Source organism: Cygnus atratus, chromosome 4, assembly GCF_013377495.2.
Source record: "Cygnus atratus isolate AKBS03 ecotype Queensland, Australia chromosome 4, CAtr_DNAZoo_HiC_assembly, whole genome shotgun sequence".
NCBI lineage: Eukaryota > Metazoa > Chordata > Aves > Anseriformes > Anatidae > Cygnus > Cygnus atratus.
Genome location: NC_066365.1, coordinates 39,175,942 through 39,248,030, shown reverse-complemented (window position 1 = coordinate 39,248,030; position 72,089 = coordinate 39,175,942).

Genomic DNA, 72,089 nt, shown 5'->3' with positions numbered 1-72,089 from the left:
GATTTTTATTTCATAGAAAATAAAAACTATTGATTTTCTTTTGAAATATGAATGAAAAATAGATTTTTAGATTTCCTAGCGAATTAAAATTCTGACTTTCATCCAACTTTTATCAAAGACTAGGGAGTAAATTCCCGCCTGCTCTATTAACCTCAATAATGTTCTGAATCTTTACACCAGCTAAGGTACAGCTTCCAGCATCCTCACTTCTAACAGTCATTCATTGGGTACCTGAGGATAACTCACCATTTGATTGAGATGCACTTTCACAGCAGGTTCTTCTTTCTTTTCTTTTTCTAATTTGCTTCTTTTGTCATTCACTGTTTTCTCCTCTCCCCATTTTTCCTTTTGCTGTTACCTTGTGATCAAACTCTTGCTAAAGTGGCAACCTGAGTCTGCTAAATTAACTTCCTGAGAGAAAGAAGACAGAAAGGACATTTGCGCATGCCTGTTTATACTGGATATACGACGGCATGACAGAGTATATGCATGTGGGAACCTCTCGGGATAAGTTGTTGATACAGTCTACAAATATTTCCAGACCATACATACACCTGTGTGAAATCTGTTTGAAATATTCACATGCTTTTTGTTGTGGGAGTAGTGGTGAGAAGCCTTACAAACTCTCTTTGCATAATAAAAATTCATCTTGCTTTTTCTGGTGCACATACTCTTTAAAATATGTTCACTCCACATGCTCTGAATCTGTGAAAACAAATGTGCAATTTTTTTTTTTTTGCTGAAACTTGTTAAACTGCAGGTGTGTAAAAATCAGAAATGCAATAATATATTCAATAGTAGAAACTTTTTTATTTAAGTAAAATGTGGTTGTCACTTGAGCAATAATAAGGGAGATGAAGTTTAATCATTTGTCACATACCATTATATTAGCTTTGATCAGAAATGAAGTTTCCATAATATGTGATGAAATAAGTGTAGGTATTTGAAAGACGTTTTCACCTGTAAAATAATTTGGCTTAATTTCAAAGATGTGAACCAACAGTCTGCAATCTACTAGATATAATGACTTTTTTTCATATCCCACTTTATTCTGTTCCTTGTTCACTGAAAATTGTGTTGTATTTTCAGCACAATGGATAAGTTCTTGCGTATGTAATTTAATACTTGTAGATGCTTATGAGTACAAATGGAGGAAAAAATTCTCATAAACTGTCTTGCACTTTAAAGATGAAAATGCTTTTTATTTTATTTTTTTTTTTAGAGTGCACTGCATTAAGCTTTAATTTTTATTGACGTTTCTTTTCATTTATTCCAACTGGTGTGATTGTAATTTAATTCTTATGAACTTTTTGAGCAGAAATAACAAGTAAAGATACCTTAGCTTAAAAGTAATTATAGGGAAGGGAGAGATAAACAGCAAAAACACAATACGGATGTAGAACAAGAGGTAAGGATAAAAAACAGTGTTATGTGTAATGCAAAAAGATGTTTTCCTAGTCCCTGGCCTGCTCTTTATTTGTAATTTGTGTGTGTGTATACACGCAAACATGCCTTAAACCTGCTGCATTCAGTTTAATACTCATTTTTCCCTTAGTGCAAGCAAACATCAAAACAGTATTATGCTCTTTATTTAAATTCTGAAAACAAGTGTGCCCCAAAGTGATTTTTTCTTCAATATTTTATTCATGCAAAGTGTTAAGTAGGTTAGTAGGTACAATGAACATACTTAACTACAAATATCCACCTTCTCTGTCACAGTACTCCCTTTACATTTCATGTTGAGTAACTATGTTCTAGATGAAATACGTACCTCTTGTCTGTGGCCAAAGAAATCCACAACAACAAAACAAAGATTGAAATACCCCTTTACTGATTTTAGCTATGTTAGGATGAGGCAAAGGCCTTGTTTTAAACTCTCAGTCCCTTCCATATATTCAAGAATATTTCTGGAAAAACTGCACACTATGTAATTACAAAATAACACATCTGCATGCTCTTTCTTCCCAGCTTTTAAATATAATTTTGAAGTCTTAAGAAGAAAAAGGCAGAAAGAAGGGTATTTTCAAATACTCTATCTTCCACCCAGTACCCTACTTTTGTGTGTGTGTGTGTGAAGCTTATAATGATATAAGTACTTTTCTTTTTGAATTCATGTTCTGTATGAAAGAAATATGAAAATAAATATGAAAATGCAAACAGTTGATAATTTTGGCAACAACACAAACATTAAAAAGGATCTTAGACAAATATGTTATCAAATGCATGAAATTATCCCTGTAATATAGACACCTAACATTGGTTCTTTGTGCTACTGGGTCAGTTGGGGATTTCTTGTTTTTATTTATTTGCTTTATTTAATGCAAGTTTTAATGTTAAAATTAACCCTTGTATGATGCGCTGCATAAAACAGGCCATGACAGAGTATTTATACAAGGATGCTTACAGTTGTTTGTTCTTATCAAAATTCAATTTCTCCAATGAGAAGTGACACTTGACATGACCATATTCCTTGAAATCATGTATATTCAAGCACTATAATATTATATACTTTGGGCTCTGTCTATAAAAATTTATGTACACAGCATACTTGCTATGTTGTTAATTTCGTGGTGAGATTTCAAGAGCTCTTTAAGTTGCCAAATCTCAGAACTCCCAAATAAATATCAGAAATATTATCTGTAATATTTCTCAAATGAAGCAATCTTGCTTCTTTTCTACATAACTACATTTAATCACGAGGAAAGAAAAATAATTTATTTCAATGTATATAGTGAAATGTCCAAGCATTTACTTTACTGAAGTTTTACTAGCTTTCTATAAAAGAGTCGCTTATGGAAAACTAAAATTATTTATATTTATACATCGCAAGGACTCTGTCTGGAATACAAATTTTGTGACCCAAGATATAAGAAGAAAGCTTCTTAAAGTATTTTTGAAGACCTTTAAATCTTATTTGTGTGTACACTATCTACTGGAATAAATTAAATTTGTTTTGTACTTATTGCATTGGGGTATATCTAAAAAACCTAAGCCTGCCTACTTCCTCTAGTTGCATTCGTTCCTCAATACCTGCAGCCTATCCTGTATTTTAGCTAATTTGGTGATGTTGGAAAATCAATTCTGTTTTACAAATACTAATGCTGTGATCATTATCTTTGCTCTAAGGGCTTACATTTGAACACAACATAATTCAGATTAATAATGCATATTTAATAAATGCTAACATAAGTACCAAGGAAGCACTTTGGTTTCCAAATGAATCTCTGCATACGGTTGTAATATCTAATCAATAATTAATTATAAGCTAGTTGACCCAATAGACTCTTGCTACTTGCACATATTAAAAAAGAAGAATCTGGTAAGCAGATTGGAAAACTAGAAATATAATGTATAATCACTTTTTGCTCTATTTCTTCACTCAGGCATGAGATTGAGATTTATTCAGGGCTCAGGAGCCCGTGCAACTACATACATGAAATTAAAATAGAAGATAAATCCTAAATCTGGGAACAAGTATACCAACACAGTGAAATAGGTGTTTGACCCATGGTCTAGTCACGTCCACTCATGGACCTGGTATGCCTTCAGCAGACTCAGTTATGAACCAGCATTTATGCCTATGATGGTGTCTAAGGGCATCCTATTGCTCCGTGTTGGTTATTGATTCAGGTTGAAAAGTGAAGGTGATGAAAGGACAGTCCTCACAAGGTTGTTATGATCCTTTCTGTAGATTATACCTGAGGGATGAGTGAGTATCTGCCAAAAACCAGTGCTGAATAGCCCCAAGTAGCTTACACATGGATGCTATATAACAGAATCTACATCCTGCCAACAACGCACTAGAGCAACCTACTACTTTTGCACAAGAGACTGAAAAGTATCAAGTCCAAGCCCCATCTCTGTTGCAGAGCACCTGTGCAGGCTCCTCTTCATGGCAGAGCACAGAGTGGTGACCAGTAACCTCAGAGGAAGCTGAATTGCAGATCAGAGCTATTCCTGTCTTTGGGGCAGCATCTGGCTTTGTCTACTAAGGGGGAAGAGGAGGCAGAGAAAAGAGTTCTGTTCTCTTTCAAAGCACAAACGTACTTTGGTGGAAAAGTAGAGCCCATTTCCCAAAGAACTCTCCTCATTTCAAGCAAGTGAAAACTGGAAGCCTGCTTCTCTAAGGAGCAGCAAATTGTGTCCCTTTGGCTGACACTGAGAAGTTCTACAGTGCCCTCTTTTGCCTAAGCCTGGACTAGCTACTGCAATGGAGACCTTGAGGTTTTAAACGTTAGATATTGAAATATATAACCATGCTCCCTTACAAGGTCAGTGGATATTTTTTAGGCAGTTCACTATTGTCAAAATTAAATCTGGTTTTAATATAGTTGGCTCTCATCAACTCTTTCACTAGTAGCAGCAGTCTTTTGCTGGGTAGCGCTAAAAAATTTATGTGACCTTTGAGAACCTTAAAGAATATCAAAAAGAACTTCTTTCTCTAGTGAACAAGCACATGCCTGTTGATGTCATTAAGTGGAATCAGATGTGTTAGCAGTACTAGCACATCCCTTTGGTTTTATCTAACCAGTGGTAACAATGCACAGTAATAGCTCTGATATCTGTCTTATTTAACAGCATCATATGCAATGAATCCCCAGTGATTTCTCCTAACTTTGGGTCCTAGTCCATAATGGATTCCACCCTGCAGGGAACCCTTATTCTTTTTCTGGGCTTGTCTGAGGTTAGGCTTGTCTGAGGTATGCCTTTCAGATATCCATAGCACGCTTACCTCTCTTTGATTTTCTGATTGCAGTGTTCAGCACTTCTTAAATCAATTTGTAGGTGGCTTAGATCAGAGAACTGAGCTTTGAAAAGTAAGTAGCAGGCTTTTGGTCAAGATTTAGATGAAAGCTAACTTTTGTGAATTTCTTATGAGCTTAGTTGCAAGGTCCTAGTTGCACATGTAGGAATAGACATGGTTCATAGCATCCAAAAAAAAAAGAATGGAGTCAAGGTCATGACTTTCCAAAAGTTCAGAAAGAAAGAGGATGGATCTTACCTTAAGGTTTGTGTTCTCCTTTGTTTTATTGATGAGAAATGTGTGCATTTAGAAAAAGAAACAAAAAAGCCAACAAGATGACCCTATATAGTTCAGGAAAATGACAATTATCTCAGTATGCATCTCTGATGGCTGTATCTCTGATACAATATCTCAAGATATTGCCTTGTTTTTTTGTCCTTTACAGGGTTATGCTTGTATGTTTATGAAACATTCATGGACTGTTAGTCTTGCTTTAGCAAGCAGGTAGTAAAGCAAGACAGTCTTGCTTTGGTAAGACAGGAGGTAGTTCGTAGATATACACTAGTATGTATTGTTCCTTCTTCACTTACCAGCCATGTTTTGGTGACTTTCTATTCATATAGTTATGAGCACAACTGTCAAAGACTTTACTAATTTATTATCTTAAGGATGCAGCATAGTGATAGATATATGATTTAACAGTTTATTATTCTGCATTAAAAATGCAGTAGAACATTAACAGGGTTTTATTCTCAAAGGTATTACATGTAGAGAAAAGAGAGAGAAGCTAGAATAGAAAACAAAGCTATGAACTATTACAGGTTTCTATAATTTTAAAGTTGGATGACAAATCATATTTGCTTATCCCAAAGCTTTGTTATGCGGTAAAACAGAGTTAATGAGAAATCAACCCCACTGCTCAGAAATTTTGGCAAATCTCAGCTCATCTTCAGATTGGAGCTAGATAAATCTGTTTTTTCAGTCTGTTTCTCTGTAGCTTCCATGGAAGTCTACTCTACACAGCTGTCTAATTAGTCACTGCAAAATTGCAGGCAAGTCTATCATCCTTATTATCAGTTGTGTTTCTGGCTATGTGTATTAGCCTTACTCCAAAAGTCTCCCATTGTTTTCTTTCCTGCTTCCTAGATCCATCTCATTTTTGTGAAAGCGGACATAGCAAACTAATAAGGAAATCATTCATTTATATTTTTTCTGCTTATAAATTGCATATGAATAATTAATGAGGATGTTGCATGCATGAGGTGTTATATGCTGTAATAAGAACAGTAATAGAGCTGTAGATGTTACTATCCACAAAACAAGCAACTCATTGCCCCTTTGCACTCTATGGATACAACTGGTTGCCTACTTGAGAAACCATAATAATCCTTTATTACCTTTTGTTAATTTTTTTATAAAGTAGGGTTAGATTCCTTATGTTGAAAAAGAGGAAGTGCATTTCTCAACTGAAAGAATTATTAGAATAATGTATCTATACTATTCTTCACTTAGAACAATATCCAAAATATTTTCCAAAAGCTTAATATTGATTTTTTTTTTTTTTTGGTGTGTGTGATGTCTGCATAGAATTATTTTTCTTTTAGATTCTGCTTGTGCTGAACAATCCCCATTTCCTATCTGATACAGTTTATTTTCATGATATTTTGGTGACGTGTAGGAGCAAAATCTTTGGTTCTCACCAGAAGTACAATTACCAGAAATTTTGTAAGAATTCTTTTGCGTGTCGTAAGATTTCCAATTATGGGTATTTCATTGAGAACCTGTTCGAATAAAACACCTCTAGGAAACATATGGAATAACACAACATTCAGGCTTTGGCTGTAGCAATCAAGGGTGGAAAAAAGACAACCTACCCTTTTTGAAGTACTCCTCACACAGTTTGTACAAAATACTTTATTCAGACAGAAAGGTATATTCTAATCCCAGATTTTTATTTATTTTTTTTTCCTCTTTCTCTTGCTCAAGATAAACCAGTCTGTACAAAGGTCAGCAAAGAAAATATTGCATAGCCCTGGGCTTCATATTGTGCATTTAACCATGATCATATTTGGTGTGAGGCCAGGAGGAAAAAAGATATTTGGCAGGTAGGATGGTGTAGAGGTGCATGGTTAAGGAATCATTTTTCATATTTAGCCCACGCAATTTATATTTTTATATTTTAATGTTCAGGAATACTCACCTTCCTATATCAAACTAATCATTGTAGCTAAGAATCAAAGGTAAATATGACTTTTCAAGGTTAAACAAGGAGTTAGTCTTGTCATGGTCACAATACTTTGTAAACATATAAGAGTTTGTTATCAAATTGTGAGATAAAAATAGCTCTCCATGTTAGGAAACGTGATGTGATCCATCAGGATATTTAAGCATGTTTTACTTCTACATAGGTTAAAAAAGAAATAAATAACCACAAAACACTTCAGTTGACTTTCTATTTTGCTGAGAGTCCTGTGCTATGCTAGGGCCTTTGTTAGGATAGTTAGAGGCCAAAAGCAAACAAACAAACAAAAACTAGAAACATGAGCAAAAATCATTTACACTGAATGTGTTGTTTATTTTTATTGTCTTTTTCTTTTATCATTCATCATATTTCACTCATTTGAATGAGACATCTTTCACTGACATTTTTTATTTTTTTTGGTCAACAAAATGCAAAGGAGAGGAACCTATACTTTTGCTCTTTGCATCTCTAATTTGGAAATATAAGATGTTCAGGAAGTCCCATTAAGCTTGCAACGATCTATTGAAAATTAGCTCATTTGTATGAGCTGAATCGAGAACCAAAATGTCAGGTGTGCTCCTTTTTCCAGCATCGTTGCTAATCTATAGTTTTGGTAACTGAAGAGAAGTGATGTATAATGAAAATGTCTACTGTGCTGTATATCATTTGCTATTCCTTATTACAGTCAGCCATCTATTCATCCTTTCTGGATGTACTCATGAATATGATGCATAACAAACTGATGCTCCATTTTTTTCCTCATTAAGAATTTGATATCTTGTTCAGCAACACTGAAGAGGAAACGATTTGCGTTTGGTTCTCAGTGTGCATTTTATAACCCATAGAAAATTAAAAATAAACAGCAATATGCACAATGATTTCATATACTTCCTTTCATATAAATTAGAAGCATTTCCAAAAAGGATGTCAGACAGAGCTTGTATGGTAGAAAATACCATAGTGGCAATGTGAAGGCTTCTTTTATAAGTAATTCATAGAATATCTGATGAATCAACATATATCAGATATATTCTACGCTTAGTTCTTCAGTGTGACAAAATTATTCCGGTTATCTTCAAATCTCTGTCCTTTAAACGTTCATTTTTAGAAGGCTTTCCAGTTCCACAGATTTATAATGTATAGACATAAATATATTTTTCAGTGCATTCAATGGAAAGTAGGAACAATCAGTAACTAGGGAGGCAGCACAAGATTTAGCTAACTTCCTATCAGGTCCAGGAACTCATTCACAATATTTTAACCGTAGTTCATTTGGGGTGCTTTTCTTATTCTGTTTGGAGTAAAAGCTCGTTAAAATAAAGGTTTATTATTATTATTATTATTTTATTAATTTCTAGCAGCACCTAACTCCAAGGTTGCTCGAAGCTACTCTGTGATGCCACTAACAGATACTAAGTTTCTATAAATGTAAGCTTTAGATGACTGAGATTTGGTTGGTAACAAGCTGAAATTTCATTATTACTCAAATAAATGTCCAGCATTTTACTTGGAGTTTGTGACAACAGGACCTGCTATTCTCTTTTTTGATGTGGATGTGCTGTTAGGTGGAAAATTAAAATTCACTTGCTCACCTGAGAATAATTTCATACTTGAAACAAGACCTATTAAAGAAAGTAAGGAAAAATGTTAAAATGAAGTGGACCTCTCTCTCTTTTGGACTTTGTGATTGGCAGCATTTTGTGTGCTGGGCAGAGCTATGGCTGGTGTTAGCAGTGCTTCACACATTTGCTGTGGACCACTTGCAGAGCCAGATTCTCATTCACTCAGTAAAATCTGAACAAACCTTCTAGTTCATCCCTAATGTCTTCTGCTTTCAGTCTGAATGTGGTAGCAAACAAATCTCATGAAAACTCTCAAGGTAAATACAATATTTACACCTTTGCTGATAGTCCATCATCTGGTTCTAGTTTATATATACACCCTGTAATGCATAGCTGACAAAACTATAAATTATTGTGGATAATCGCAGTGCAGATGCATCAGTCTAGAATTACTTATTGAAACAGTCTCTTTGGGCTTGTAGAGTGTTTCTCAGTTAAAAGAAATATGAAAAGATCTGTTATCTCATTTTACACATACAAACGTAAGTGATAAGTGTTTTTAAAATAACTCAATCAGTGTTATTTGTCCATATGGAATCATGTTTTCCCTTCCACACTATCTGTGCCCATATCACTACTGCAGAATTCAAACCCCAAATTCTGTGTGTAGATGACTAACACAAGGACACGTTTTTTTAATAACCAGTTGAGAAGGATCAAAGAACACACAGTAAGTTACATGGAATTGGTATTGATCAACAATGTTTTCTTGAGGCACAACAGGACTTTCAGCTGGCAGAAGGCATATACGAGGAATCTGAAGCACTTTGTGTGTGTGTTTGAGAAAACAAAAAAGAGGAAAAAGAAATGTAGAAGGAAAAGCAAATGGGTAAAACAAATTGCGTTAACTCAAACCTGCAATGCAGCTATCTATTTTTCAGTTACTTTGTGCAATGCTTTGAAGCACAAATACTAGGCAAAGAAGGCTTGGCAGTTCTGCATCACATCACATAAGAAAATAGGGTTGTTGTTTAATTAGGATATGAATTTGTCAACTTTAACAACAAATATTACCCTTCAGATATATATTTTATACTATACAGAAGCAAGAGGAAAACTACCCTCAATATTGTTTTCTACACTTTTAATATGATCTTTGGCCCAGCCTACTTCATGTATAGGGATAAGGAACTGTTGTGGTTTAGCCCGGCTGGCAGCCAAACACCACACAGCCGTTCGCTCACCCTCCCCCCTCCCTCTCCGGGATGGGGGAGAGAAACGGGAAAGTGAAGCCTGTGAGTTGAGATAAGGACAGTTTATTAAGACAGGGAAAATAATAACAATAATAATAATAATAATAATAGTAATAATGTGTACAAAGTGATGCACAATGCAATTGCTCACCACCCGTTGACCGATGCCCAGCCTATCCCCGAGCAGCCGGCCCCCCCACCCCGGCTAGCCACCCCTATATATTGTTCAGCATGACGTCAGATGGTATGGAATACCCCTTTGGCCAGTTTGGGTCAGCTGTCCTGGGTCTGTCCCCTCCCAGCTCCTGCTGCACCCCCAGCCTGCTCGCTAGCAGGACAGAGCGAGAAGCTGAAAAGTCCTTGGCTTGGTGTAAGCATTGCTCTACAACAATTAAAACGTCAGCATGTTATCAGCGCTCTTCTCATCCTAATCCAAAACATAGCACCCTGCCAGCTACTAGGAGGAAAATTAACTCTGTCCTACCTGAAACCAGGACAGGAACTGATCTCCTGTCATGTGAGAAGGTAGAAGGCAAAACTTTGTTCTTTCCAATAACTTGCTTGTAGATTTGAGTTGTTCAAAGATTAATTGCTTTGTTAAACAAGTGGGACTTACAGTTCTTTCAGTTAATAGCCCTTGGCTAGATTATTAACATTTTCTTCTTTAATTTTGGCCAGATTCTCATCTAATCCCAGGATATGAGGGAGAGTCATTTCCCCCCTCAAGTTTTCCTCCACCTAATTTAGCTATGTCCTTCTGCAGCTTGTCCACCTAAATTTGGCTTTCTTCCTTATGTCTTCTTTACCACATTTCAGTTGCATCCAGGTCCTATCCCTGCTCTGTGCATTTCTTTAATACTCAACTTTATAAAAATCTTGGATATAGTTTGAAAAATTAGCATGGCGTTTCACTGACCAAAGGTGTCTAGATGTCTTTCTGTCTCCCCATGCCAATTCCAAATCATTTCATCATTAAAAGCCACACATTTATATAAAACATTATTGCAAAGAAAATAATGTAAAATGTTAGTAGCGTAAAGAAGATACTTTACAAAAAACATCTTTCCTCTGGATGTCTTTCTTTGTAACAACAAACTGTGCTGATTGTCATAAACAGTGCATTTTACAATTAGCAGGAGGAGTAAGCAGCAAAGAAGCACACCATCCTCATTTTTAACACATTTGCTTGTAATCGAAAGAAAAACAGAGGCTTCTCAGCATGCTGAAGACTTAATTTTAATAACTGATGTTTACTTAATGGTTGTAACTGCAGCCTCCAAAGAGATTGGAAGTTTATAATATGCTAGCGTTCCCAGCTGTTATCATTCAAATAAGAAGGAAGACTAAGAAATTAACATTGAGAAAACTACTTAGCCACATGGTAACACAGGATATAAACTTGACTGTAAAAGAGAAGATTAGCGTATAGATATAAACGTTTTCCCCAGTACAAAATACATTTGTAGGTATAGCTGGTTTTCACAATAAAAATTTTTCAAAGTAAATAGATCCACTTGATAATATTTGTACCAATTGTAATGTATGTCTATCGTACCTTTTATTATTATTATTTTTTTAATTATTTTTAATCTGAGCAGAATTGATTGATTGGTAGTTATTAGCCTCATTTTGTCAAAGCCAAAATTGACGTGATTCTATTCAGATCTTCACAGAAATTACAGTACCAAATGGTATCATCAAATGTAATGTTCTGTAGAAGAATTACATTATGTTTATTATAGTTATTTAGAGGGTTGAAAAAAATGATATGAAGATCTTATTCAGGAAGGCATTCATCAGACTGCTGCCTTTTGTGCCCAGTTTGGCTTTTAAGCATTTTGCTCTCACCACGTGTATGTTGCTGTTCCTCCAGCCACCTCTAAGTATTTTAAAAGGAAAAGCAAATTTTGGTTATCTCTTAGTTACATCTTACAACATGATAAAAATGATTCATTTTGTCTTACACTGCAGGTCAGCTGCAAAATCAGGAGCAGAACTAGGGACACATGGCTGCCAATCAGTAGTATTTTTATCAAACACTCCTGTATGCCACAGACAGTGTTATAGTATTCTTTGCAGCACTCAATAGTAATATTTAAAATTGAAGGTTGTTTGTTTGTTTGTTGTTTTTAATATAGTTATGGTTATGTGAGTCTCAGTAAAACTGTGGAGTATGCAGACATACCTGAAATAATGCTCTGCTGTATCGACCCAAGTGAGTACTGAGAACACACAGCATCAATCTAGAGGTATTAATTCAGATACATCTCAGCAATGGTGGTGTTTGAAGCTCTCAGAGAGGGAAGGCTCTGTGCCAGCCACCAAGAAAAACAGGTCTCATCTATCCTAGGCGAAGGCAGGGCATTGCTTTTCAAGGCACTTGATGTGTTTCACTCTTTCTTCTTTTGCAGAGGGTGGGTATTCCTGGCCTGAGAATCATGGGAAATTAGCTCCTTCTGGCTTCCCGGTGGGGGTACCCAAGGGTCCATAAACCTCTGCTCTAAATCACTGTGTTCATGGTTAACCTGGTGTAATTAATGTGAAATTCAGCTCCAGATATCCAAAATCTCTACGTGCCATAAACAAACAAACAAACAAATAAATAATTAAATCTGTGCTTAAAATCAAGGAGGCAGGCCAGATTTCCATGTTAATGGCTGACGGTGACCCCTCCAAGGAACATGCCAAGGGTGAGAGAGGGGAAGCTGTTTCTGACCCCCCAAGCATAGGTATTTTCTCCCTGGTGCAACCCAGAGATTTCCTTGGAAATACCTGGAGGCATTCCTTAGCATGTTTTTCTGAAATGAATCTAGTAGAGGTACTTTCTGCCTCTGTTATGTTGAAATTGTGCTCTGATGAACAATGGAAATCAAACAGTGCTACAAAGAGAAAGGATAGGTATGTAGATGAGCATAGCCCAGTAATTGATGGGGAATGTCTGACACCTACATTTCTGTTCCTTCCTTCAGGACTGTCTCCCTCTTCTTTTTTTTCATTCTGCATTTTTCACTTAAATTGCTGTATGCTATAGCCTCAAGGTGGTGAAGTAAATATGACAAAAAATCTCATTATTCATTATGAATTGTCCACGCTTCTAATAGTATGGGTATATGGATGCAGGGAGAGTAATTTTCATTAATGCTTATAAACCAACTTTGTTGTTGGGTTCTCATAACAACATAAATAATGAACAATAATGAACAAAATTTGTTTTGGTTTAGACATTTCACTGGAGCTATAACCATGAAATGAAAATATAGTTTTATACAGTCTCATTAGTTTTTTGTTGTTGTTGTTCTTTTTTTGTTCCTTTTTTTTTTTCCTTTTCCATAAAACAAAATATGAGCAATGGGCTTTTCTGTTCCAAAGTAATCATTATTTTTCTGCATTTCATTTTCTGCAGTTCTCTCAAAGTGTTCCTGATAATATAGTTAGTCTAGGTATTTTCATTCTAGTGACATATTTAAGTTAACCTTAAATATTACTAGGTATATTTTCATAGTTCTAGCTCAGCACAATTTCTCTTAACTTAACACTTTCTAATTTAAAGCTTTCTTTACAGTAATAAATTCTAACCTTTGCCTTCTGGCATCATTTTCTACAAAAACAATATTTGCTATTTGCAAATAAGTCTTTATTTTATCTTCACAGCTAATGATTTCTTTTCCCTATGGAAAAGCTTTAGTGTATGCTCATTCAATTTTTGAATTAACAGTAAACAGGTGTTTTCTTCACTTCTACTTTATCATAAAAAGTAATATATATTCTTTCAGTTTTTCAACTTCCAAGACAATGTTCTTCATATGTGTGACAAAGAAAGGAATATAGTAAAATTTTACTTTTAATCAGTAAATATTGGTCTATGCCTTGCAATGAAATGTATCTGCCTCATGTGGTTCTGCTGAAGGACATTAACTTGCCATTCAGCTGGGACTAATTACAAGCTGCAGCAGCTGGAGAGAGAAAGATCAGGAGGCCAGATGGCTTGGAGAAGCGCAGGGGATTTTCTTTCAGTAACAGGTTTTAAAGGACTTCCCCAGTTATCTAGGAAAAATTATCACAGGATGTCAGAAAGAAAAAATCCTTGGAAGACAGATCTCGTGAACAAGGTAGAAAATGTTTTTAGTGGGTTTGTTCTGCTTTTCTATAGTGGGAGTGATTAAGTTCAAGCACTCCTACCAACTAGCTTTGGAAGGTTTTGAGGTGGGAGAGTGCCTGAAACTTGCAGAGGCTTCTGTCTCTCCTCACCACGTGTTTTGCTGCTGGGAAGAAGGAGACTAATAGGAAATCTTCATCTGGGCCTTATGTAGTTGATGGTGTGCAGAGTATTTATGTACTATTTTCTATTCTGGATGTGAAAGAGTGTTGATTAGTGAAGGTTGAGCTCAGATGAACCTCTCTGGTTATTAGTGTGTGAATCCTTTATAGATGTCCACGGCAAAACTGCTATGCTCTTTAAAATTAGATTGCTAGTTCAGTGATTGCTGGTTTCATCTTTGTATTTAACTCATTCTTTCCTTTGCATATTTCTTCTCTGCTTCATTTTAGGTTATGCAAGCTTGTGTTTTGGTTATTGTCATTAATTTTGCTGGTATATTGTTTGTTCTTGAGTGAGTCCAAGAGCTGAACGTAGCTGCACAGAGATTTCATCAAAACAATGCGTTGTAAATGGCAGGCTACGCTGAAGGTAAACTTCACTGGCTTGGACACTTGCAACTTTGAAATGCTGGATTTACATATCCCAGCTCCCTAAAATGGATTTTTATTTTTTATTTTTAATCATACTACAGAGTGTGAATGGAGAAGACTAACTGAAAATCATTTTAGGAATTTGTTGACAGCTCCTACTCATTAGACAAGCAGTCTGTCTCTTATGATATCCGTTCTTCTTAGCAATGCCTATAATTTGAAAATCATAATTAACTGTGGATCCATATTTTTTGTTTGTTTGTTTGTTTTTCCATGTGTGTCTGACGTAAGAAGGAATACGGCAAAGGGACTTCAGAATTGCAGGGGTAGACAGAGAAGTTTACTTAAAAGGTTGAAAATAAATTGGAATATTATTAATTGGGCTTCTCTTTATTCTTATGGGACTAGCAAGTGGGTTTGTGTGTTTTCTTTCAGATCGCTTTTGTTGCACAAACCGTCATGCAGTGTTTAATCGAGGTTTTAGGTTTGAGAGGGTTATGCTTTTAGCTTTGCATAGTCAGTAAGGTTAGGTCTAGTGGCAGAAGTGGAAAGATACATATGTTTATCTGTACAGTCATTTAGCCAATGATCAATAAATGTCTGACGATAAATCAATACGGATGTAATCTCCAGTCTGTGGGCTTTGAAGAACAATCTCCTGAGCGTTCTTACCACAAAATCTATATTCACTCCTGTCTTCATTCAAGCTGATTTATGTTCTGATGCTGTTTGCTTTCAAGGACCTCCATTTCTCTAAGTGCTGTCTAGTAGGTAAGCAACAATCCATCAGAGCACTACTAATATCACAGAGGCTTATATTTAATTACAGATAACAGGTCCAGTGGGACTTGGAACAAAATAACCAATCATTAAGGTTTGATATACTAAAATATAAAAAGCGAGGGGAGCCATAAAGCACAAAGGAACTGCGTGAAATAAATAGGTATTCTGTTATTATGCTCAAAACATGTGGAATGTGAGAATAAGTTGTATGATAAAGTGTATTTTCAGTCTTGATTTTTTTTTTCACATAATTAAATACAGTTGGTAAAGAAAAGAATAAATCTATTGAATAACCAACCAAATACTCCTGTGAGTAGTCAGCATAAATTTGGTGTCTTAATTAAATGTATGTGGAGAGTATTTATGGGTTAGTTCTGTTTTAAAATATAAATATGCGTTTTTATTTTGCTGTAATATCAAAAAAATGTAGTTAATCTTCCTCAGTGTATGAGATATATTTTTGGCATCCCTTCTTCCTGTACATTTAAAGTGATGTAGTTCCTACATATCAGAGATAGCACAATTTAATTCCTAAACATTCCTTAAATTTGCTCATATTTGAATATTTAAGAGCTACATTTTTCAAGCAGACTTGTGAAAATTGACCCTGCTGTTACAGCCAATGTCTTTAAACAGATAAACATAGAGTCAGTATGGGCTGACATTTAGGGAGAGTGGTATACAATAAATATGAGCAACTCTAATGTTGCTCTAAATGTAGTTCTGATATAGTAAAACCAAACATTATGGATAGCCTGACTTTGTTAGGAAACTAATTTAGCAGAAATACAGCTTAACGATATCAGTCCTATTTGAAAATTCATTTTATCTGAGCCCAACATTAATCCATTAATTTTTCTAAGCTGATGAAAGTAATTTTAAAAAGAGGAGGCCTGTTTTCTGCAATAAATTCTGGACTAGTTTAGTCACGTATCCTTGCACGATGGGCCTAAACCAACAACAAAGTTAAGCCAGAACAGATACAAATAAAAGGTGATTAAAATATTCATCTACACCTGTCATAGCTGAAGCTTTTGAAATGATGTAAGGAAGAAATCTTCATTAGTTAAATGGAGATAAAAGGGCTAACTGATGGAAGAGTAGGAAATAAAATGAAAGAGAAGGCAGAAAGACTGCAGCCAAAATGAAACAAAGTAAAAATGCCAATGAAGATATTTAAGGCATGCGATGTGGTAACTATTATTTCAGCTAAAATATGCCTCTCTTAGCAGCTGGTTAAAAGCTGGATCGTTGCTAATCACAGTCAGCTCCTGGGCTAGCTTTTGCTGAAGAAATCTGAGATACTGACCTTTGGCTTCTGAAAAGACAACCTCAAGATGAGACTCTTGGAAGACACTTTATCTGTTTAAAAAAAAAAAAAAAAAAAAAAAGAATCTGCACGCCTATATAAAGGGATTATTGTTAAAGTGTCTGTGAAATATCAGTGAAAGCAATAATCTCCAAGGAAAGACAGTTCTGTGAATTTACTGGTCACTGGATCTGTACTTGTTAAGGTTTTTTTTTTGTTTGTTTGCTTGTTTTATTTAGGAAGGTAACCCCACATTTGGAGTGATCTGAGGACTTTCAGGTATCTTCCACAGGTGTGAGTTTGCAAGTATAGTTATTTACCCACTCAAAAATCTGCCGAAAACTTCAGCATTTAAATAATACTTTACTGTCTTTTTTTTAAAGATTTTTTTTTTATTAAGATTTTTGAGCTTGTGAAATAAGGAAGTGCATGAACATGCACTCAGTAATGTGCAGATGTATAAACAAAGGCTAAGCTGAATGGGTTGTGCAAATTGGGTTAAGATTAAGAGGGAAGAGTAAGGGTTGGCTTTAGACTCACAGGTTTGCTGCCTATCAGTTTGTAACTTGGCATAATATTACTGATATTATGTAATATTAGTAATATATATAATATATATAATATTTGCAAACTATACAGATCACTGTCTGCGTAATAAAGTATGCCTTCTATAAAATAATGATGGGGTGGGAAAGGGAAGAAAACTGAAACTTCTTTAAAGTTGTATGTGTCTTCCTGATGATATATAAAAGGTAAGCAAGGTTAAGCCTGCTTTTGGACTGAGTTCCCTGACTCTCTAAGAGAGTCTGCTTTAGTATGACTGGTAACAGTGTGTGTGTTAAATGCTGTGGGTTCTTCAAGTTCCTTAGTTCCTTTGTGTTCCCCAGCATTTGACTGTGGAGCCAGATTGAAGAGTGTTTTTTTTTTTTTTTTTTTTTTTAATGGACTATACTATTTTTTAATGGCTAGGTTTTCTGTTGATTTTTTTCAGGAGTGCCAGGCAAATTTGATACTTCCCACTGAAACTTAATTTTATTTCATATTCAGGAGGTCTGGTCATTTCTATTAATTGAAATAAGAGTTAATGCTGCCAAGCATCTCTGCTAGGTAGACTAGATGTTGTATGCTAACTTATGTGCCATTTAGGTAAATTTCTTATCCTGAAAAGGCTTTGAGTATTGATTGTGTGATGGTAGGTATCCAATGAGTAGCGTACTTCTGTATGATGTTTCCATGTGTCAGCTGGAGTGCTGGTATTGCAGGCATCAAGAAGTGAAGCAGTACTTCTGAGTGGGTGGCTCCATATGAGGAAGCTTATCTGAATACCTGGAGTCCCAGCTAGTCCCTAAAAGAGAAGTTAAATCCCTCTTTGGTACATGGTGGTATATCATCCAGGGCTAGGCTAATGTCATCCAAGAAAATAAACGCACAAGGTGAAGGGTGGTGGGAGGATGAAAGAGAAGGGAAGGATGAGAAACAAAATAGTTTACAATCCTTAGCTGGCAAACAACACGTTACAGATCTCTTTAATTTCAGTTGCTAATTATATTTTACATTCTTTCATGTTAGACTCTAGAATGGTCTGAAAATGTAGGATTATCACTCATGCTTGGTCAAGGCTTACTGTGGTTGTCAGGAGGTTTTTAGAGAGGAGCTGGAATAACAAATTAAAAGTGCTGAGGATGCAGAGGCCTATCTCTAAATTTATTCAACTTCTTTATCACAGCAGCACAGATACTTCTATTTCTCTGCATAAACCAAAATTCTTGTTGCTTGCAAGATATCCTGGCACAATCCTGGTAGGTATACATATGCTTGCTCTTTGTACTTGGGGTTTCACTCAGGTACATTGTTTACTATACACAGTGTGTTTGTTTTCCTTTTTTTTTTTTTTTTTTGGTAAAAAATCTGTGAAGATGCAGCAATACAAATATTTTAGTAGTTCATATTCACAAGAAATGCATGAATTGGTACTTGCAGTCAAATGTGACTAACTTTAGAAAACCCTTAAAATACAGGAAAATTGGAAAATCTTTCTAAAAAAAAAATCCCTGTGTCATGCATATATGGACTAGTAATGTGAAATGATTTTTACTAGCATGTTCTAGTAAGTGTGCGAATGTGTTGGGGGGAGGGGAGGATGTGTTTATGCACATCCTGCTTTTTGTTTGTCCTCCACAGTGACTGATAAATCTATCACTGTTTTCCTGACTTGCCATTCACTTTTTGCATGTTCTGGAAATACTTTAGATTTCCATACTTTTATATGGATTATAGATTTGTTAGTTGCTTCCTCTTTCAACTCATTCTTAAAAAAAAAAGGGGGGGGTTGGGGCAAGAAATCCCCCAATGGTATTTTGGAGAAGGAGATTCTGTCAAGGTATAGAACCTGTGCAGTTTCAGAATGTATTGGAAATTGCTTATGGAAACCATTTGCTATAGTGTCATGGACCTTAAAAAGATTTTTACTGCAATTCAGAAATAAATCTATGATTACAAGAACTGTTTCTAGTCTATACCTGTTACTGATTGTTCAGCAGTTGTTTTTTTCTAGAATTAGTATATCTTGTTTGACTATATAAAAATAATATGCAAGGTAAATTAATCATGGTTACTTTGAATCGGAAAGATTGAATTAATTTAGCTTCTGTACTGGTGGGCATACAAACAGTTACCTAGATATCCTGTTACAGAGAGTAATATAATTTCCATTTGGTGTACAGGCAATTAGATCTTGAATTCTAAATGCTATGTTTTAATAATGCGTGCATATACACAAATTTATTGAATTCTGACTTAAAAAAAATCAAAAAAAAAAAATCATGGGTATAGAGTGGCTGCCCCCAACATGCATTAGCAGAAATCCTGTTCTTGCCTGACTGCCAAATAAATGTCCATTCTCTTAACCTCAGATTGACTCAAGGCTTTAGACACCTGAGCTATGGATACTAGGAGGAAGTTGGGAACAAGAGAGACAAGCTGACTAACAGCAGAAAGCATGATTTATGAATAATTGCTTAAATTGTCAATGTGTGTAACCAGTAGATAATATTCATAGAATCTAACAAGACATGGCTTGTCAATATGAAAAATAACGTGACAAATAGAAAGTAAGCAGAAGAGATGCAAAGTGTCACCTTACAGCTATGAGTACAAATGTGATGAATGGGATTGGTAGAACTCTCATCCAATTCTTATTATGGAGGTAATTACAAAATAAGGTATTTACGTGATAGTTTTACTTCAGCTCATGTGCCCTTCAGCATTCTGATAATATTTTAGTTTGGAGGTAGAAAGGATTCTTGCTCTTGTTTACGATAACTAAGATAAAATCCTTGTCTGAAATCCTGTTAGTTCTATTGTATGCTTTCTTCTAATACTTGCTTTTGATGGTGATGATGAGATATAGTAACAGAGTAAATGATGGCATCATATTGCTAATGAAATGTTCAGATAATCAATCACGTTATATAACTGTATAAACCTAGTCAGAAAAATGGTTTGTTACATATCCATTTAGAACAATTATTGAATCATTTTTTTCAAGGTATTAATTTTCTTTTAGTGGGGACTTAATCTGGTCTGTGCTAGAGGATTTACATTTGTATGACTTGCATGAATCCTCTTTAGCTTATGGAGTATAGTAAGACAGTACTTGGTGCTAGATGAATGGAATGACAAATATATTTGATTTATTGTAGTACAGTGCTAAAGGTAGAATTTGAACTAACAGCAAACAAAGTTCTTGTTAGAATGCTGTATTTTATTTTACTATTGGTAAATCTTCTCCAAAACAAACTATTTGCGTGTGCATGACCCACTTCAAAATTCCAGCAATTTCTAATTTTCTACAATGAATTTAGAGGGTTATTACCTAGGTCAAGGTTGCTATAAACAAGTTAATGAATTCAGCTTCAAAATCTTTAATAAAGAATAAGAACAGGTGTGAATATACAGTGTTAGCTGCTTCTGAGGTTAACAAACCCTATGCATGCTCTTGCACTTTTATACATGGAGCGTAGCTTTTCAGTAAGAAAGAAAGTACTCTTGGATGCCTATACAGGAAACAAATGTGAAGTAAGTCTCTGTTTAGCAACAGAAAACAACTCTATCTGTCACAGTGTGAGACCTATCATCAATGTATGTGACTGAAAAACCAAAGCTTTGTCAGGTATAAAATGAAGTAACCCGAGACAGTACAAAGACAGATGCAGCAATGAAGAAAATACCCGATCTACATTCCAATTTGGTAGTACTAACCAATGTTCTGCTAGTACTAACCAACACTCTTCAACCCTTGTTTTCTTGCTGAAAGCCTTGCCAAGGCTTTCAAAGTTTCCTCAAGTGCTGGTCCCTATTATCTAGTATCTGTGTTCACTTCTTACTAGAGAATCTGAAATACTATTAAACGGCTCTCAACTAAATCCTTAGGAAGCTCTTGTGAGGAAAGGAATAAACTTACAAGGCTCTAGTCATTTCAGTCCTGCAGAAGATTTTTTTCTACCTCATAAAATGATCTGGACCATCATGCTTGTACTTCTAATCTCTGGAGAAACCCCTTTAAGGGTGTTCAAGTCCTCCCAGAGGAGTGAAAGAGAACGAGGAGGCAGAGAGCAGAGCAAACTGACCTGGGATGCACAGGCACATGGCAAGGTTAGGCAGGAGAGCTGAGCAGGTGCACCACCATGCCTCTGCAGAGACAAGGAAATAGTTATTTCCGAACTGAAGTGGTTCCGCTGATTGTTCGCAGGCAGATGAAAGATGTACTGTTGTTCTCTTATGGTTGGGGCCATACTATTGTTTCTGATCTTGGATGGATCCAAGGAAGGGGACACAAAGCAGTAATCACACCCACCTTAGCTCTTCTTTGAGCTGATGCTTGAGACTAGAGGGCGGGGAAGAAGTTAGAGATGGATTTCCTGAGACACCTAAATTCCCAACATTTGTGATTGGAGCAGTAAATGTAGAGTGTTTGCATTCTCCTCTGTTTAACCTGCACATGCAGTAGCGTAATCTACCTAAGCAGAAGCTCCACTCTCCCCATCTGACAATTCCCTGTTGGACTGAGGGAAAACTCGCAGAGGATTACTAAAGCTAAGTTGCCATTGAATCAGGAAGAGGTATCTCCAAGTTAAGGCTGATGCAAATAAATAAGACAGGGAAAGAATGCTGTTTCTACTTGTGCCTATTAGGTGAAAGGCTTCAACCCCTAAGACTGTCAAATTGGTTATTTCTTTCTGACTTATTTTAGTGTAGTCTATAATAAATAAGTTGACAGATAACAGGGAGCATGCAGTGCATGCAACTAACCAAACCTCAGCGCATTATGGTCTGCTTAAATCCAATGTACTTCAAAGAGCATGAGAAAACATCTCAATTTTTATTCTTTTTATTCTGGGGGAACAGGTGGGAGGTTAAATGTTCCATTTCTTTAGTACGGGCTGGGAAAATTACCACTTTTTAATTCAATAAAGCAGAATGTATGCTGTATTAGATCTAGACATGGATCTAGATCATTAGATCTAATACTGTATTAGATCTAGACATGGTCATAGCATTGCTCTCTTCTCTTTATTGTGCTCCCTATGGATGTGGAAGAAGATATCCAGAAAGCAATTTTTTCTTTTAAATCTTTGGACCTGGAAAACATTTGCAATCTAAAAGAGCTGTTGTGACTGTGCTGTGAGACCCTAAGGCTCCCAAAAGCTAGGATTATTGTTTCCATTTGATTTTGGTAGAGGTGACCTAGTTAGGCAAGGGAGCCCTGGGAACTTAATGTTCGAGGAAGAGCTCTCCTGCTGCCTTTTCATCATGAGATGAGTATGTGTAGTTCCTTGCATCAATGTGCCTTGCATTGCATTGATTTTCATCAAAGCAGAGCACTGGATTTCCAGTTTTCCTCTTCTCTCAAGTTGGAGGAACTCTCAAATCGGTCCTTGAAATAGTATGATTTTCCTCTTTGTTCTGTCAACTGATGGAGATCTCATACATGCGGAGTGGAAACTGTTGGCCAACCTGTGGGTTTTGGAGTTGGCATGATTATTTAGGTGTTTTAGCATTCTTCATTGTACTAGGTAGTTTTAGAAGGGACCAAGGAAAAATCCAGCATAAATACAAGAAAAAAATAACCTGTGCATGGAGGGAGCTATTAAAATATGCTATTCAGAAGACAAACGGAACAAACACTGGAGAGAAACAGGGACTGAATTTAGCTGTAATGGAGGGAAAAATGTACATGTTTTCCCAGAGTGTTTCATTACACAGCCTTCCATAATTAAGTTATTAAACACTGTGCAGGATGGGGACAAATCCTTATTTTTTTTATTCTTTAGAAAATATTCCTCAGTTTATACATTGACTTCATTGAATTATATTCGTTTAAATTTCAATTTTGATGACATGTCAAGGCTTTGTGGAACATCTTTCAATTAATGAACAAGTAGGTTGCTCAGACAACATTATTTTTCTTTAAAGTTGTTTTAGACAGACTCTTTCTGAAGCATTGATCATAATATTTTTATAATAGTGTTTCATTAACTTGTTAGAGCAAAGATAAATGAAAGAAAACAGCGTAAAACCAAGAAGCACTTGTTGTTTTTCTAATGATTTCTCTCTAGAGTAGTGTGCTTTTTGTAGAAGAAAGAGCACATTTCCTGCTCAGGAAAAAAAGGAGTATTTTCTGCTCTTGCATCAGTACAGTGTTCCCTCGCAGCTGTTCCTGCCTCCCTGTGGGGAATGCAATAAGCTGCAATTAAATGCAGGTGCTTGGAAGCAGGAGTGCCCTTGCTCTGTTTAACAATCTGAGGCAACAAAAAAAAGATCTGGAGAGACAGGAATCTACCTTCTGTTTAATGGGGCATGAACACTTTTTCTTGGCACCAAGACAAGTGTCTACCTTTTGTTAGAAGTACATTTCTCTTTTTCCCTAGGTGGAAAGACAGAGGCCTACCTCCTGTTTATTAGTTCACTGCTAGGAGAGAAAGAAGCTAAACAAGACCATATGCTGTGAGGGGAAAACAACAGTCACTAGGCACAGAAAGAAGAGCTCTCACCTTTGTAGTGTAACACTGCATATTTCTGTTGCTATACGGTATGTGGAGAGGGGGAGAGAGGCAGAAATATCTCCTTCCCTCTGCCCCCCACCCCCCTGTTCCCCCTTCTCTCTCTGTAGTATAGACATAGTTGAGGAGTGGTCATAAGCAGACATGTCTTAAAATAGAATGCAGTTTGTATTTTTCTGGAGTATATGAAACTTTGTGTTGGGGAGATAGCTGGGAACAAACAAAAGGCAGAATATATGTCTGGGGAGTAACCTGCTAGATTTTTCTGGCTGTGAGCAGCAGCTTCTAGAAGTGCTAGAGGTCCCGTTATCAGCAGGAAGGTGAGCCCTGCTGTTTGGAGCAACGTAGGTGAAAGCACTCACACAGACAGCTCAGCAGAGATGAATTGCTTTTCCACACTCTTGATCTCTCTGACAGATGCTCCAGTGAAGTCTTGTTAACTCTACCACAGAGATTGTGTCTTGCCCTGACCAAATAGTTGTTTGCATCTGTACTCTGCGGGTCCCAGCTCACCATTTATCCCCCTGATCTGCTGGGTGCAGAAGGGCAACATCTCAAAATGGCAGTCAGATTATGCTGGCTCAAAGAAATAGAGAGATACAATTAATGAAACCACATTTCACTTTGGGTTTGAACCTTGATCTACTATCACTTCAATAAACCTAATTCCTTGGAGAAAATGCTTTTGTTTTGCCCATGACCATGAGCCAGATGCCTCTTCTCTGCCATCTCTCCTGACTCCCCTCCCCAGTGCATGTGCAGTGCTTCTAGCAGTGATGCACACCTCTGAACTGCAGATGAAGTGTGAGTTGTGTGGCATGTGCCTATGGCTGGTGCCCAGCCAAAAATATGTCCTTTGCTTCAGAGTCCATGTTTTTCCACATAAGCTCCACCCCTCCAACAAAGGATGTTATTCTTCTGTTAAAGGGCCTGTTATGAAATTCCTAGGAATGTTGTTCTTCTCGATCCTCTCTGACTTCTGTCAAGCTTAGCTCAAATACAACAACATTTATGGGGGGGACTGGTGTGAGCATATTTACATTTTAGAATAATAATTACATATGCCATGTTTGATTAAAAAATATGTACTTGAGTTAAAAAGAGTGCTTGTATTGAACAGTCTTCTGCAGGAGGGCTCTTCCCTCATCAAGTCTTACAAACTATGCCACAGTTTCAAGTTGACAGTTCATGCTAGTGACTTACTAGATTTAACTAGATTTACACAGCAGATCTACTGCAGATCTTCAAGCAAGCTGTGAGACAAAATTTTATCTTCTGAAAAACAAAACTGAAAATGGAGCTTTAAAGGTGTTTTCAGCTTAATATTTTTTAGCTTTGAAGGTTCAGGTTTAAGGGAAGTTATCATCCATTGTGAAATGTGTGAAATTATCTTTTTATTGTGGGTTAGAGTGTAATTAATGCCTGTACGCTATGAAGCAAATGTACAGTTCTTAGAGGTTCCCCTAACAGTTGATAAGTTATGAGATTTGTTTTGTTTTGGGATTCAGTTCCCTAAACAGGTTGGAGGTCTAGGGTATTCAAGAAATTGGTGCAGAGTTTACATGACGCGAGACACATTCTAGAAAGGCAGCTGAAGGCAGTCAGGATGCTGTTTGACACTTAAAATTATGCTTAACCTATATAGCTTATTTTTCTTTTGAATCCTACATGTTATGCCTGAGACTTAACTCCCGTTTTAAGATCCCTCATTCTATATGGAGCAAAGATTGTGGTGTCTGTTTTGTCTTGCTGATAGCTACAGGAGACATTTTGCCAGTGAACTACGGTTTGGAAACAATATGATAAACTGACATTGCCTTTTTCCCCTTGTTTCTTAAATCTCGTCTCTTCTTTAAAATCATTAAATTACATTGTTGGAAAATAGTTTGGAGAACTTATTCTGGGAAGTTCAAGAAATTTCCAGATTTGAATTAATTGTAGTTGCTTTGGTAGCAGAGACAGGTTTTAGGTTGGTGTTTTTATAACATCATGATTATAGACCTTGGCCTTTTATGTTTGAAAAATAATAGATACCGAGCCATGTTGTGAAAACATTCTTACTGGTGTGGTTCAGTCATTTGCTTTATGAAATGCAGTTTAGATTCTAAACATCTTCAGCATAATATGGGTCAAAATTTAGTTCATGCAGTCTGCGTTTAAGTCACAGGGTAGAAGTTTTTCTTTCCACTGGAAAGTTTATAGCTTAGTGAAGGCTTCTTTATGCATGACATCTCTATCTTCACAAAATTCTATTTTATAGATAACTTGAACTGGGAGAAGTTGTCTTACCATACTAGACATAAACAACGGGAGTACTTGCAAGAGTATTCAGGTTCTACATTAACTTACCAAACTTCATTTTGTATTGCAGAGTAATTAATGATGTCATTTGGTGTTTTCTTTTTTTGGATTTAATAACGGTTCAAATATAACGGGAAATAAATTATGTTTCAAGGCATTTCAAAATATGTTTCAAGGCGGCAGACTCAGCTTGACAGTTAACAGGTTCTTCTAAGGGTCAGTAAAATCTTTTGCACAGCTTTCCTAATTAGGAAGGAAAAAAAAATCTATCTTCAAAAAGAATGAATATGAGATGGAAGGGCAAATGCATGAATTGCGAGGAAGGGGGATTAGGAAATAACTGAGAAAGCTGCATCTGTGCAAAGTAAGTTCGATTCTCCATGGATTATTCAAAGCTGGCTGGTATTTTTACAGTCTTGTTTTGGAGAGGTGTGAGAGGTATTTCCTTTCTTCTGTTACACATCTGGCCAAAATGTCTTCTATTCCACTCAAACGTAGTAGCCAAGAAAGCAGGTTTCAGGCAGTTTTGAATTCTGTGACTCTAAGAAGAGTAGATCTTACAACAGCCTCTACATATTTTATCTGAGAGGTACGTTTGTATATCTGTGAATGTTGGCAGCTGTGGTGGCTAAATAGCCTTTTTTTTTTCTTTTATAGGAGGTTTTATCCTCAGGGTATGTGTATTGGCGGTGTTTTTAAACAAGGCAATTAAATAGCAGTAGTTTCCTGTAATGGAGATTATCTAATTGGCTAGCTATTTAATGGCCTGCTTCGATATTTAAACTAACTCATACCTATAACTGTACATGGAGTTGAAATAAGTGCTGCCCATAATGAGCCTTTCCTGCTACCCCCCTTTCTTCTGTTATGTGTGGCTTCAGGTGAACTGTGAGAACAAATATAGAAGACAATCTTAGTCAGTTTGGAAGTAAAATACAATACGAATTGCTGCTTTTGTACAAAGCAGCACACTGTTGTCATAAGGGTTTTTTTTTTTTTGTCCTTCCCCCTGCCTCATCCACTCAAAATGAGAGAAAAACATTACTTCTGGGGAGGAGGGGATTTGGGAATTTACTCTGTAACTTCATAGCAGTTTTGAGACTAAAACATGCTCACAATATTCAAAGAGAATATTTCAGAAAGTGAATGCAATGGCATGATGAAATAGTCCTTCAGGTAGGTCTGAGGTATGAAGAATTGATTGACTCTATGCCCCTAGCCTTCAGAGGTCAAAGTTATAAGCCAAGATAACATAACTCTTGAACAAGACTGTGGCAGAAAGTGGAAGAGACAGAAATGACTGAATTACATCTAGAGGTCACATTCAGGGTTATGAGGCATTCACTGAACGTTAGCACCTTTGTCATTAACGTTTCCAGGAGGTCACAGGGGACCTGTGACCAGGGAGCTCTCTCCCTTAGAGCACTGTGGAAAAAAAGATAATCTGTGATGTGTGTCTGTCTTTCTCACTTTTTCCCCTTTGGTATGGTGTAACTGATTTTAATAATGTGCTTTGGAGGATGATCCCCATTCTGTGTCTTTTTTTTTTCCACTTGCTATGAAAAAGTAAACTTAAAGTTAGCTTGACTTAACTGCAGCTGCAGCACTTGTTTATTTTTGGTGGGAATTGAATAAAAAGGGTTAAAGTCTGGCCATCAATAAAAAAAAAAAAAAATTAAATCCTTTTCTGGAGGGTGCAGACAAATATCTGGACATCAGACCAGCCCAACTGCTGTAGATGCAGATTAAGTAGCTGTTGCTGTGCCAGAAAGAGGAGGAAAATATAAAAGCATTCTCTTGACGGTGAGGTTGCAGCCCCAAAGATAACTTAAGAGGTCTCCTCCTCAGTGCTATCTTCTTTCAAGCAAAATATTGGAACTCACTTTCTTATGACATCTAGCAGAATTGCACAAAAAGTTTTGTTTTTCCTGCACACCATCTTAGTCCCTTGCTGATCACAGTATTGATTCACTAGGACACAATCTTGATTAAGATCATGCCCTAACTTTTTACTGAAGCTTAAAATCTTGGTTCTTGGAAGCAGTCATGTGACATTGTCACTTGCAGTAGCTCTAGTATTGGAGTATTTACTGTGAATCTCTAATGAGCAGGAAGCAAGCAAACAAAAGGTCTCCAGTTGGCATTATTAACATTTTGTGCCTTAGTTATTATTACTTTCTTAAAAGGCCTGTGAGACTACTTCTTTTTCCATGTGTTCATTTTTTAAGATGAAAGCTGATGCTAAAGTGCTGGATAAAAATATATTCTTCTCCTCTTCGGTCAGTTTCTTCTCTCAAATTTCTAATACAATTATCTTCATATCAAGCATTTGAAGTGTCAGATATTTTAAGTGTCAAATAATACAATTATTTTAAAAGCACATACAATTGTATAAGAACTACTTTACGACCAGGATGGTGATTTAACTTGTATACAATACAGTTTTTTCCAAACTTCTTTTAAAACAGACATCATTTTAAAAATAAATACAGAAACGTACAGCTCTACGTGCTTGTCCTTGTTAATTTACATTAGGAATGGTGGTATTTTTGGTTTGTTTTTAAATGTTGGTCATTAACATCATGACTTACCAAAGTGAATAAGACATGAAATAGATATTGTAAAGGTGATGAAAACTGAAATTCTCTGGATCTCTCCAGGATGACTTTGCAGCTTTGAATCGAAATTTAAAATGGGCCAAATTCTTCCCAAGTGTATCTCCTGTGAAGAGTACTGATTTATGCCAGAAATAAATCTGACCTGATGGATCTCACTTATGATGTGGAATCAGTAGAAGTGCTTCCAAAACCATACTGTAGAATGCACTTCTTTTGCCTTGAGGTTGGTGATTAAACCCTCAGTTCCTTCTCCTGTCTGGTTCTGGGCTGCTGTGAGATTTCCCATTCAATGCTGTAATTAGGTAAGAAGGAGATGTGGAAAGAGTGGGTTGTAATTTTACAACACCAGTTACAGAGGTCATGTAAGGCAGGTGTTAGGACATTGCAAGTTGCTTGCACTTCTTGTTCCTGTTACAGATGTTTGATTTCTGTAAAATGGTGCCCGGTACCTCAGGTGTCATCGTACCAGGTTGTCCCAGCTAGATTTTAACAGAAGATCCAGTCAAATGTGAAAAGTCTAAGAAGTCAAGATCATGGTTGCAGCTTGGATCAGTTTTCTGACTTTGAATCCACTGTTTTGTTATGGTGACTAAGGCAAAGCTGCTTTGCAGTCTGGTAGCATTTCACAAAAAAATCTGAAAGCTGAGAACTTGCTGAAAAATGCACATGTGGCAGAATAGCAAGTGATGGAAATCCAAATGATATATATTTTAATTCAGTGATGTAGACATTGAACAATGGGAAGCTATGATTGTATAGTAGAAAAAGGCTTCAAAACATTCATGTAGAATTCATAAGTAGAAAGAATGTCTGTATCTAGGACCCATTAAAGTTGTGTCCTTTCCCATGCAGGTACATTTCAATTTTTCTTCAGCAGTTGTGTAAATAGTGCTCATTGGTCCTTTTCATTTTTCTATAATATAAGGTATTAAAAAAAATTGTATCTCAAATGTGAAATGTTAAATCTGATTATTATTATAACTGTTTTGACTTGCCGTAGTGCAGTATTCTAACTGGCTTTTGGTCTTAATCTTTTAACATTTTGAGGTAACAAATGTTATAGTCCTGCAGACCAGGGAATCTAATTAGATAACTCATTTATAGTTTGTATTCCTCCATGTAATCTTCACTGTGCAAAGTTCATGTTGCATTTACGATAACAGCAATAGAAATGTAACGTGGAAAGGAATCAGTTGAGATAGGCCAATAGTTGAACCGGTAGTTTACTCTAGGCCTTCACATGTGTTAGCTAATAATGAATTATTAGATTCTATCTAATAATTCTATTTTATCTCTATCACTATTCAGATAAAGGTTCTTCATTAGAAGACCTAAACTTGAGGTACATACAAAGTTAACTTGTATAATTTGGCTGCTAGCAAGTTTGCCTTCTATTGGCTGAATCTTATGGTGATTTGTAATGATGGCATAGCTTCTGTTTCCAGTTTGATGTGAGAAATTTCCTTCAGGTGTAGGAATATATTGCCTTACCTTTAGTTTTAATGAGTTTGTTACTCCTTGCAAAGTGACAGCATAGTAGCCAACTAAGTTCCCTGCTTTCTAAGTGGTGTATTTTCTTTATCTCTGTGCTACGGACAGGGTAGATGTTATTGTTTTAAGCTGCTGTGATTCATGACAGTTTTTGTACAATGACATTAATGACAGTTTATAAAATGGAAATACACCAACTGCCACATCACAAGACTGTTTGTTTTTTCCACAGCTCCACTGAATTAATAGCTCAGTCAGTCAGCCTGATAAAGAAACTCAAGTCTCTGTCTTCCTATTTTACTTCCAAAAAATTCATGTCTAAAAATGCTTAGTATTGTTGAATAAATTATCTTGCACCTTGACTGTCAACACACTTTTGCTGCTAACCTAATTTCCATGAGTTATTTGCAGTTACATCTGACTTTATCTTGATAATTTCTCTTGATCAACTCTTTTTGTGAGTCAACTCCATTTTTCTCCCACAAAGTTATTAACTATTCCAAAACTGATCCTTGGAGGACTACTTGAACAACATTCTTCCAATCTACTGCAAATAACCGTTATTTTTCTTTGGTTTATTCTTTACACAGTATACAGTTCTTGTATTACAACCTGGCTTTTACAGCTGAACTCATGATTTTTTTGTTGTAGTGCTATATTGAACATTCTGTAATTTATTTGAACTTAGTTTAAATTTATCTTTTTTTTATAAAACAGTTATTGTGTTAATCTGAAACAATCTCCTTTGAATAAAATTCAATACAAATTTACCAAACTTCCAATACATAGATACCCATCTTTTATAAACAAGTTTTTAAGGATAGAGTTTTGGTCAACTGGGATCAGGCTAATGATCTTAAGTTTGTTTGATCCATGTTGTTTTCTTCTCCTCCTCCTTTAAAAAGAGGTACAAGATAATTTCTTCTTGTTGTTTTATACATATATATATATGTGTATATATATATATATATATAAATGTTGTGTGTCTATGATCTTAATATTACTGTAAGTTACAAACTTAAAAAAAAATAAAAAAAAAATAAAAATCTTGGTACAGATATCCAATACTTTCACAAGTGGTGAAGCAATTTACTTGGTTTTGGGGCCATACCTTATGTTATCTTTAATCTCTGTGTCATTCTCAGTGAATGCTATCCTTTCTATTTGGGTTGGTTTTAATTTTACTCTCTAGAGTTCCCAGTAACTCCAGTGCCTTCTTAGGGGAAGTTCTGTCACCTTTAGCAAATTCCTTCCCTGCTCAAAAAAAAAAAGTAGTAGATGCACTCTTTCAGTAGCTCTTTTACTTTTGTCAAATTATGCTATCTGCAGAGAAGCCAAAACATGAAGGAAGGGTGGGGAAATACTGTGGGACCATGTGAAATAGACCAACTGTCATCACTGTGCTTAATGGTTGCTGCTTACTGGTATTAAACTAGATATTTTTTTTTAAGAAAATATTGTCCTTTAATTTACTTACAGCAAATGATCATTAATAGTAAGATATCTGAGAAGAACTTGTTAATGTGCACAAACTCTTTGTGAAAGAAACTTGAAAAAATGATGTATAAAGTAATCAGTAAAAAACAAAAGTATTTAAGTTATAGAATGAATTATTTGGAGGCTAGATTTCAATGGTAATCTCTTTATTTTATGCTGAAGAAAAGAAAAAGTATTTTCATGTTCTCAGTGTTTTGTTCTGTTCCTCAACCAGCCAGGAAGAAAAGGCTAAATGTCATCTGAAACTGAAGCAATTTTACAATTCTTTTTGCCAGCTCAAATTACTTTGGGCTCCCTTAACACTAGACTAGACAGAGCAGTTTTTAAATCTTGTTTCCTTAGCAGACCAGAAACCCTGATGGCCTTAAAGGAGCAATATCATCTTCTGGTTGACAGAGCTTGATCTGATCCCAGATATCCCATGACTCTCACTTTTCTGCTATTAACTTCACATAGTTGCTACCACCAGTCTACTTACTTTCCCTTTAAATTCATCCAGCTGTCTGTCAATCTCAAATTTTAATACATATCTATCTTTCTAGTATTTGGTACATATTATAAAGCTGACTTTCCAGAAAGCTGCCAACAGTTCAGATTCTGAGAGCACTGAAGAACACACTAAATAACAGGGTTGTAAATATATTATTCAAATATAACTTACTTTTGTAGGTTGCTGCTTGCTGTCACCTGAAAAGGAATAAAATTTTACACACGGAATAACACTGCTTTAATTAGATTTTGTTCAAATATTAATAACAAGTAGTTAAATACCTGTTGTGTACACACTTTTTAAAAAGGTTTTGTATGTAATGCAGATTTCTTAAGACTGTAAGAAATACATGAATTCTAAAGTAAGAACATGCACTTTGCCAAGAATATTTTAGTGATGTGTCTTTAAGCATACTTGGAAAAGCATCAGTTAGAGTACCATGCCTTATAGGAATATTATCCATGTCTCAAGAAAAATACATCTTGATAGTGGTCCATGAATAATACTTTAATGGATGTTCACAGAATAGTTGTGTTCCTGATTTAACACAGGAATTTGGTCTTCTGTAGTGAAAGTCAAATAACCTCATGTAGGGTCACATAACTGAGCTATGTGGGGAATCACTGAAGTTGGCTATAACCAGTAGCATAAGTGAAGCTATCTCCATATTGGGTATGTAAGACTGTACAATAATCACTGAATTGTGTAGGCGTCCCCTTTCTTTAAAATCCGTTACTCTCAGGTAGTTAATTGCTCAGAGGTATTGTACTGGTCAGTATGTAAGTGTTGCTTTCTTATAACTGAAGGGCAATGTATCTGTTGCTCAAATTAGGTTTGGTACTTCCTACCTGGAAGGTATGCTGCAATTGGGGCACAATATCTTGTTGATGACTGTTCGACCTTGTTGGACTGCAACACCAACTTGATAGATAGATGGAGTAAATGGCCCAGAGTGGGACAAAGTGGCAAACCCACCTGCTGCTACTGTCTGATTCTTTAAAGGTTGATGTACTCCACAAAAAATACCTGTTTAAATCCTGTACAGCCTCACCTACCTTGGTTGTCTGGAGACACGTCTGAGACACTGCTGCTTTTTGACTAGTTTTTCAAGGTGACAAACACAGGAACCTGACAGTGATGTTTCTCAGGAGAACCAAAATGCTATTGGAATAAAAGAAGCAGCAATGGGATAATCAAGTCTGTATGTTAAAATAAAGGTGCTGGTGTAGGCCAGGGCAGATGGTGACTGGGACATTTTCTTTCGTGTTCTCTGAAGGACCCAGGCACCTGTAGTGTTGGCTGAGATTCCACACTGGCTCTGCTCTTCTTGAAGAAGAAAGCTGGGCAAATTCCCTTACTTAAAATTTTGGACGTAATGCTTCAGAAAAATAATATTTTTTTTTTTTTAACTGGATGAATTAGGATTTTATGTAGTCTGTCCAAGATAAAAAAGATTTCTTATTGTGCAATCTGAAAATCCAGATGTCCTGTGCTTTCCAGGGATCAATTTACAAGCACAGACAACTGAATCTTTGTTCCTGCGTAGGAAGAAACAACCTGTTCACCACACCTCTGCTATAACTTTAGCTAATAGAAGTCTGTCAGATGTTTCTTTAGTACAGGTAGGGGCAGCTAATTTGGCTTTCGTTGCAGGTCTGAGAAAATTTTTTAGTCAGGGTGCAATAGTGTTCATTCTGACCCACAAGTATCTTGCCAGGACTCACGTCTTTATGCACTAAATAATAGCTATCCTTGGAATTTTGTTTGCTAATTGAACTTGCAGTCATCTGTCATTTATCTATGTTTCTGAACTCTCCATCACCCTTTCACCTGACATCACAGCCAGTCACCTGGAAAAAGATAGGATATGAAGTTGGTTAATATTGAAAAGCTGCCTTTGCTGATGCGATCTTATCAGGCAGTATTGACCGATCATTTAGAAAGCAAAATTACTGGCAGCTTCTGCACAGTTAACGTATTTCTATGTGGCAAACATTACTTCGCTGGAATACGCAAACTATACTCAGAACAGGTAGTTCAGAAAACTGTACATCACCGTTTTACCCAAGCAAATTAGTCCTTTGAGTACCTCTGTGACATGGACTGACAGTTTTGCTCTTGACAGCTCATGAAGAGATTGCTGTAGCATAATGAATTGGGCATACATCTTTAAGTATTTTGCACTGAAGCTTGAGTTCACCTGTTGGAATAGTGCTAAGGCAGAATATTCAGATCTCTGGTACGAAGATTCAAAATCTGATTCATTTTGACTCATTATAACTGAATTAGTAATAGTGATGTGGTGTTGATGGGGAAATACGTGCCTAACATCTGAGTAGAAATTCAGTGGATAACACAATGAATAAAAATCTATGTATTTGATTTTAAAAAAAAGGAACTAAGATATAATCATAAAGTAAGCTAGTTTATTGTGAAGTCCTGTTATGTTTTCCCTCTTAAAAACCTCTTAAAGTTTGTTTATTTTTCTTTAATACTTTTAAGGGGATGGCAAAACTTATACTCTACAATAAAGGAAATAAAAACCTGGGTAACTTTAAGTCAGTAGGTGATGCGCAATGTTTTGGTAGATGTCATTTTTAGTGTCTTCAGCGAAGAGTAAGCATTGTTTAATTATCTTTCGAAGCCAGCATTAACAAATTGGGTCGAACTTGCCTTGCCCATCTTTAGCGTTGAGTAAATCTTACCTTCAAGACAGAGGGTGATTGAAGTTGTAGGGGTTTAAACATTACTAATTGTAGTTATGAATTGAGAAGCATTGTTGTAAGTGTTTATAGGTATGTAAAACAGGAACAGTTGGGCTTGACCAGCTTCATCCATACTTAATTTGGCAAAAATAGCATATTATTTAATACTCTGTTGTGAGCGGCAGAAGTGTTCTGTGATGTTTGGGTGTGGGGTGTGTGTGAGGATGTGCAGGAGCATTCTCGCCCCCTCTGAAAGTCAAAAAGCAGCTTGGTCTCCGTTGGCAAAATGGAGAGCTCTGGAGGATGTGCATCCCGATGTGGTATCAAAAGTGCTCATGCTGTCCTCTGATTTTGACTTCACAAGACAGCTGGGAAAGCACTTTTTTGCACTTTAGTTTTACCCAGTCAGAAAGTATTTGCCAGTATGGCAGCACAGAACAGGAAAAGGGCCTTATTAATTCAGGCATCTAGTTTAAAGAGAGGCAGATTCTAATATGTATGTGATATAATGACCACTCATACTGTTCCTGAAGTGTTACCCTTGAGCAACAAAAATTAAAGTTCATCAACGTGGAAGAAAGTGTGTCACAATGGATATCAGATATCCGAGTGTGGTAAGATAGTGAGACCAGTTCGGAGAAGACTCCTATTACATTATTTCTCTGCCTTCATAATTCTCTTACATCTTTAATGAGGGTTCATGAATGAATTCAGAAATAGGTTTTAAGACAGACAGACTGTCATTCTCCCTCCACTTCAATTTCAAAAACTACAAGCCATCTGAGAGCTGAACTGCTTTATACTTCAGGAAGGAGAAATTGATAAGATTTAGATCAACCAGAAGAGTAAGAAAAGTGTCGGGGCGGGGGGGGGGGGGAAACACATGAATCCTCAAAGGGCCACTTACTGCCAGCATGAATCCAAGAAATTTTCTTAGGCTCAGAACAGCCTAGTAATGTATCATAGTTCCATAATGCTTGAATAAATAGGAAAGAATTTGATTGCGTGTTTTTTATTTCTCTATTAGTTTAAAACAGAACATCTTCAAACTTGTTCAGTGTTTTTTTGCTGAAGCACCTGTTTGTACACATCAGTGTGTCCATGATAAGAATATATTTCAATCTCAGAAAGCACCAGAGGGAGGGGACAAACAGTGCACTCCCTAGCAGAAATGGCAATTTCTGCATCCCTTTAGCTGTGTTATGGTTTGGGTGGTATGTTTGTACTCAGGGCTGTGAAGCAGCAACTGTGTCATGCTAGCAGGGGTAGGAAGTTTGGGCTAGGTAGGATGGGTGGTTGAAACCTTGACTCTAGTTATAATGGGCAATATAAAGAAATTCTCCTAATGGTCAGTCGTATTTTGCTGCTTGGACGCTGCTTTTCCTCTGTCATCCTGAATATGAGTTATGTCCCTTGTCCGTCACATGAAACTAAATGTAAAAGCAAGTGTGACCACACAGTTTGCGCTTGCAGACCTTTGATCTCCAGATCAGAGCCATGGGCTGAGCCTTGTTAAAATTTCTGTAAACACAGAAAAAGCCGTGCATTGAGGGCATTGCAGTGCACGCAGTGGATTTAATTGCACTATGCCATGTGTACATCTGGAGAAGAATACCTTCTATCTTATTTTGCATTTTGCTGTTACCTTTTGACATCACAGGCTGTTCACACAGAATAGAGTCTAAGAGAGTGATAATATTTTTTCATGTTTGTTGTTGAATTATTTTTTATTGCGGTGTCACAGTTTCAGGTCAAGATACTTAGTTTTCCTTGACAGAAAGACTTCTCTGTACTAGAAGTGTGCTTCTATTAGGCAGATGGATTGAACTGGCTTGTTTAAATTTCTAATATTAGATGTTTAAAATGGAAACAAACATAGAAGATTCGCAGTTACTTGGGTGGCTCAATGAAGCCTCTGCATGCCTGGGATTTTTTATTTATTTTATTTTTTTTAACAAAATGAAGTTTTGATTTAAATGGGAAAGAAAAACATTTCAGGTGTTTTTGGTGCTACTTCTCTGTGACTTGGCCTAGTTGTTCATTGCTTTGTATTTTTCAGGCATTAGCTACTTCAGTGACTGTTTCCCATACTTCCGGTAAGGTATCAGCAGCTGTCAGCCAGGATGGATGTGTCTTAGTGACTCCGGCTAGGAGGGTGTGCATATGCCTGTGTTTCTGTGAATGTTAAACCGTTTTTCCTGGACTTGCCCAGGAATGTTGTCTGTAGTATTTCTGTTGATAATTTCCTTAAAAAACTAATTAGGTTTTGGGTCGTGTTACATTTGTGCAACAGTTGTTCAGATAGTGATTGTTTATGGATAGTATGGAAGTCAATATTTCTTATATGTATAATAACTACATGTAGTAGAGACCAGCACATGTGTGCATACACTTATAGGTGTATAGTGTTCTTATTTGTAGACTAAAGAAATGTGCTTTATGGAGAGGGAGGAAATTTATTTTTTTAAAGTGTCAGTTTAGCATTTCGTATTGTACTTGTTTATTAGTTAAAGCATTTATCTCCAGTGCTATTGTTTTATTCTTTGCTTTTGCATAACATTAGAATATCTACAGAAAAGTTCAGTTCTGTGCTTTCATTCGTACAATAATTCAGAGATTATAATTTTTATAAAATATAAAAACTTTTTTTTGGTAGAATTTGTTTTTTTTCCAATCTTAGAAAATCTTAGACAGCAATATCAGTCGCATCCACTTTGGTCTTGTTTTTAAATAAGAATGATGTTTCTTCAGGGCTATAATATTCTGAGAGAGAGATTTCATTGTTAGCCTTAAATTTTAGATGATTACTCTTTCCTGTATTTCCTTTACACGCGTATGTATTTACAATTCTTCCATTTGAAATGCATGCTTAAAACTGCCTCTAAAAATCTCTAGGATTAGTTTAAAATATCTGTAAAAATATGAAATAAAAAAGTTCATAAACTGTTATAGATCTAGTCCTCTGCTTTTTAAATTACTCCTGAAACATGGGTAACTATTTTTCCAAATACGATGGGCACAGTTCCCCCCCACCCCCCAAAAAAAAACCTCAATCATTTAGATAAAGACAATTCCCTAAAGAAATTAGGAGTGAGTCATTAATGCGTGGACCTGCCTTGTGCTTCTCATGCATCCTAGCAGTCGTGAGGAGTTTAACATAACTGTAACCATGCAAAGAACTAAGAGGGATGTTACAGCATGGTAGAACAAATACTTTATTTACGTATTTTGTTACCTGTGTAGCTATGTGAGTTGAAAACTAACACTTTTCCACAGAGGTTGCATGTAGATGATACAAGTCATCACAAAAGAGTGCTTGTATCTCCACTATCTTGCACCTTTTCCTTACTTTTATATGTAAATAAATTAATTATAAAAAGGGAATATAACTGTTTCTGAGGAAAACACAGTCCAAATTTGATATTGGATTTTGTGGACCAACGAGTTTTGATGTGTGTACAAAAGCTGTACACATGTAATTGAATAATCATGTCATACTTGAATTCATCAAGCAGCTTGCATTCTACCTGGAAGTCAAACTAAAGTATTTGTTTTTTTTCCACAAGTTTTTCAGAGTCTTTGGACGCAAACACACAGAGATGGTGGTCTGTGTTTATCTTTTTTCTTATAATTGTCTCTTTAGATAAGTGTTTCAATTTCTCTCTCAGCTATGGACTATTCTGCTCGTTTATAAGCTTTGGATAACTACTTAGTAAAGTTTTCTGTAACAATTCTGGAAAAAAAAAAAGAGAACACCTAGAAGTAAAGGTGATATGAAGTAAAGGTGATATGAATGTGTCAGAATTATTTTGAATATCTTAAAATTGTTTCAAGTGTATGTGCTTTAATGTATAAACCCATTGAGTGTATAACAATATATATATTGAAGTTAGGCTATACTTAAAATACAGCTAAGCTATGTATGTGTTTATATGCATGCATATACATACACAGAAAAAGATTTACGTAAAGCTCACAATCCCCGTCTTAATAAAATCAGTGATAATCTTGCACTGTGTTCAGTGGAGAACTATTTTTCCTGCAAAACTTATAACCTTCCAAGTCAGAATACACAAAACAACGTGAACACCTAAATGTTGGTATTCACCAGCGAGAGTTACGTATGCTGTGTAAGGCATGTTCATTTATGGAAGTAATGGCACTTTTTACTCTGAGAAAAAAATCTCTTATATATATGGAAAAATTTAAATATATCTGTAATATGTTTTGTCCATTCCCTTTTTAAATTCTGCTGTAGTTCTAGTGAGAAAGAAAATTGAAAAGTCCCCCACCAAAAGAGTTCTCTCTTCTGCCACTTCCTTATCTTTCAGAAGCAAAATCCTTATCAATGACAGCATCTGGAAAGGCCAGCCGTAGGCCATTAGTTCTTCATACGCATATTCTTCAGCTTCACACTCCACACACTTGGTAGCTAATGGCATTCTAGATAAGGATCTTTAAGTTCTGTGTTTTAACTAATGATCATTTTTTGCCATTATCAACTGCCTACTTCATGAGTATAAGTGAGATCTTTGCCGTATATCATCAGTCAAATGCTCTGTGCATGTTTTCGCTCACACGTGTGCTGTGACATATAGTGTATTATAACCCTTAGCAATTTCCTACTTGGAATAATTAGTAGACTGTTACATTTAAGAAGCTGTCTAAGGATTTTGTACGAGTCCTTTCCATGCTTAGAAATACTGTTCTTAAATGGAATAAAAGGCCCCAGCTAGGTGCGTGTGTTGTGCATAGCAATACGGCAGAATGCTTAGCGTCTATTAAACTGATCAGCTGTTACATCAGAACTGCTGTTTTAAGGTCATTTTGTGCTGAATATTGCAAGATTTGTGATGAAAGTACATAAAAATGCCTGCATACTGTATTGTATCAATTTTCTACCTACCCCTTTCAATCTGGCGTGCTGACACTCTCCTAAATGTATTCACAAATTTCAAAACATTTTGAATTCTGAATTCATAGAGAATATTTGCCATTTTCCCTCTATCTCCTCTTCCATTTTCTCAATGAGGTACATGGAAAAGAAAGTAAATAACTCCATTACTTGTTTCTTTCTGAAAATAATTTGCTTATTTTTCTGTGTGTGAGAGAGGGACCAGGAAGGGGAAAAGAACCTCTTACTCCTTTACAAAATCTTCCCTTTTTTAACATTGGACAAAGAATGAAAGAATTAAGTACAGAAAGAATGAACTTTTGCCTGATTAAAGAACAACAACAAAAAAAAAAAAAAGGTAAAAAATGAAAAAAAAAATGGATTTTCTCATTTGAAATGACATAATTTTTCAAGGAAATGTATGAGCTCAAGGAAACATACTTTTGAGTACAAAGTGAAAGTATTTTCATGAAAAGTAATGTTCAAGTGAAAGGTTTCTCAAGTAAAGCACCAGTCATCACATGCTGAAATACAGTAAGAAACTGAAGTTACAGGGAGGGAAGAAAAATCTATCTGGGCTTTCCTGCTTCAGTTAGGTAAATGGGTAAAACTGACACTTTTATTTACTTAAGTTGGCGGTATGAGATCACACCCTAAACACCTGTTGTACTGTCATGCAGCACTTAGAGTACAATCAAAATATTTAACAATGAGAAGTTATCCAAAACTCTACAAACATATGTGAAATGATGACTGATCAGTTATGTCTTCAGAATAGGATCACTCTTGTCCATGCAGTACAAAGATGAAAATAAATTTGGATATTTTTGCATAAAAAACCCAAACCTATATGTGGACACAAAATATCCAAAATATGTTAGTATGTAATACATATATTTAATATAACGTATATATTTAATGATAATGTTCTCATAGGAAATTGAAGTGAAAATTACATTGTTTCCCTTACATAGGTAGAAAGCATGGTGAAATCTGCTGCTGAAAGACTGATAATGACTGTGTGTGTCAATTATATAACTTCTGCACTTACAGTTTGGAAGATTAAGACTTCAAAACAAAATGTGTTTGATTTTAAGTGCATTAATAATATTCCTACTGACAGGTAAGCATGAATGCTAATGGATACTGAACATTGTTTTTCTTTACGTAGATATATTTTTAGTTCAAAAGCTACCAGAGGTGATAAATACTTGCTCATCAAATCCAGCTTCAGTGTCTCTGCAGTTGACATCTCTATCTGAATGAAAGTGTCAGTGGAGCTGTTCTTGCAGTGAATTAAAATGAAGTAAAGAAACATGATGCTAATTCCTTTGTTTTCTAGATGGTCGAACTCTCCCGTTACAGAATCACAGAATCGTCTAGGTTGGAAGAGACCTCCAAGATCACCTAGTCCAACCTCTGTCCTAACACTAACAAGACCTCCACTAAACCATATCACTAAGGACTACATCTAAACGTCTTTTAAAAACCTCCAGGGATGGCGACTCAACCACTTCCCTGGGCAGTCCGTTCCAATGCCTAACACCCCTTTCAGTAAAGAAGTTCTTCCTAATATCCAACCTAAACCCCCCCTGGCGCAACTTTAGCCCTTTCCCCCTCGTCCTGCCACCAGGCACGTGGGAGAATAGACCAACCCCCACCTCGCTACAGCCTCCTTTAAGGTACCTATAGAGAGCGATGAGGTCTCCCCTGAGCCTCCTCTTCTCCAGGCTAAACAACCCCAGCTCCCTCAGCCGCTCCTCGTAAGACTTGTTCTCCAGACCCCTCACCAGCTTGGTCGCCCTTCTCTGGACTCTCTCGAGCACGTCCATGTCCTTCTTGTAGCGAGGGGCCCAAAACTGAACACAGTACTCGAGGTGCGGCCTCACCAGAGCCGAGTACAGGGGGACAATCACCTCCCTAGCCCTGCTGGCCACACTGCTTCTTATACAAGCCAGGATGCTGTTGGCCTTCTTGGCCACCTGAGCACACTGCTGGCTCATATTCAGCCGACTATCAACCAGTATTTGCAGGTCCTTCTCTGCCAGGCAGTTTTCCAACCACTCATCTCCCAGCCTGTAGTGCTGCTTGGGGTTAGAAAGGCTTCAAGTTCTCAAGCAGCCTGTATAACTAGGTTTGCATCTCTTGCTAGGCATATCTTGTTTAGTCCGTTGCAACTGCTAAAAAGCTGTCTAAACAGCATTAAAAAGTGCTTTTAAAAAAAAAGTAGGGGAAAACTCTTTAGTGCAATTCCTTCTGCAACTTAATGGCTCCAGGAAGGAGAAAGTGTGTGTGTGTGTGTATATGTTTTTCTATGTGTAGTGATGCTGAACATTTACTTAACTTGTTTTCTTTCCCTCCCAGTCCTATAGGACTTGTAAAAAGCAGATTTCTGTTTCCAGTACCTCTGTAATGAAGGGAGAAGGAAATTTGCTGTTCCCAAGGCAATAAACTGCCTTGCTTTGTTTTATTGTCTTAGATAATCGAATATCTGTGAAAGACATTCAATAAAGCCATTGGAGATCAGTCTTCTAGTCATAGAAAAGCACAGGAAAAGCTTTTTTTTCTTTTTCTTTTTTTTTTTTTTTTACTGGGCTTGATCTAGAAAATCTAATTTAGTGACCATTGCTTTGTTGCTGGCACCATCATTGTGTATATTGTTTTGCACAGGGACAGAAAAAAAGCAGGCTGTGATATCCAATTAATGTTACCTGGATGACTGAAGAGCTATCAGTTGTAAGAGTTGGCTCCGTGCAGAAAAGAGACTGGCCTCCATCATATTTCTTGTGCTACAAGGAAAATGTAGCTTTTTGCATTTGAGAAAAGGAAATGTTTTTACAATATTATTATTAATGTGAGTTCTGAACCCACATCCTACGCTCTACTGATTGGTCTACAAGAAGATTATTAACAAATAAATATTGGGGGTTGAAACTGCAAAGAGCACCATCTTTGGTGTTAATGAACAGCACAGGAGTTATTTCATTGTAATATCCAGAAGCTGCTAAATTCTGAATCCACTGAGATTCACAATTATCATTAATGGAATTTAGTATTTTCAGGACGGTGGAAAATAGCCTGGATTTAATAAAATATTAATGGGCAGAAACTATGGATTAAATATTCATCCTGGTGCCTTTGGAAGTTATGGTCTATTGCTACCCTACAGCCCATTAGTAAATAATGATCTACTGGCAAAACCTTCTGGGACGTAGTATAGCTTAGTACAGGATTGCTGCATAAAGCTAAATCTTAGGATTTACATGTTTTCTGTTTCATAGAGTTACATTGTGTACATGGAAAAAAAGTTGAGTCCATACCGATAGTCATCTAAATCGCATCAGTAGAGGTAAATTTACCAAAGTTGAGCTGGAGGCATTTTTAGTGCATGATTCCTCCAATACTAATGAGTGCTGCCTAGCTGCATGCTGAGCAACGCCTTGGCAGGCTGCATTCCTGCCTTGCTTGGGCTGGCCTGCACCTTTCCTATCAGACAGAGCTGTGCAACAGAAAGTAGCAAGAGAGAGAGAGGTAGATAGCAAGGCTTTTGTGCATACCTTTTTCTAGCAATCACAATTGAAGCACTTTAATATTGCTAATTTGTGAAGGGATAACTGAGTTTCCCATGAAAATAAGACACAAACATTTCTGTTTTCCAGCACATGTCCTGTAGAGTTGATGGAAAGTGTGTTGTTGAAATTGATTAGTAGTGGAAATTTGGGGCTTTGACATATCCATTTTTTTAATAAAAACTATCTTGATTTAAAATCAGTCTTTCATATATTAAGCAAACATTTGTAATGACATTGCAGCATCTCATGAGATTTGTACTTGAGCCAAAGAATTTGCAACATGCAGAGAACATGGATAAGTAGCAATCTAAATACAGCTTTCAAGATGCACCGTGGCTAGGGCATCCCATGGTGTGCTGTTTTCTGTCTATATAAGAGGGAAAAGGGCATAGTGCCCCAGGGAAAATGTATTTCAGACTGGCAGCCAGACTACAACTCATAATTTCCTCTTTGTCAGAGCACTACATACCTATTGTCTATGAAACAAATTGCCAATGTGAACACCGTACCAAGACATCTCTATCTTTGATGTCAAAGATAATGTAATTAATTTGTATTTAAAAGTCAAAGAGCATAGTAACATGGATGACATGAGAAATTATGTCAGCTTTGTTATTCAGCCACAAACATGGGCTAGGACAATTATAAAATAAGTACATTATTTCATCTGCAGTATAATTGATTTTTTTTCTGATTCTTTTTAATGAATGCTAGCAATTATAACTGGTTTTGAATGCGGCATGGAATAGAAAAGGTTCCAGCTCCCCAAAAACGAGGGTGGTGTATCTCTCCAAGCCATAACAGTTCATGAAAAGCCAAGTCCTTACAGAGACTTAAGGTATACAGGTGGTTTCCAATACGATTTCTAGAACACTTGAAAAAAGATGATTATACATAGAGGAAAACAAGACAAACTATTCCTTTGATTTGCAAATATGCTAAATCAACATTTTGTTTTATTGCATGGCTTTCGATAGTGTGTAAACAGTAAATCCAGGTATCTGAGAGAGATCTGGATGGATGGGTGTCTGCTGTTTGTTTTCCATTTTGGGGTTTTATGAGAGTGGGGAAGGTTGTTTGTTTGAAAAATGTGGTAGTGCTCAATAGTTTAACAGAGCTGTTGTGCTAAACAGCTTCTTGTGTATTTCTGTATTCCACTTAATGATATTCATGAAATATTCTTATTTACTAGGAAAGTCATTGAATATCCTCCCACAGGGTTTAGATTACTTATTAAGTTAAGTAAGGATCTCTCTTTTTTATGTATGTTAAAATTAAAAAACAAACAAAAACTCTGTAATTTACTAATCAATATAATTTCCTACTATAAGCAATTTTGTATACTCATCAACTGTACATGGTAGCATGTGGCTGCAATATGCCAAATCAAAATTTATCTAGTTAGTGTAAATAGTTCAGGAAAAGCTGCAGAGTTCAGTGCTAGCTCAGCTCAGATAACATTTTTTTGGAGACATCTCTCTCTACATATACCTTTTCACCTATCTCATTTCCCAGGAGTTAGGACTAGCTAAGTTCTCAGTGAATCCTAAAGCAGATCCAGAGAGTTATGTGGCAATTTGTCCTGGCTCTTAACTCCTCCATGAGTGCTGAGGAGCAAACTATAGCAATAGTAAGATTGTTTTCCATAGAAGCATGTTGGGCTGAGAGTTTTAAGAATTGCTGGACCTAACCAGAGCTGACTTTGGGTCAAGCCAGTCCCTGTTTTCATATCTAGATATCTTGTTTGCTGGAGCCTGGTTCTGAGTGCTGTATTTTGCTGAACTTTTTAGGTTCAGCTCTGCTTTATGTTGTAGAAATGCTTTCTTATCACAAAGTTTCTTAACAAGTTCTGATAGATTTGAGATGGTTGTGTGGTAAACCATGATGCTGACATATACTGCATTATGAAGGGATCCAGATCTGTGGGTTACTGGGTGTAGTTTGTTTCCTAAGGATGGCTTAAGTGATGACAACTGTAATCTTAATTGGAAAATGAGGAGAAAAAAAAAAAAAAAGAAAAAACATTTTGCAGGTGAATGAAGAATTTGAAAAGTGGGAGGTATACATCTCATCTTACTTATTAAGAAAGTAATACATTAAATATCAGCAGGTGTTATAGATTTATAGGTTATACTGTATGTTTTCATTCAAATGTGACTGCAAAAGATATTTTTATTTCTGAGCAGTAAATAATATATTTGCATTATGAACTGCAAACATATACAGTACATTAGGATTTATAATGATGGTAATCTTGCTACTTATAAGGAAATATATACGACATGATTTTATTGGTTTTAATAATATCTGAAATAAGTATGAAATGAATATAAATGATATGTGTATGTAAGTATATAAAAATTCAAATGTCTTGATTGACTATGTTCTGTACTTGTGCATACAAAGGAAATAAACACTTCTTAGCTCTGTAGAATTGTTACAAATGCGAAACCAAATTTATTTAACTAGTCATGCTGTGTGACTGCTGGAGAAAGGAAGCTAAAGAAGTTGCAATACTAACTTGTGTTCAACACCACCTGATAGGTAATGGAAGAAATGTGTGCTATAATTCATATCCAGGTGGTAAAGGTGCTACTAGCAGACTTGTCTTGTACTTTTGTTTCTGCATTGTAAATATAAATGGTTTTACAGAACACTAACTTTGGTGGAAAAATTAATATGAGGAAAACGTTTTACCTCCAGGTAACTGTCCTGTATCATAGATACAAGTTAATGCTATGCTCAGGAAAATAAGTTGCTTAGTAAAGTAACTACAAAACACAAATACTTAAGTTGTCAGGTGTTTCTTAACTTCTTAACAGGTCTTTCTGTACTTGTCTATATAAACATGTTTATGTATATATGATTTCAGAGGAAGACATACACTTTGAAAACTTTTTTTTTTAATAATTGAAAAAGTATTCTATCATGGTTGTTTCTAAAGCTTTTGTAAAAACTTTAACTGTAGTTACTTTGCCCAGTGTAAAGGAAATGATCTTTGAAGAACCTGTTAGCCAGCTTTTAATAAGTTGTAACAATGTGTTATGTGTTGTTGACCAATAATTATGTAACCAAATGACTAGGAAGTAAACTTTTAGTAAACTTTTATTTGTCTTTTATAGAAAGACTAATCAGCATCTGGAATCTGAATTTACATTATGGGTTTTGAATTATTTACACTGAAAGGTAGCATCTTCTGGACTGTGATTTTTGCTTTTCCTAACAGTTTGTAAGTTGTGCTATCAACTGGATTTTGACAAGTCTAGACTTCTGGGTAGGTTAAGAAATCTGTCTGATATCATTGACCTTAAGTAAGAGAGAAAGTGTCTGTTTATCTTTTCTGAAAAGCTGTCTTTCCTAAACAGTTGTAGTTGTTTAGTACCTTTATAGCAGCATAGAGAGAGTGCCAAAACTCTACTCCCGTGACAAATTTGTTAATTATGCAAGCTAAACAGATCTATCAAGTTCCCAGGAAAAAAAAAATCCACTAACAGAATGCATATATTTTATTTACTTATTTATAATTTGATGTTGCATTTTCACTGTGTTTTTAAATCAAATGGAAGGGTGTCAGTATATCTGAAATTTCTCTATTTCCTGTAGCTCCTGGATGTTTGCTATTGTATAGCATCCGAACACTAGGAAAACCAAGCCTCTGAGTACTTAGCTTTTAAATGGCTGTAATTTTCTTTTGCTAACTAGCAGAATAACCTTATCTACAGCTGTATCACAGTTAGTTTCAATCCAATTAATCTTCGTCAATATTGCCACCCTTCACATCATCCTCTGGAAAACTTAAAAGGAAAATAGCTTAATTAGGAACAGCAATGGCATTTCACTTTCAGAAAGATGGAATGTTCAACACACTGTGTTGAAACAACATTCTCTGATTAGAATAATTTATGTGGTAAACACTAAATAAATATGCATTCGAGGAAAGGGCTTTGTGTAACCAGTGTACATAAAGCTATGTTCTCTTGTGCTCATGAATTAGAAAATTGTAATTAGAAACAATTAATATTCTTATACTCTTATGTAAGCAAGTCAATATCTTTTGGTATGAGATGTACAGGTGACACAAATTTAATTATAGAATGGGATTTGATAACACGCCTATGATGTCATGGTTGCCTTTTTGTGCTTCATATTGATTGTGTTCCCAACTATATCAATGACTTTTCTTTGGCTTTTGTGGAAGACTAAACATTTCATGATGTTCTTGACTCTTCACCCTGCACGGTTATGAATACTGTCCCCATACTACACTCAGAAACTCAAAGATGAAAAGGCAACGTTTTTGTTTCGTAATGTTCAAGAAACGTATACATCCTTTTAAATAGGGAACATGTTATACTTAATTACATTAGCAAAGAAGATGTGCAAAGGCAGAATGTTTCATCAGAAATGGATTTACGGAGAGAGATTAGATCGCTTTTAAGATGTATAATATTTAATAATTGTAAGAAATTAGGGAGTGTGACATAATATTTTTATAAAATTTATAATTTAGATTTAGATTTCCCACTGTCCTAAAACTAATATAAAAGAACATCAGGGGGTTACTATAAAATGTTTCCTTTTACAGATTTGTCCAAATGGCTCTCAGGGAGAATTCTTACCAGAAAATGACTCTGTCAAGTTCTTGGTAATCTGATTTGTTGAACTATGGAATCCTTTTACCAAAAGAAGAGTGATGACAACTAGTCTCATCTGGTATTCTCCAAGTTCCCAGTAAGTACTATCAGTATTATTCAGGTGTGCATAAAATTACTTTGTTAATGCAAATCAGATCTGAGAAAGGTATGCTATAAGTTCTTTATATGTAAGTTATTATTATTTAATCTGCTACTTGGAACTAAGGCTGCTTGTGGAGCCTTATGTCAAGAAGGCTGCCAGTGTACTGTCTCCTTCACAAAATGTAGGACTGTTACCTCTTGAAATGCGGCTGGCAGAGCACGAGGACACACTTTTTCCTATCGTTCCCTGGCTGTCATGAACTGGGTGGATTGATAATTAGTCTGAGAGTCCACGTTATCAAACATCCAGCCTGAGAATGAGATTCATGTACATAATGTTCAATATTCTTTTCTTGTATACTAACTTAGTGACATATTTTGAGAAGGAAATCAAATTTCCTGTTTCTGTTATTAATTCTCTTTGGAAGACTGTTTTTACCCTTGCAAAGTGCAATTCTGTAAAATAAGTTATAATAATACAGGTCTTCAAAGTAAATGGATAAGAAAAGAAGGTTTCAGGACCTAAAGAACCTCTAATGGAGTGCTGATTTTTTCTGAGGGTAAGGAGGAAAAAAAAATGAAGATCATTATACATGTGTCTGGCCCCATTACATGTATCAGGGAATCCCATACCATATTAGCAAGGCAAAGGATTTACCCTACTGAGGAGCTGAACTTGAGGAATTTGAAGTGTTTTTTTTAGCCTTGTATGTCATATGTCAATTCCAAAATGAAGGTGTGCACTTGTCTTCCACTTTCTTAAGAAAGCTCCTCGTGTATGATTTGAAACAGCATTAGTTTTCCAAATGAAGCAGTTGAAGGAAGTTGAAGGCCCAATCAGTTTCATAGAGATGGTAAGAAGGTGCTAATACAGAAATATGCCAGTAATTGGTCCAAACTTAATACTGATGCAGAGGTGACCAAATAATACTTGATACAGGCAATGCAATAGAAAACACCCCTGTCTTTTGCTATCACTTGCAACTTCTGAACTATTTTCTGTCAAGCGATGCCCATTATCTGAGATGACTCCTACTTCCATCACTTTTATGCTGCAAACTGCACAGCAAGCAAAGGTCAATATTAATTAGCTGGGGATGGGGGCTGTTTGTTTTTATCCTCACTAGAGCTTTTATTTTTTTGTAATTATGAATACAGAGTAGGTAATGTTACAGACTGAATCCCCAATGAAAAAATTAATACCGAATGGAGAGCAAATCTAAGGTGTTTCTTACACTGTCAAAGTTTTTATTCATTACTAGCCTGAAAGTTTAAACTGACTTCACAAGGAGACAAAATAAACCTAATTCTTAATTTAAAGCCCTGAAAAGCTATGCTAAAACAATCATGAATTCAGTCTTTACAAGTGAGAATGGAGCTGGACAAATGTATAGAAAGTTAGAGAGAGGAAGTGGACTAATGATATGACTAACGATAGTCATATCATTAGTCATGACACTGTCCTTCAGATAGACATGAACTGTTGGGAACTAATAAAGGTCCTGACAGCTCTCTATATTTATATATATATATATATATATATATATATATATAGTGTGTGTATATATTATCCCTTCTCTGCAGTCTATACCTGGAGGTCTTGAATATTATTCTTTCTTCATCTTTTGCTTCTGTATTGTTATTTTACAGGAACTGAGAGTCCAAGGGATCAGCTTTCCAAATGTCATTATCACTGTTCAGTTACCTAGCAAGTACAAATGTGAACTTCTTGAAACTAATGAGAACAGAGGATTTACAGCAAGAAAATCTGGGCAAGTTAATAAATGTTTCCCAGTTCTATTCCTTATTATACTCATAATGGATATTGCGTGCTTTTCATGATACAGTAAAAAGAATTGGTATCTGCAAACAAATTTTGCTAGTAATATGCATCTGTAATTAGGATGATGGGATGCAATGTAAGCATACAGCTGGCTGGATTTTAAGCTCTCTGAGGAAAATCTATGTATGTGTAGTGCTGGGTGAAGCCTGGAAATTTCAGAAATATAAAAATAATCGTATATTTTACCTAACTTCACACAAGCAAAACCCAAATGGAGCTAACTTTTTAAACACTAATAACTTCTTGGTTTCATCTGAAGCGGATCAAAGTGTTTAATATTTTAGTGATATCTGGTTTTAGTTGCAGCATTAAAAAAAATGAGGTTACTTTTTATACTTAGGTGAGTAAACAAAATAGACAGACCAAACAAACATTTCCCTGTTTCCTGTCAGTATGTTAAACATTTCATAAGAATTTTTTCTCCAAATAAATATGTGTGCACATTTGTTTTTAAATGTTGGAGCTGCCTCTGACTGATTTTAAAATAATGTCTTAGTATAATCATGAGCACATTTTTCACCCAGTCCTTATTAAAGCTACACATTTCACAGCCACCAATTACAGGTTGGTGCTGCATCCTTGACAGTTGTTTGAGAATATTTTGAAGTGGTGAAGGTGAAATGTAATTAACAGTAGATATCACATAAATGCTTCGATCAATTTAAATTAGTCACTAGTTGGCTATGTATCACAGATTGAAGTGTGGTATTAAACAAGAAGAAAATTCTTATTAATAATGTTGTCCTTTGCATATTAATCCATTGTTAGACTTTGTCTTAAATGCATGCATTGTTTGATTTGATTACAGTAGTGGGTCTGAAAACATGAAATTTATCCTTTCCCTTCTTAGTATCTTTATCTGCAACACTTAAAGATAAAAGTAGGCATTAGAATCATAAGGAAGGTTTCCCTAAAGACAAATTTGTTTCTTTGGAATGGTGTGTGTGCATAAATAAACACTCCTCTGGGTGTGTGTATAGTATACATAGTATAGGTCCTAATTGTCAGATTTTGATGTACTTTTTTCAACACGGGGCTTGAGATAGCAAGTGGAAATGGTGTTTAAATCTTCTGACAACAGTCTAGTTACTGTTTCCTTAACACATAGCTTCAGAAGGACAGACTCTTTTCCACAGTTCTGCCTCTTAATGACATCAAATGAGATAATATTTACCCCATTAGTTTCCCTGGTTGTACTTAATCGAGAGAGATTATTCACCACATGTGGGAAAATAAATGTGCTATCCATATGTAAAAATATTTAGTTTATCATCTTTTGACCAAACAAACAAAACGTTAATGGTCAGATGTCAATCAGGAAATAATAGCTGAAATTCTTATAACTTCAGCAAGTTGTGTGCTTATATCTGGTTAATTTTCAAGGTGTCTTTTTTTTTCTTTTTTTACTCAGTAAGAACATTAAAGCATATCATGGACTTCTCATTTTAAAAGTTTTCTATTTTTCCCTAGCCTGGCAACCTATATATATGTTTTCTGAAAAAGGGTGCGTATCACTTTTTGGATGTACGTTTACTGCCTCAGATGCAATTTCGTAGATACCAGAACTGAATATAGATTTGGTTTTCTAAGCCACAAACACCTGAAAATAAATATAGCTGGCTTAAAGGAAATTGTCATTATTCTATTACCTAAGAAAACGTGTTGAGTTCTTCCACTTCAGAAAAACAAATATGGAAGAGCAGCTCTGCTACTTGTCTACATTTATGGTATATTTCCACATTTTTTGTTTGAAAACAGCTGTTTCATTTAAGATTTATACCAAGTAAATAGAAAAAGTAAATATTTTATTGAATATATTTGCATTAGGCTATCTGAGAAAGTAAATAGAATTACCTTGCTCAATTTGTATGATGTTACAGGGAAGGAAAAACAAAAACTAACCAGTATATCACTCCTAGCAGTGTGTTAGATTTTCCTGTTTTTGTTAAATATTCCAGAACAATGTAATCAATCAAAAAGTTTCCCATTCCACATGGAGAAATGTTACCTTTTTAAGCATTGCTAAACACTTTGACATATTTGAAAAATTGAGTCCTAGATCCTAAAGGTTATTTGTCACAGAAGAAAGAGAAAATATGCTCTGTGCATGCGAGAATGGCAAATAAAGACTGTAAAGATGATAAATCTTGACTTGGATACATAAACTACTCAGATTCATAGTTCCCAACTTCATCACACACAGCTGTAGTTTAATTTGGCCTTTACTGACATGTAACTATATACAACAGGGAAGTTGTGGTCAGTAGATCATGTCTCAGGATGAAGTCTGATGAAGGAAACAGAAGAGAACAAATAGTACATACTATATTTTGAATTCAGGCCATGCTGAATCCTTATAATTATTTGTTGCTTTGATATTGGGGGATTTTTTTTGATTTGTATTTTTTTCTGATTGTTTTCAAAGGCACACTAAGTAAGATAAAGCAAGCCTTGAAACCATCCTCTCCCACAGTATTTAAATGATGAAATACACATGACAGGTCTGCAAAATCTTTTGCACTAAAAATGTCTGAAGAACAGTCAAAGCCACTTGTTGATGTGATTAAAGCAATTTAATTCAAAAGAAACTTTCTAAAGGCTTCTTCTGACAACTGGTAATTTCATACGCTGTAGGCAATACTATTACTTTATCCTAAATATTTTTTGTGAGATTACTGTGAATTCTTATAATCCGTTGAAGCTCTTCTAGGTTTTATAAAAACAAGCTTTCTCTAATTGTGTGTTGTGTACTGTATGTTGTGGTCATAGCATGTGGCATTGATATGAAAAAAATAATTCAAATTTTGTGCTAACGTGGAGGGTTTTTTTTATTGTTGTGTCCCTTAGATTTAATAATCCAATAAGAATAATTTTACAGTGAGAGGTAGACAAAGTGATGCTTGTAAAGCTGTATAGCATTTGATTATAAACTGATTTCAGCATTTGGCTTGCTTTAAATTGTTTCAGTAATACATAATTCTTTCTTTGTTAGTAACTCTGATGTTACTATATTAGATAATAACACTGATGTTACTAGATTAGATAATGTCTTTATAATATTTTTCAAGGAAACTAGTTTGTATTAGAGGGCATATTAGAGAAACCTTCAATCGTAATTTTCAACAACTGAACACTCTAATGACAGATTAATAAAGGTGAAGGAAAAGGGCCCTGACGGTTGTCACTGTGTACGCTGCGAAGCAAAAAGCTCTTGCTGCTGCACTGAATTTTTTGCATAAAACCATGACAGTAATTTTCTTTCCCTGTCTCTGTAAGGGAAAGGAGTTTCTGCAAGCGGCCAGGTGAGAGAGGTGTTTGGATGTTTGTGAACCACATCTACCAGTCCATCCAGTTTGCAGCACGAGGACGGTGAGAGAAGGACTGGAGATGCTCAGGTCGTGTGCTTTGAGCTCCCACCTAACATGTTATCTTATGTTGGCCAGCCTCCTGCTGCATTGATCCTTGGTGAAACACTAGGCACTTTGGATACAAAGCCGTGCCCACTGAGTCATCTGCTTAGATGTAAGGAGTGCTTCACTTGTTGCCCACTGAAGTTGCAGCCTTTGCATAATAGCACGTACTTTTCAGAGGACGGAGTATTGAATTATTTTGGTCTTTTTACTTAAATATGTCAGCGCAGTAGTACAAAAATAAATTGAATGAGAAAAACTCTAGACTGGTGTGAAAATTTAAGGTTCTGGAAATTTCAGATACAATGCCAAATAATGAGGAATGCTTGCACACTAACCTACTGGTAAATAATAGCTTTTACTTTTGGTTTCCTGGTATGTAAATGTCTTAAATTCCCTTGTTTTGTGTTAGTGCTATATAAGCATACTGTTATGCAAAATCTAGAGGATAAAATGTATTTTGTGACAAGGTAATAAACGTACTGTACATCCATAAAATAGTTTAATTTAGGGGCAAAAATCCATTAATGTTCAAATACCATTCAGAAAATGCCAGTGTTCTGTTTTTTTATAACTTCAGCTACTTATATGCTCTGTGTGAATATTTTCATTGTTAAACCAACTCATAATCTTTGTGCAGGCCCTAAATAGTCTGAGAAATAATTACAGCTTGATATAGCTCTTGAAAGTGAAGATTGGCACAGAGTTGTGTAAGGGGAAAAAATGTGACTATCAACTCTGAAGCCTATACCTTTAACTCTGGACAAAGAAAGCAATCTACTGAATTGAGCGGTCTCAATTATTTTTATAAGAAAGCATATATTGCCTATAAAGTGAATTTTAAAATATCACTTGTTATCTTATGTTGTATTTGCAGCACATAAATAGGTGATTGTAGTACAGAGCACTCTCAACATCAGAACTGAGCACATTCCCAGGTCTTCAAATGATGCAGGGCAGATGTTATCTTTGCTAATCCCAACTCTTCCATAGATGAGTTTTTAATTAAATTATCTTGCCTGATGATTTATCCCATATATTTGTTGACTATAAAACTAAAATGCGTGCGTGGTACGGTAGGCGAAACAAACATTTTTATTAGGAAACCACATTAGAAATTAGTGTGTTAACTGGATATCCTAGTTTAATTGACAGTGTTTTAATTTACAGCTGTTGAAATTAATCTGCCATATTCGGATTTAAATTTGCATTTAAATATCCTTTTTCATGAAATTGAGGTAGCAATTGTCAAAGAGAAATAGATTTTGCTAAACTAAATGTAGAGGGATTTTTTTTTTCCTTTTTTAAGTCTGGGAAAGACAGAACTCAATCCTAGCTTATATAGATAAGTTTATATAAGCCACATAGCATAAGAAGCTATTAATATTCAAGAGTTATTAGTAAAAATCCCTTTATAAAGCAGCCTTTCTTTAGCTTTTGAGTGACATTGCAACATTGTTTTTCAATGGGACTGTCCTTGAGAGTCAACAAACTCCATTTCACTAAGAGGGTTAATTAAGGTCAAGTTTATAATGGGGTAGGAAGAGGCACAGACTGAAGCAGCCGTATATCAGATTGAGATTTCAAGGTCTCTGCAATGCGTTAATAACTGTGAGGCTGGCTAATGTGGGTGGCATAACATGTTCTATAGCAAAAAATGCTGGGAGCAAACCTGAAAAATCAAATACAGTTCTTCTCACTGAAGCACTAAATGGGCAATATTCTGTCTGCAAACAAGAGCAAGTGAGGATGGAGCCACTGGCGAGGGGCAGCGGCATCATCCTCAAGGTCAAGCAGCAGCCTCTGCAGCTCCTGCTGATGGACAACAAACTGTGTGCCAGTGTGTGTGTCTGGTCCAGCTCTGGGGAAGCAGCTTTTCTTGGAACGCATGAACCAAGCCAGTCTGGGTGCTGTGAGACAGCAGGGAGAGGAGAGGCTATGTTAATATGGAGGGGGAGAGAGGCAGAGGAAGGGGAGGGTATGACTTTTCCATGTGTGTATATTTTTTGTCTGTTATAGGTAAATATAGGGCAGTATTTTATTTTCCTCTAGATAAAGTCCCCACTGGTGCTAGGGGAGTTGTTGATCACTTCTGTGGTGCCTTCTGTAAAATTATTTGTGCTGGCAGTATCACAACATGGATCTCCTAGATTTTCAGAGCAATGTTGGAGATTTAAATTCAACAAAGTCATCCAAATCTATTGCTTCAGTTTCTGGAAATTTATATTGTGGTATTTTTGTAGTTCTTATGGATCTGAGGTAATAAGGACAAAACTTTTAACTCTTATTAAGTAAATAAGTGTCATTAAAAAAAAAACAGCTGTCAAGGAGAAATGGAAGAGCACTGTTGTTGAATGGCTTACAAAGCAGAGAGAGCTTTCTCCTTCAATCAAATAGTAATTCCAAGAAGTTCAGACTATGACAGCAGCTCTAAAACAAGATGTTTAATTTCTCTTTAGGGGCACATTTGTCACAGGCTAACATTCTTTTGCATAGTGTAAAGAAAGCTTTTCAGATTCTTTTCAGCTGTCCTCTTGTTACAACTCTCAATTTCACAGAGGTTGTCCTGTCTGATTCCTGCTTGGTGGTGGTGTTGTGTGCCTTGTTGGTTTAGATCTCTAAATGGAACAAGCTTCTTCAAGTGTTATCACATTGGATTTAAGACTTTTATTGTTCATTTAAGTTGATCATGTAAAACGTTTTACAGCTCAATATTATGAAAGATTTTTGCAGCAGAAGAGCAAAGTCAGTGAAGGAATTAACTTTTACCAGCTTTACTATGGGAACTGCCAGTATCCTTGGATTTGGCTTGCCTTTTCTATCCGAACTCCCAGTCTTCACTCAGTTTTGAAAATTCAAATATTCAGGAGAATAGGTATGTCTAATCAACATCAAGATCTACTGGGTATTTCTCTCTGTCATTAAGGAAGTGAATTGTCAGGAGACCACACCAAATTTCTTAGTTTCTATCCCAAGCTCTAGAGAAACAATGATAGACTCAGACCTGGTTTCTCCTGTCTTGCAATATGAAATCAGTGTCACAGAATCACAGAATCGTCTAGGTTGGAAGAGACCTCCAAGATCATCCAACCCCTGACCTAACACTAACAATTCCTCCACTAAACCATATCACTAAGCTCTAAATCTAAATGTCTCTTAAAGACCTCCAGGGATGGTGACTCAACCACTTCCCTGGGCAGTCCATTCCAATGCCTAACAACCCTTTCAGTAAAGAAGTTCTTCCTAATATCCAACCTAAACCCCCCCCCGGCGCAACTTTAGCCCTTTCCCCCCTCGTACTGTCACAAGGCACGTGGGAGAATAGACCAACCCCCACCTCGCTACAGCCTCCTTTAAGGTACCTATAGAGAGCGATGAGGTCTCCCCTGAGCCTCCTCTTCTCCAGGCTGAACAATCCCGGCTCCTTCAGCTGCTCCTCGTAAGATTTGTTCTCCAGACCTCTCACCAGCTTCATTGCTCTTCTCTGGACTCTCTCGAGCACCTCGATGTCCTTCTTGTAGCGAGGGGCCCAAAACTGAACACAGTACTCGAGGTGCGGCCTCACCAGAGCTGAGTACAGGGGGACAATCACCTCCCTAGCCCTGCTGGCCACACTGCTTCTTATGCAAGCCAGTATGTTGTTGGCCTTCTTGGCCACCTGAGCACACTGTCTTGTGCCAATCCTCAGCTGCTGCTGATTTTATTTGCCAAACCTTTGCCCACAGTCCTAGCTTATTTCTTCAATATACTCTTGAGGCTAATTCCTTCTCTTATTCCTTCTCTGCATGGTTAGCATCCTCTTAAATCTGGATCCTGCCCTTCCTGTGCATGAAACATTCTGAACCTGTCTCGCTCCTGGCCCTGTCTGTAACTCTGGCTGCTTCCATCTTCCTCCTTTGTGCCGGGCAGGCAGCGAGCAGGGAAGGAGAGGAGCTCTGTTTTCAGCTACAGTGCTTTGTGCCACAGTGGCATCTAGCTGCAGCAGTTACAGATAAAATACCACACGGTCCGTGCGGTCCTGGTTTGGAGCAGGTCAGCACAGATGGGCTATTTAGAGAATTCATCTGCCAAAATGCTGAGCATATGCAAAGTATGATCAAAGTCTTAGGATGGCTTTAACATTTTCTTTTTCCTGCATCCAGCAGAAGAGGAGCCCTTGTAGCAACAGACAATGCCAAGAGAGTTTCAAGTCTCTGCTGCAAAACTGGAGATGCTAAAGCTTTTGAAGGAACTAGCTACAAAATTTTTTGTGTATTTAAAACAGTTTCACACACTAATTTAGTCTTGGAACTAGTTTAAGATTTTATTTATTTATTTATGTTAAAGCCTTGTAAAATATCAGTACAAGGTAAATTCTCTCAAGTAAATATTGGGGACTGAGTGGTATGAGCCCTTCCTACAGAAATAACAAAAAAAGTTTAGGCAACTAAAACCACAGGAGCCAAGAGCAGGAGCTGTTGAAGATTTCTTTGACTGGCTTTCTGTAGGTATTGTTTGGTATATATTTTGTTCATATTTGTTTTATACTGTGAGTTCATAGCCAGATCTTCAACCAAAATATGTTTTGCACGTATTCATATTTCAGCAACAAAGCAAGATAAGACAATAAACACAAATTTTCCTTAGGTTCAAACCTGCAAGGTTTTCTTAGCCTGCCCAACTTTTGCTCGTTGCTGCTGACTCTGAAGAAATTATGAGCTTGTGCTTGATTTTTCCTGTTGGAAAGAGGTCCACTCAGATCATTTGGGCTTCTCAGCTGCATAAAGGTACTGCAGTTATGTAACTGTTTACAGTGTTAGTTTTCACCAAACCTTGAGTGCTGTGCAAGCTTGCTATTCGTTTGTAAGTCAATCTTAATTTTGTAATGTTTTCCCTTGTAATTCTGCAAGTAGATCAAAACTTGAAATCACTCTGTGTGCAAAGGGGTGTGAGATACACATGCCAGTGAAAACATTTTTACACTTAAAATAATCTCCAGGTGTGTTTTTTGTTTGTTTGTTTTTGTTTTGTGCCACCTAGTTAAAACTGGAAACCTGATGAATAGACTATGAAGGAAAAAAAGTGTTTTTATGATTCCCATGCATACTCTTCTGGTATTTATCATAGAGGATGCTGCAACACTCAGCAGAGTATTATCTGTGCCACAAAAGCCAGCCACAGGGAACTGCTATACACGGCACACAGGGTAGCAGGACTTCTTTGTTGAAATGCATTCTTCAGTGTATTCTGGGGCATTCAGTAGTTTCTAATGGTAATAACCTTATCCAATTAAAAAAAAATTATGTTCATTTTTAATGTGGTGACAATTCTGTGACATTTGTTTGACAAGCTCCTTTGATCATGAGCTGAACCTAGAACTGAGGAAACCTCAAAACACATTTTTGTATTGCGCTGCATCCACAGAGACAGGGGGACTGACATTGTACCTTGTCAGAATGATCCTTTGGTATTCTTAACACACGGTATTTATGTATTTCTAATTTGTTTTGCAATAGTTTAGTTTTAATTAAAAATTTAAACATTATGAAATCAATGATTTAGTTTCAGGGCTCTGGAGCAGAATGAGAATTTTTTAATAAGTTTTTTCATTTCTTATAGGAGGAAATTAAAGTTACAGTTTACCATACACAGTGCTTTCTTCCTTTCCTTCTTTCTTTTAATTGAAATTACTAAATTAAGACGATATACAGCTCACACTGGGTTAAGAGAGAAAGCTGTGTCTCTTCACAGTACTAGCCTGTGACCAGCTGAATGGAGGAAGTAAGTCTATAAGAAGCAGAGAAGGAAAGGATGATGCGGTATATATGTTTGCACCCCCAGTATTTCTCCCTCATTTTGTTTCTTATTATGGATAAAAAGGTGGTATGGTGATTAGATTAGCTTTCCCCCTTCTGTTTGCAGGTAAGTCAATGGCTCACTCTTATGTCAGTATTATCAGCAGGACCTGACAAAGTAATGGAAACCAGCCAGATCTAAATTCTCTGTTGCTTTTCTCAGCTGCACTGAATAAGCTGTGTCTTTCTGTGCTCTTCCCATTCCCACCTTTACAAGAAATATTTTACACAACTGCTGCCCAACTGTACTTTCACAAATAATACTATTTGTAGTTTATTATTTGCCCAAGTTTTAAAAAGGTGAAATAAAAAATCACTATGACTTGTAGTAGGAAGTGTCACCCAATGAAGGAATTGAAACTTAATTCATTTTTATATACAAGTCATGTAGAGAGATGGCTGTGGACTTCATGGAGCATCTGGCAATAAAATGTCTAATGGAAACAAAGATATGATTTTATACACTGTGTGTTAGGAAAGTGCAGAGAATTTTGCAAATTATATGGAAATAGCCTTACCAAAAAATGGTAAAAGGAAGAATTTCCATATAGTTTCCTTTACATTCAAAGGATGGAAGTTGTATTGTTGGTGTTTTTTTTCTTTTTTTCTGTTTGTTTTTATTAAATGTTAAATCTGATAGGCAGGAATTTCTTCTAGAAGTCATTTTCAAGACTGTCTGTCTCCTAACTCTCATTCGTATATGCAGAGAGGTGTTTACGGGGAAGCTAGGAGCATGACTGGAGGAGGATGTCGGTCTGAGAGGAAAAAATGGAAAGTCATTTTGTGTTCTATCAAAAATACATATTGGCTCCCATTTGAAAGTTACACTTACAGAAGCTAACAAAAAAAGACAGAACCCTTTAAACTTCATAGTTACTTATGCCTTTAGAGATATGGATGAAGAGAAATTATTGAAGTAGGGAACAGGATGCAGATCCTTTAATGGTATTATAACAAGCTTGCATAAGCAGAGTCAGTATAAACCAGCTGTGGATTTGATACCCCAAAATTATTTATAATTTTTTGTTACCCATATATATGTATGCGTATATATATTAGATGGCTAATATCTACATAAAGATCTTAATGGGGGCAGGCTGAGGTAGAAATGAATAGTGCTATGTTAGGTCTGAAAAATTAGTTTTTACATCATTAATATAAAAATTTGTGGGGTGATCTCATCTATTTCAAAATAGTGGAATTAGAGGAGACCTTTTCAAAAGCAGAAGTGGAAGGAAAATTAGCAATGATTTCATGATAAAGAAGCAGACTCATATGTAGGAGGTAAGCAAATCGCTGCAAAAATGGCAGGCTTTCAGAATAAAACCTTGATTTATATATTTGGCTACAACAGAACAAAGTCATACAAGGAGACCATAAAGCAGGAGGCTGAAAACATTAACCATACACAGAGTGGTGTTTGGTAGAATTATATCCTCAAACATACTAGAGGAATTGGTGTTTCGTATGAGTTCCTAGGGAAACATTATCTGAAGTTAAGAAAACGATCAAGTTTGCTGTTTTAATGTAGTTAAGAAATCAGCTGTTTCCTATCATTCTTTATATTTAGATTGCCACCCCGTTGCATCTCTCTCATGGCTGAGTACCACCAAGTTATCAGGATTAAGATATGAAAGTGTGCTGCTATTTCACAGCATTTTTAGCTTGGGAGTTCTTCCTGTTTGTCTTGTAGAAAGCCTAGTACTGAATGTCAAAGATTTGATGAATGCTCTAGATTCAAAAAAAAAAAAAAAAAAAAAAAAATTAAAAAGGAACCATCAAACGTAAGTAGGGAAAAAAAGTCCTGTGTGGATTTGTTTTATCTGTGTATCAACAAGTTGCCCTCAGGGCTTTAGAAACTTCAGGATGAATACTATGGGGCCTGCACTCCTGAAGTTATCAAATCATTCTACTGTATCACATAAGCCCAAGCACATCTTGATAAACTCATAGATAAAATTATTTTCAATTTCACCATTAGTAAGCATTTTTCAAGATGTTAGTCAGGGCTCAAAAGTGTGCATGTTTTTAAAAGCAAAGCTCCAAATAGTATTCAAGAGATTAAAAATCTGTGAGATCTTTCAGCATATTCAAATGTGGAGATAGGTTGTTGCTAATCTATACCTTAAACAACCAAGCAACGCATCCTTCACTCTGACCACATTGGTAGCAGCATCAGGAAAAAAAAAAAGTCTCCCAGGATCTAATAAGCAAAACTCCTTATTTAAAAAAAAAAAAAAAAAGTATTACCAGCTCAGTATCAAACCTTCTTCTTCTCACTGACATAGTGTAAGTGTAAGCCAATGTACCAACAAAATCAACAAGGCAGCTGTTAGTGAGGTTTCAGTTATTGTATATGTGCTTCAAAGCCAAATGTTTCCTCCTTCAGTGACCAAAGCCATTCTATGCATTCATTAACCAGTGTAATTTGTAAAATCCTTTAAAGAAAAAAGGAAAAAAAATACAAAAATTGGGAAACCAAATGAAGCATCATCTGTATTGAAACTAACAGTAAAATTTTCATTAACTTCAGTGAAGGATTTCCTTGATGTTTTTTCCTGGAATACCAAAAGTTCTTCTGAGTAGATCACCACTATTATTGCTATCAGCAAATACTGATCCTTTACCAGCAAGCATGATGGCCAAGCCCCTTGTACGGTAGTCTGGCATGGGATCCAGGTTGTGAGATGCCTGGTTCTCAGACACCAGTTCAGCAAAGCCCTGAGACATGGATTTAGCTGTCGGTACACAGGGAGTCCCAGTGGTCCTTGAAGTGCTTTACTGGACTGGGGCCAACATGCTTAATTCTTGAGCAGTGGGGCTGTGTACAGTAAACATAAAATTTTATCCTGTGTTTTCATCTTTGGTGCTGCCAAGTTTCACCTCTTGTTTGTTGACTTGTGACTCTGATGATGTTGTCAGTCTGCACGCAGAAAGTAATAAAAATCTTTAACTTTAGGATGGCGTTGCCTCTATGGCTCATAAAACAATGCGACCGGAACCATCTGTATATCATCTTGTCCTGGTTTCAGGTAGGACAGAGTTAATTTTCCTCCTAGTAGCTGGTAGGGTGCTATGTTTTGGATTAGGATGAGAAGAGCGCTGATAACACGCTGGGTCTGTCCCCTCCCAGCTCCTGCTGCATCGCTAGCCTGCTCGCTAGCAGGACAGAGTGAGAAGCTGAAAAGTCCTTGGCTTGGTGTAAGCACTGCTCTGCAACAATTAAAACATCAGCATGTTATCAGCGCTCTTCTCATTCTAATCCAAAACATAGCACCCTGCCAGCTACTAGGAGGAAAATTAACTCTGTCCTACCTGAAACCAGGACATATCTGCCTGTCTTAATTGTTTTTCGGAAGTATAGCATACATGTCTCTGCCCACGGGAGAGCTAAGCATAGTGAATCTTTTTCAAAGAATTTTTTAAACTAATGAAACTGAGAGGTATTTTTAAAACATTTCCAGTTCTCTCAAGGGAAGAGCATTGCAGCAGGAAAAAGTTGCTTCATGCTGCTGCTCATTTCTGATTTCTGGCCAAAAAAAGTCATTCAGTATTGCATAGATGAGTGACTTAAAAACGTGTCAGATGAATCTTTTTTATTATTATTATTTTTTAAAAGCAGACAATACACTGTACTTGTGGGATTGAGCTAGGAACAAGTTCGTTAAGCTAACAAAATGAGACAAGTATGTAGCAGAACTGTCAGGAAGAGCATTGATCCAACCCGGTGTCTTGTTAATGAAGTACTGTATTTATGTGGATAGTAGTAAAGGTTTTTGAAGTGGTGAACCATTTGTGTCATTTTCTGTAATAAGCATAACGTTTTGCAAGTTATAGTTACTTGTGTTCAGTGTGCCCTTTGGATACCATGATTCAGATATGAATATAAGGCCTCTAAAAGAAAAGTTAATCAGTCTGATCACAAAATGATGATTTTCTTTTTTGTTAGTTTTGAAAGTTAGTGGAGAATCTGGCCGGTGAGGCAATATAAATATTTTCCTGAATGTTGATTTGTTTGCAGCAGCATCTGAGTGGTAAAACTGAACCTAGCACCTCTGACTGGAGTTCTTCTGGCTCTGAATCAACATGGTGATGAAATTTCACATTTTCAAAGAGCCTGGCCTTTTTGATAGCTTTGTTTTTGTTGTTCTTGTATGTACTACAGAATCAAAATTCCTAAGGAAAGGAAGAAAAGTAAAACTCTGAATATCAGTAAATTAAAATGAAGCATACAAGTGGTAAGTAATAGTTATGAAGCATGAAGGATGTCTTAAAGAGCAAGATCTTTGTTTTTTGTGAGACCACTTGAGACTGATTTCAAAGCAGAACTCCTGCTGAGGTCGTTGGTATGGATTTGAAAGCTAAAAGCTGGAACTTTTTGATTTTTTTTCTTATGTATGATCGAAAGACTTATAGGCAAAGCAGATCTCTGAATTTTTCGTCATAGATATATTTTTAATTAGAAAAAAATATATAATGCCATATTGCTGTTATTTGTGTCTTGTAGAACTGTCTCTCACTAGCAAACTTTTCTATTTCAGGTTATGATAGGTAGTGTTTTCAGGTGATCTCAGCGAAGTGTAATGATTAATGTTCTCTGTTCACTTTGGGTCCTTTCCGTTTTAGTTGAAGTGGGGGGATCAGAATGAAAAACTCCAAACATTAAGTGAAGTGTTGCTCATGAAAATTATGCAAATTGTAATTGTCTACTAAATTAATTATGTTCATTGGAATAGCATATGAAAAATGAAAGATATTTCCAAATGTTAAATAATGGCTGGATCATTCTGAAATTAAAAAAATAAATAAACAGATACATGGTCATAGTCTGCTATTCACCCTGTGAAATTGCATTTGACCTCCGTTGGGTAATTGTATTATGCCTGCCTAAATTTCCATGCAGAGTGATTTACAATTGAACATATTATTCTACTCCTCCTATTCTACTCTACTGCATACAGCTGCTATTTATTGCTATGTAGTTTTATTTATTTAGATGATCATGTTCTAGTAGCTGACTCCCATGGTCCCTATATAGATTTATTTGACAATTGCATTTTCCAGCAAGGTAATTAATACCATGTAAACAAAAGATTATTTATATTTACGCATCATATATATTCTGATCAACTTCAGACTTCTGATGAAAGAGAGGAAACAAAATTAAAGCACAAATGGAAAATGTTTGCATCCCTTTCTTAACGAAAATTGCTGGGTACTCCTTTCTAAGGATTGCACAAAAAAACATCCCATAAACTACTTTATCAGCAACAGAGAAATTTTCGTGGTGCTGGTCTACAGATCCATGCAATACGTATTGAATATAAAGATATTTCTCTCTGCCTGAACAGAGGCTCAGCAGTTATCTGACATCAGTCTTCAAACATAATTGCAAGTTTAAACTCTTTGAAGAAAAAGGTATTTTATCATAGAGAAAGTAGTGTATGCTCGTTTTTCATTTTTAATCAGGCTTTAGCTCTGTAGCTTCATTCTAAGAAGAATTCATATCAGATGGGAATAATAGGCAGAGAGGCTAATTTAAGCCCAGTAATTTGAATCCTAAGTCTACTCCTGTTAAGCATGTTGGAAAACAGATTGCTTTGTAATTGTTTGTTACAACTGCATGACATTGTACTTCAACTGACTTCCCCCCTCTATGGACAAAGGATTGTATTTTACAAAAGGGTAAGAACTTGATATAAAAGAGTGATTAAGTTAGACACACAGGCTCTGAACTGTATGTAATGCCTGTTTTAGCTGTGCCTGGGTTGAACTGTATGGTACTAAATAATGCATATATGAAGTAAATGTAAGATCTGAGTGGCACTGAAACTCTGGAGACTAGTGAAAACAAACAGCATCCTGCTTCTTTTATTAGTAAATATTTGGGCATTAGTGTGAGAGAGAAAAGTACTTTTGTTTTTGCAATACTTTTGAAACCTGCCTAACACACTTTGTGTCAACCTGTTAAGTAACCCTTCCTGAAAGTATGGGTAGAGGCAGGTTAGTTAAAGTAAGGACTAGACTGAGTCTGTCCACCAAATATAATTCAAGCGTGAGCATGTTCTGATCTTTGAAAATGTCAGGAATCCTAATGTGTTTATTTTTTTTTGTTGTTGTTTATCTCCATCTCATGCATTAGTATTTTCTGCTTTCAGTGAGATTGATAAAAACATCAAATTATTGTTCAACTTACAAAAGGGACTTTGAGCCAGGGTTCAAACTCGATCTTGTTTCAGTGCAGGCAGTGCGTTATTCCCAAAACTTTCAACAGTTTTGAGAGAGAGAGAAAAAAAAATCAATTAAACTTTTCCTTTGATTCCACTGTTTCCTAAAACAGATATTTTTTTTAGACTTAGGGTGACCATGAAAATACAAACTTTGACACTTCAAAAACTGAGATGTGGCACTGAGAATTAGAAAACTGTTTAATGACATTAGATGTTGAGCTAGAACTATTGTTTTAGGTAGAACATAAAATGTACATCCTGAATTCCTTAATTTACTTAATTATCTCCTAATTACAGTCTAATTAATTACTAATTTGTCTTAATTTCCTTTGGTAATTTCCTTATTAATCCCTACTTCAATATGTTACATTTTTATCCTTCTTCCTTTAATTGGGAAACAGACCTTGTAGTCTGCGCTATGATATAAAGGTGCTGTTTTTTTTTGTTTGTTTGTTTGTTCTTTACCTTCTGTGAAACATAGTGAAATGTGGCTTTGCAGAATGCATGTTTCCCTTCAAAAGTCAAATGACCATGCAGTGGCTAGTCTCACTGAGAACCCAGGAAAACAACTCTTGATTTATGTTATAGATTTCTTACCTTATTTATTTATTTATTTATTTATTTTAAAGTAAGATTTGTGTGAAGACCAAAGTATCCTGAGATTTCTTCATGAAATATAGTCATTTCAATGTTTTGAACCTCAATTTCTACTTGATTATTGTTCCTTTTGCGTCTCATTTAAGCAGATCTTCAGTGTGACTTCATTTTATTTCAGAAAGTTCTGCTTTCTTTCCCCATATGTGGATATTTCCCATTTGCATTTCTTCCAGACATTCTTTCAGACCCGTTTGCTAACTAATCTACCTTACTAAAACAATGAGCAGCAACAAAAACATATATGCACATACATGTACACACAATAGGGAAAACCTATGCCACAGTTCAAGTTTCCTCTTCCTTGAAAAACTGCATGTTAACTAGAAGACCTAGTTCATTTCCTCTCACTGAAATACATCAGGCTAGAGGTGTAGCTATCAAATGCTTATATCTTGCATCCAAATGGGGGGAAACATTGCAAAGTGAGGAAAGTGCACAGTTCAAGTGAGCTTTCACAATATAACTCAGCAACATTTTAATCAAAAAGGATTCTGTTGTTAGCACAGATGGAGGCAAAGCAGTGGGAGCCTAAGCTGTCCAACAGTAGCAGAGCCAGAAAACGAGAGGTCCTCAATTTAACAGTGTTGGCAGAGTATAGTTCCCTGTAATTGTGCAGCAAGTCTGATGTTGCATACAGGGATAAGTTGGAATGGCTTTATTTTTGTGGAAGTTGTTTTTTTTAGGAATAGCTTTCAGAGTCCGCACAACGCAATTTTAAAATAAGTAGATTTATTATGCTTTTCAACCAGCTAGCTAAGAAAAACATTCGAAATCATAACAGAGAAAAAAAAAAAAAAAAAGAATCAAGACCTAGCGTAGGGTAGATGGTATCTTTGTTGCATTTCTAGGAGATTTCTGAGGAAATTAAGAGTGATGCAGAAATGTTCCCCCCTCTACATGATATTTAACAGCCATTGCTGGTTCTAACTGTGTAGATCTCAGCTTGGAGAAGAAAGAAGGAAGGGTCAAGAGAAGAGGGGAGTGGTGGACATGGTATGTCTTCATTTTTGGCTTACAATAGCATAACTTAGATGGCAACAGAGACAACTGGAGCTGTAGGTTGCTGACTTACTTTTGCTTCATCAGTGTTTATGGTGCATGAAAACTCTACCAGTGTCATCTTGTCACTGCTCTGGGGGCTGCTGTTTTCACTGCAGTCACGGCATTACCTTGAATGCAAAGTCTGCAGGCCCACCTTGTGCTGCCAGTGATGATGGGCTTAAACTAAATTGTTCAATTATAAAGCAGCTTTGAAACATCCTCCTGAGAAGATGATAACCTCTGACAGAGGGGCAGTAACAAACAAGTTAGTCCATAGCATTTCTAACAGCCACAACGGCTTGCTAATTAAATGTGTATCAGGCCTGACATATATAGCCTGAGGTGAATTAGGTGGGGGGAGCATGAGGCCTTCTGCTGGCAGGTTCTTCCTTGAGCCCTGGTCCTTTTCTTCTCTGGAGAGCAGTTAGATGAGCAGGGCTGTGGCTTCTACAGGATCAAAGCTTCCAATTATGTTGTTCATAAGGTACATTTCCACTGCCACCTAAGTCTGGGGTAGATTATTATTTTTATTTTTTTTTCCCCAGGGATATAATTTAGACTAATAACTGCTACACAAAAGCTTGCAAGGGTGGCCATGAGTGATCTGTTATTCTTGGGGCCTATTTTAACTCACTGACCCTGTGCTTTCATTGTCTTCTCTTTCTTTTGGCCTTGAAATATAATTTTATTAGAAAAAATGATTGTAAAATAAGAACCTGCATTTAATTTCCCAGTTACCTTTACATTAAGGGTTCTAGGTTATTTGGGCAAGGCCTTGTTGGTTTACTACATGAATGTGTTTTTCAGCTTAGCAATTGCAGCAGATAATTCTAAAATCTGGAAATGTAGTTGTGTTCTTTCTTATTCTGTTCATTGAGGCTAAATAGAAATCACAGCTTGTTTTCTGGCCTCATAGTATTTAGTAATATAAACTAGTGTAGTGTATGACTAAATAATTCAGAGTTAAGAAGTGTTTGACTTTGTTTTTTTTTGTTGTTTGTTTGTTTGTTTTCCCCGAAGTATTAAGAGTGGTATGCATGTCTCCACAAAGTCAGCAGCAAGCAGCAGCATTGCTATGAAGTCCAATCAAGTCATTTCTACTCAGTGACCTCTGCTTTTGTGGACTGAGTCTTGTTAACTTTAAAATCTGAGTCCAGTTCAACAAAGAAGACAGGTAAGTGGAGACAAAAAAAAGCTACTATATAAGCCACCTCCTCAATCATCAGAAAGCATAGTCGCTGCAAGTGTTGAAGATCCCTGGGCTGTAAGAGTCTGCCTTGTGTTTTAGTACTCAACAACTCAAAGTTCCAAAAAATCTCATTACTTATCTCATTAATTAACTTGAAGCACAGAGTGGCTTGTAACAGAAGCTAGGCCCAGGTATTTAGGCGACTAACTCGAAGTCAAAAGAAAACCGTTGTAGACAAATGCATATGAAAGTACTTGCTCTTTTCAATTATATTATTCATAGGTGTAAAAAAAAAAAAAAAAAAAAAAGGATTCACTTCATTAACACAGTCAAGCATAATTGCATATAAATTTTTAAAGTAAAACATTAGAAAAGGAAATGCTGAGTTATTTTCTAGAACATAAATATTCCCTCTTATTTTTCTTACTGAAGGAGGGTGAGAAACACTATTTAGCGTGTTAGTGAAGTTTCCTTTCATTCAAGGAATATAGTTTTACAAATGTACTTTGTTTTGTTTTACGTTTTCCCCAAAGGCAGAAGACTTTGGCATCAGCAAAGGTCCTCGAGTCCTTGAATTATCCCCCTGGGCTATCTTTAAATCTAATCTCAGCCAAGCACTTACTAGTTATATGATAAAGTCAGAGATTAGGGGCCAAATTCTGTTTTCAGTTATTCCACTGAAACCCATTGAAATCAATGTGAGATTGGACTTGTGTAACAGGGAAGAATTTGGGCTACTGTCTTCAAGAGATAAGAACAGGGCCAATATTATAACGGCCTTTTCCAACAAAAACAGATTCAGACAAACTTAGTGTCATGTGATGCCCTTGATGTATATATAGAACTCTGAGCATTCTTTTTGGACACATATTTAGAAAAGTACCTCTTTTTTTTCCTCTGCTTGTTAGGTTGAGAGGAGTTTAGATATTAAGCATCATAAATTAATTTTACAATTAAGCTTACAAAGTATTGCTGCTTTCCCATTTCGTCTTCAAGGGCACAGTGTGGCACTGTACAGGAAGCAATCAGAGCCCTTTCTTTGAACCACAGACGCTCACAAGAAATAGCTCATATTATAACTGTAGATGATGAGGAGCATAGACAATCTTGACTTTGCTGCATGGTGTTTTAATATCTGCTGTGGAAATAACATGACGTCTTCTCTTCTCTTATCCCTTCGCTTTCTGGTCTTGACTACAGCACTTCTTGAGAAATACTGATACCCGGGTTGTGTCGTTGAATTGATTCAACGTCTAAATCGAAATATGTCTAAGGGATGAGCCTGGTTATGTGAAAGTAGGAAGCAGTATGCTTACCCTAAACTGTTAGGTTAGTTTGACCATGGAAGTGAATAGAAATGAATAGAAAAATGGTTTTAACTTTTTTTCTTTCTTTTCTTTTGCTAAGCAACTCATCTACTTCTTCCACAGACCTTGGATGGTTTTTCTTGTTTGTCAAATCAGTGCCTCTGACTTCCCTTTAAATTTACCCATATGAGCAGCAAATTGATCCATATTGTTTCCTCCTAATGTCACCCTTCTGTGCTTCTGCACTTGGATGATTGTGGTGCTGTTTTGTCTAACAGACGTAGTCATACAAACATTCAAAATGGTGCAGTGCTGCTCTGCACTGTTAAGCAGATATGTTGCATGCTAAAAGTAGTTGTTTTTCAGTGGCATGTAGAACAATCTGTAGCATTATATCCAAGTTTAAAATGTTCATAAAGTATTTTTAGACCCTTGGATGAAAGGGGATTATATAAATGTAAGGTATTATTATTATAGTCATTTTATTAAATATAAATGGAAGGTGTCTTTAGGCATAAAATTTATGCACATGAAAAACAGTAGTTGGCAGCCTGGAGTAACAGCACAGTGTTGAAATGATGACAGTAACAAATAGCTCTGGAACACCAACAGAACCCATGGTATTGCATGTGTGCTCTGCAGTATGTGAACAGACTGCAACAGCTTTAGAGAGGATTGTAAAGAAGTGCGTAAAACCAAGTTGCAACAGCGTCAGAAAGATACAAAATAAGGCAAGCAGGAAAACTACAGCTGTGGCTCTATTAGAGAATAAATTGGATAGATGGTAAAGCAGAACGTGTGTTGATTGGCAGCTGACACTAGCTCTTCCTTAAATTAGAAATTTATTTGGGATTTTGCTGTAGCACTGAACACAGGAAAGAGACCCATATGAGTTTGTCAATGTGAAACAGAGGTGGCAAACCTTTTAAGGATCCACTACACTGAAAGGTTTGTTTATTCCCTTTTGTATGGATTTTCTTCTCTGAGATGTGCCTTAAAAACCTCATGATAGCTTTGGTTTGTTTGTGCCTATTCTCTCTCTCTTCTCTCTCTCTCTCTTCTCTCTCTCTCTCTTCTCTCTCTCTCTCTTCTCTTTTCTTTTTCATTCTCCAATGAATTTCTGGATTTATATAGGATATTGCTGAGTGTGAAAATGTTACCCTAACTCCTTCAAAGTGAAGGAGGAGTGTTTTTCAAGGGAAGTAAAGGTTTTGCTAACAACAGTAAAGTAAATGTAGATTTGGCTTGAAAACAAGAATTCCGCATGTAATATAATATTTTCCACATTTATTTTTGTTCTTTATTGGAGAGAACACTGCACCACTAAGTTCCAAATTATCATGAAAACCCAGAAATAGAGCCCTAATTACATAGCCTGCTGATCAGGGCAATCATCTGGGTTTTGGGACACTTGTGTACACATTCCCGTCCAATTAGCACATTCCAGATGAGGTCCCAGTAGCTGGCCTGCAATCAGCTTGTCATACATTCAGTAAATATTTTTCTGTACAAAGTGGAAAACATCAGGTAGTCATAGAATAAGTAGATGATAGTTATTACCTATAGTTATATCGCTATTAGATGTCTGTCAGTTATATGTTTAGATGTTTATATTAGATGTTAGATATTTATATTAGTTACGTTTTTGTTAGATGTTTGATAGTTACTAGATGTTTAAGATGTACAGCGTGCAGGTGCTTGATCTGAATCTGAGATCAAAGGTGTCATTTCTTTTTTTTCACAGCTTTCTACTGTTGAGTCTAAATACAGAGATTTGACTGAAATAATGCTGTGAGTTAAAATGTTAATATATCTTATGGTTGTGTTTCTTGATAATGGTCTCTATTATTTATCTAATTCAGGTTTATTTTGACTTTTTCAGTTTTTATGAGTAGCTTTGTTCTGCATTAAAGATTTGACTAAAATCTTTAACTGAATGTGCATAAATTTGTTTGGCTTCAACCAACAACTTTTGTGCTAAGTGTATGAATGGACTTCTCTTTGTGTTTTTTTTTTTGTTGTTGTTGTTGTTGTAAATGCAGTGCTGTATTAACCTTATCTTTCTATTTCAAAAGTGCACCCCAAAACATACTAGTTGTATGAATTACAAGCGTGATCACATTCCTAAAGTATGAAAAAAGCATCACAAGAAAACTTGCATTCCTGTGGCCTGACTTCAGAAAAAAACTGAAATTCAGAGAAGCAAAAGGCTTGCAGATATGTCACAAAAAACTAGTATGAAGGCTGTGTCCTGCTATAGAAGATTTCAGAGAGAAGGGGGAAAAACAAACAAACAAAAAACATTCATATTTAAGAAGTATTCTAACAGACTGTACACATTTCCCATTTATCTGGAATAGCACATTTATTGGGCAAGTCAGAGAAGTGCCTACATATTTTATTGCTGTGATTTAATTTTTCCTTTTTTTTCGTTTTCATCTTGCTGCATGGAGTACATAAACCAACTTTTTAAGAACAAAGGCAAATGAAAACTATGTTTTTTCTTTTTCCTTCTGCCCCAAGTGTTTTTAAGCCAACAAATAAAAATATGACTAGGCATTTTTTAAATACACCTCCAGGTGAAACCTAAAACTAAAAACAGATATTTTCAACCCAGAAAGCCTTTGGGAG